The sequence below is a fragment of the Corylus avellana genome, chromosome ca3 (genome assembly GCF_901000735.1).
Source record: "Corylus avellana chromosome ca3, CavTom2PMs-1.0".
NCBI lineage: Eukaryota > Viridiplantae > Streptophyta > Magnoliopsida > Fagales > Betulaceae > Corylus > Corylus avellana.
This window is the reverse complement of record NC_081543.1, coordinates 13,668,645-13,738,242: the sequence shown is the minus strand read 5'-3', so window position 1 is coordinate 13,738,242 and position 69,598 is coordinate 13,668,645. Positions and strand designations below refer to the sequence as shown.

The window sequence follows — 69,598 nt, the reverse complement described above, 5'->3', positions numbered from 1 at the left end:
TTTTCCTTCTCCCAAAGGAATTATGCAAAGAGATGAACAAGTTGATGCCAAAATTCTGGTAGGTGCAAAAGGAGAATGAAAACAAAGTACATTGGATGAGTTGAGAGAGGCTTAGGAGAGCAAAGGCACAAGGGGGAATGGGGTTTTGCGACTTGATTTGTTTTAATAAAGCACTCCTTGCAAAACAGTGCTGGCGACTCTTGCAAAATTCGAACAGCTTGGTGGCAAAAATTTTTAGAGCCAAGTATTACCTAAAGGTGACTTATTGGGTGCGAATTTATGGAGTCGCCCCTCCTATGCTTGGCATAGTCTAATGTCGGGGAGGGACCTTCTTAAGGAGGGCCTTTTGTGGCGAATTGGAAATGGGAAGTCTGTTGCAATGTGGGGTGACAAATGGATACCACGGCCGTCTACATTCATGATCCAATCTCCTTGCCGAAATCTACTACCAGATGCAAAAGTCGAAGAATTGATCGATACAAACAGAGACGGAGGGAGGGGGGGACCGGGGTGGGCCATGGTCCCCCCAAATAAGAAAGAAAAAAAAATGATAAGTTAAAAAAAAAAAAAAAAAAATTGGCCCTATTTTTAGGTTTTTCGGCCATATCCAATAAAAACTTTTGACCCTATTCGTAATTTTTTTAGGTCATACCCATTATGTTTTTTTATTTTTTGTCCTTACTTTCAAATGTCCATTTTTTGGCTCTTACTTTCAAATGCTCACTTTTTTTGGCCTTACAGTAGTCTTTAGTTCATAAAAAACAACAAAAATAATTTTTTTAATAAAAAAATTTTAAAGATTCTAAAAAACCGAAAAAAAAAAAAAAAAAAAAAAAAAAAAAAAAAAAAAAAAAAAAAAATTGGTTGGCCCCCAACCATAACATTTTCTGGCTCCGTCCCTGGATACAAACCTAGTCAGATGGAAGGAGGCCCTCATACATGAGTTGTTTAGTATGGAGGACGCAAAAGCCATTTGCAACATTCCCCTTAGCCATTTTAATCAGGCTGACAAACTTATTTGGAATGCGTCCCCCACCGGGGTCTTCACTGTGAAGAGCGTTTACCACCTGGAGAAGATGAGAGCTAATGCAGTCAAAGGGGAGGGCTCTAATAGAATTCAAACAGAGGTGACGTGGAAGACAATATAGGGTTTGAAGGTTCCAAACACGACAAAAGTTTTCTTGTGGCGTGCTTGTTGTAACATTTTACCAACAAAAGAAGCACTTCTAAGAAGAGGTATTGTGCAAAAGGATATGTGTATTTTATGTTGCAAGGAGAAGGAGACAGTGCACCACATTCTTTGGGAATGCCCATTTGCCCAGGATGTGCGGTGTGCAAGTGATAGAAAATTACAAAAAAGCTAGTTGACGGGGACTTGTTTTTTGGATATCATGGAATACATGATTGTGAGGCTAGGAAGGGAAGAACTAGAAGATTTTGTACTGATAGCAAAGAGCATATGGAAGAGGAGAAACAACGTATTACACGGGGGAATCTTTACTCATCCCTCCTCGTAGGTGAGAAGATCACGAGAACTAGGTTAGCTCCATCGGCATGCAAATACGAGTACTTCACTGTCCACTGAGGGCCAAAACTTGCAGCCAACGAAATGGCAGAGTCCACCCGTAGGAATATTTAAGGTAAATTGGGACGTAGCCATCTCAGTCCAAAACAAACGGATGGGTGTGGGGGTGCTAATTTGAGACAATAAGGGACGAGTAATAGCCACCCAAAGCAAGACTATCTACGCCGTCTATGACCCAACAACTGCAGAGGCCATGGGGGCGTTAATGGTAGTGGAGTTCAGCCGAGACATGGGGGTTTTTGATATCTTGCTAGAGGGAGATTCGTCGAATGTGGTCCAAGCCACAAAGGAGAAGCGCCCAAATGGGAGCCGATATGGACAAATTATAGAGGATGTTCATACGAATGATGAGGAGCTAGGACATTGGCCACATGAAGAGAGAGGTGAACGCAACTACACATACCCTTGCAAAAGAGGCATCCAAATCGCCCCATCAAGAAAGTATGGATTGAGGAGACTCCTAGTTGCATTTCTCCTATTGTTATTTTAGAGCTTTTGGCTCTTTCTTTGTAGAGCTTTGGCTCCTGATATAATATTTCAATGAAGAGTTACATCTTTTTCTCCAAAAAAAAAAAAAAAACTAGGACATCGCAAATGCCTAAAAATTGAAAAATTCTAATATATCTCTCAAAGAAACATGTTGTAACACCCTGATTTTTCTGCAAAAATAAAAAATTAAAAAATTGAGACTTTAAAATTTTTGAGATTATGGAAGATTTGTGTTCTATGTAGGAAATATTAATCTTGGCAAAAAAAAATTCCCAAGGTTATGTAGTTAATTGGAATGATTGGTAGAAGATTTTATTCTATGCTTGTAATTGATCAAGAAGGACTTTAAAGGTATTAATAGATTTAGGTATTTTTGACTATGAGATTATGGAATTAATTTATGGTGAAAATGTCGGATGAATGATTTATTATAGGAATTTATAATATTTTGAGAGAATGGAAATTTGATATTATTGTGGTAACATTTATTTGAGTGGTTCAATACTTCATCTTCAATCTATACATAATATTGTCTGTTAGATAATATTATATTATTATTATTTACCTTCTTTAGTATTCTAGGGTTACTAGGTTTACCTTTCCTTATTCTACTAGGTCTGTATTATTCGCCTATATATAGGCCTCTTCTGTACATTATATTTTGTGATTCAATATACAACCTTATTCTCAACATGGTATCAAAGCACAGGTTCTGAATCACCTCAAAATTTTTTCACGGCTAAATATTTTTCCTCCGGCGCCGCCAGTGTTATCCGGCGAATCCTTCTCTCTGATCCTCACGGTTCTCTATCTTTTCCTCGAGGTTTTCAGCGTATCACTATACCGCTTGAAAGCCCGGAAGACAACCGTCCCAGAGCCGCCGCACACAGCCATATCGGATCCCACACGCGCCGCCCAAAGGTTCGGCAATTCCGCCTCCGCCGTCCAGCCACCGGCCGCCACGGTGGTCCGATTGCTTCCCTCAGGCCATCGATCGATAGATCTGCTCCCCAGGATTCCAGAACAGGCCTCAGATCCTCCATACGAGCCGCCACGCGCCTCCACGCGCCCCCAGAAGGTCCGCGCGTCAGATCCACGCACCAGTGCAAGCCTCCTCCGTTCGCGCGTGTACCACACGTGCCACGCCATTCTTGCCACGTCAGCCCTAATTGCCACGACAGCATAGCCACGTCAGCCCTACGTGCCACGTCAGCATAGCCACGTCAGCCATACGTGCCACGTCAGCAGTCTCAAGTCAGACCTTGCCACGTCAGCGTTGACTTTGACCGTTGACTTTTTGTTGACTTTCAGAGTTGACCAGGTGCTTTCTTACCTATTTTTTCGTCCTGATTTCATATTTGGAGTCTGTTTTTGCATTTGAGCCTTCCAGATGGCACAAAACGAGATTTTTCATCATGTTCAGACTGTATTGGATGGAACAAACTATATGTTGTGGTCTCAATCTATGCGCAGCTTTCTTAAAGGCCGCAAGCTTTGGCTTTATGTCACTGGGGATATCCAAAAGCCAGTTAAAAAGGATTCTGAGGCAGATGAGGCTTTTACCACTCGTCTTATTAATTGGGATAGCAAACATCATCAGATTCTTACATGGTTCCGTAATACCACTATCCCATCTATTTCTGCACTCTTTGGCAGCTTTGATGAAGCAAAGGGTGCTTGGGATATGCTTGCTTCTCGTTATTCTTCTGTAGATGGTGCTCACGAGTATCAGCTTTTGTTTGAACTTGAGCCTCGTTCTCGGTTGTGTTGTTTTCTTGGATATGGAGTGGAACACAAGGGCTACCGGTGTTATGATCCTGTGTCTCGTCGTCTTCGCATCTCCCGTCATGTAGTTTTTTGGGAGCATCGACTATTCCACGACGTCGGCAAATTCAACATGCCATCATCCCCTCCCTTTACTACCCTTTTTGAGTTTCCTCTTTCTCCTACTCCCACCACCAATGTCTTGCCTGAGTCTCTCTCGCTAGAACTGCAGTCATCTGATGCCCTCGAAGCTGCTTCGCCTGTGTCCCCAAGTTCTTTGCCTGCGTCCCCAAGTTCTTCGCCTGCCTCCCCAGGTTCTGTTCCATCTGAGGATCCAGTCTGCACTCCATCACCTGACATTCGTCGATCCACCCGAGTAAGATCTCTTCCTTCCCATTTACAGGATTTTCATTGCTTTCATGCCTTAGCTACCTTGCATGAGCCTCACTCTTTTCGTGAGGCCTCCACTAACCCTCTTTGGCAGGCTGCGATGAAAGAGGAACTTGATGCTTTACACAAGAACAATACATGGGATCTGGTTGACTTACCTCTTGGAAAATCTGCGGTCGGGTGTAAGTGGGTTTACAAAATCAAGACTTGTTCTGATGGTACTATTGACAGGTACAAGGCTCGACTTGTGGCCAGAGGTTTTACTCAGGAATATGGTGTGGATTATGAGGAGACTTTTGCTCCAGTTGCTCGCCTCTCTTCTGTGCGTGCTCTGTTGGCTGTTGCAGCCTCTCGGCATTAGTCACTTTGTCAAATGGATGTCAAAAATGCCTTCCTTAATGGTGATTTAAGTGAAGAAGTTTATATGCAGCCACCTCCTGGATTATCTCATCCTACAAACAAGGTTTGTCGTCTTCGTCGAGCACTCTATGGGCTTAAGCAAGCACCTCGAGCATGGTTTGCTAAGTTTAGCGCCACTATCTCTCGCCTTGGCTACTCCATCAGTTCTGATGATTCTGCCTTGTTTATTTGCCGCACAGACCGGGGTACCATACTTCTTCTACTATATGTTGATGACATGATTATCACTGGGGATGATATGATTGGTATTCAGGAACTTAAACAGTTTCTTAGTCAACACTTTGAGATGAAAGATCTTGGCCCTCTCAGCTATTTTCTTGGTCTTGAGATCTCATCTTCTTCAGATGGTTATTATTTAACACAGGCCAAGTATATATCTGATCTACTTTCTCGGGCCAATCTTACAGACAGTAAGATTGTCGACACACCGACTGAGCTTAATACTCGTCTCACTCCTCATGATGGCGAGCCTCTTCATGATTTTACCTTATATCGGCATTTAGTTGGCAGTCTTGTCTACCTTACTGTCACTCGACCTGATATCTCGTATGCTGTCCATCAGGTGAGTCAATTTATGGCTGCTCCTCGCTCCACTCATTTCTCAGCTGTTCTACGCATTCTTCGGTATCTGAAGGGGACATTATTTCATGGGCTTTATTTCTCCTCTCAGTCTCCTATACAGCTGCATGCTTATACTGATGCTGATTGGGCGGGTGATCCAACAGATCGTCGCTCTACCACTGGTTATTGTTTTCTACTTGGCACCTCGCTTATTTCTTGGCGAAGTAAGAAACAGACTGTTGTTGCTCGATCTAGCACAGAGGCAGAATATCGTGCTCTCGCTGACACTACCGCGGAGCTTCTTTGGTTGCGATGGTTGTTACAAGATATGGGTGTCTCTCTTTCTTCTGCTACTCCTGTATACTGTGATAATAAGAGTGCTATTCAGATTGCTCATAATGATGTTTTTCATGAACGGACAAAACATATTGAGATTGATTGTCATTTTGTTCGTCATCATCTTCTTCAGGGCTCACTACAACTTCATTCTGTCACGTCTCGTGATCAGCTCGCAGACATCTTTACAAAGTCACATCCTCCAGGACGTTTTCGTGATCTTGTGTCCAACCTCAAGTTGGTCTCTCGCACTCCACCTTGAGCTTGTGGGGGGCTGTTAGATAATATTATATTATTATTATTTACCTTCTTTGGTATTCTAGGGTTACTAGGTTTACCTTTCCTTATTCTACTAGGTCTGTATTATTCGCCTATATATAGGCCTCTTCTGTACATTATATTGGGGGATTCAATATACAACCTTATTCTCAACATTGTCAATGTAAATGATGGAATAACTATGGGCATTTGATAAATGTTGCTAAAATTCTTTTTCACGGTGTGCAGAAATGGGAGGTTTGCCATGTAAAATCAATAGCTACTAAAGCTGCACATAGGTTGGCTAGAATAGCCTTATCTCTTGGCAATGACCACATTTGGAGAGAGACGATTCCCGATTGTATTTTTGATATTGTAAGTGTTGAGCAAGCTCTATTTTGAGTAATAAAATTAGGGAATTCCAATTGTTTTTTTTCTTTTTTCTTTTTTTATAAAAAAAAAAAAACATATATGAGAAAATGATATGTTTATCTTGGCTGTTACCTATCATTTTATGTGTCATAAGCCATTCAACATAAGTTTCTATTCCGCTAAATGTTACACATATAAAATATGGCCAGAGCCCATGGACCCGGTTCGTAACAACCCGAAAGTATAGATGATCTCGGGATCTCAAGATAACATGATCGGGAATGCCTGCCTCTCGGACCCAAAAGGCCAGCTATGTAAAAAGGTGGCTCGAGATAAATTGTCAGCCGAGCTTATTACAGTGATCGAATGAAACCCTGGGGACAAACATGGAAAGATATCATATTCACCATTAACGGGATATGCAAGGCACCATTCGTGGGATATGCATTAACTATTGAGGCGAATACGATTCGCCTATAACGGTCACGAGATCGGATCATTAATTTGATTGCCCCTTAATGACTCTTGAATCCCGGATTTCCAACTTGATTATCATCTTTGGCTCAAAACGAAACTCTCTGGTGAATTCTCTTAACTTAAGCATCGGAAGAGGATCCACCGGAACTCTCCGATGAATTCTTTTAACTTTTGTTTGCATTGCAGATTCACAAAGGAGCGTAGAGAAAGATCGCGAAGTAATCTTTGTATTCACCCTACCGAAAACTATACCAACACTAAATATGATATTTCATTGATCCACTATTCCTTGGCCCATCATTCGCCAATCTCAAACAAAGGCCAAGTAAATGCAATAAAGCTTTTTGTTATCCTAACTTTTATTCAAAATTTGATAGAAATTCACGACAACACTCTTAAAAAATTGACATGTGTTCATATACTTAATTAAAAATAAATAAAAATTTTTAAAAATAAAATAATTAAAAACATTAAAAAAAATTAAATTAAATTAAAAAAAGAAAAACTGAAAACGGAGTGGCTCGATTCAATCTATATATATGTATGAGAAAATCGTATGTTTATTTTGGCCATAACCTTTGAAATTTTCAATTTATCCTTGTCATAAAAGCCGTTCAACATTAGCTACTACTCCTCTAAATATGATATTTTCATTGACTTACTATTTCTCCACCAATCTTAAATAAGGGTGGATTAGGGTGTCGATAGAGGACAATAAGTCAATAACCCTTCCATCAAAAAAATCAACACAAAAACATTTAAATAAAAAAAAATCACTATAAAAGCTATATATATATTATTTTCACTTTTTCATAAAATAAATTCAAAATCTTAATTAACATAAATTATTTTTTTACTAAAATAAAAATACAAAATACAAAATCATATGCCAAACAAGGCGGATAAATTCAGCCAAAAAGTGAAGCTACAAAGTAGGAAAATACAAGAAAAGAAGAAGTCATGTATATTGTGAAACACGAGGTAAGATATACATCGAACAACGCATTACTGCGCACACAATTACTCCAGCTGTACAATTTAGTGATTACTGATTAGACTATTCTGGGTGTTTTGACCACATGTTTGAATAATTGCATCTTACGTCAAACAAAGCACACCAGAATATTCATATTATTTTTGTTTGGTTTTTTAACAATTTTTTTGCTGATTTAAAAATTGATATTTAAACTCTAACAGTCAAGATTTTCCTGATTAGGGGTATTGCCAAATCTATCTAGGCTAATGCAATCCTATCGCCGGCGCCGCTGCCACGAAGACTCTACAGAAGAGTCCACCCAGATGATGGTGTGTCACAAGCCAAGATGTCGGGACATGTCTGGAACATAAACTCCTGGGTGTGTATTCTTTAACAAAACAACGATGATTAGAGGAGACATTAGTGGTAATTAATTGTGAGAGATTATGGTAAGGTGGGAGGGAAGGTGCAAACAAAATCACTTTTTTAATTTTTTTAATTCTTTTGGGCTTTTGGAAAACAGTGTTTGGAGGCTGCCTTTTCCAAGTTTTTCCAAATGACCAAATTATTACAAGGCTACGACTAGGTAAAATGCAGCAAAATGACTCGGAACTCACTCACTCGGAAGGTGTATCATTTAATTTGGTGGATGCAGCCAAATGAATCTGACCTTTTCCTTTATGCATCACTCAAATCTCCCCCACAAATCTCACCCACTGATATGGGAAAACAACTTGTCACATCCCTCTCTCCCATCACCAATAGCCCCATTTTTGGCTCCTCCTCATGCTCATGAAAAGTCCACCCATTACTAACTCATAAATCAAAGATTAATGTTATGATTTGGCTGGAACGATTATAATATTTCACATGAGTTAAGTCTAATCTTGATTATGTGTATATAAGTTTTTTGGCACTCTTCTTTTTGCAAATCGATTTTTAAGGGTAAGTTCTACTCAATATTTGTATCATTTGGTATTAAAGCTAGCCACCACGTCGACCATGGGATCGAACCCAATTCGTCCGGTAAGAGATTGAGTCATGGAGGAGGCGACCTATAGTCCGGATTAAAATGTCTTGGTACTATATATGTGCATAGTATTAAGTCATTGAATACTAATAAATGAGTGAAGCCGTCAAAAAAAAAAATGACTATCATCGTGTCTCACATGGGTTAAATCTAATATTAACCATGTGTATATAAACTCTTGAGCACCATTTCTTTGCAAGCTAGTTTTCAAGGATAAGGTTCTACCCTAAGTTTATATCGTTAGCATAATGATTTTGCAGACTAAAATCTCAAAAAATATTTGTGTTTTAAAAAATTGGGTGTAATTTTTAAAGTTAAACTGCGATTTTACCTTGCACGTTGGTCATCTTAATCAAAGTTGAAATGATTTTTAGATTCATCTAAGGATTAAATTAGTTGGTTGGTTGGTTGGTTTTGGGTTGATTAGAATATAATTGTATTATTATAGGCATGAATTACTTGGTTGAATTTAGAGATCACTTTATATCCTTTTTTTGGTTTTCTAGGCAACATTGGAACCCATATAATTGTGACATTGTTTCTCTTTCCAATGTTTTTTTTTTTTTGTTTCTGCGTGTGAGGAGTGCCGTTGATTAGAGGGAGTTGTTGTTGTTGCACATTGGCATCAGCCATCAGGGGACAAAGGGAACCGAAAGCAGTAGACAAACAATGACAAAGATAAGGTGGTCTTCCTATTTTCCAATTCCCCATAAAAGACCCCTCCTTCCTTCTTCCTTCAATTATCATTCTCTCACAATTACACCATCATCAACATCTTTTGTTTTTTTATTTTATTTTATTTTATTTTTTTTGTCTTCTTGTAAGTTACATAGCCCCACTACATTTACATTTACATTTCACAAGTTTAAAAGCTCCTTTTCACTTTGAAATCACTTCTACCAAAAATTTTTATTCTTTTTATTTATTCATATAAGATAAAATTTTACAAAAGTTTTAGGTATGAAAAGCTGGTTGGGCGTATGAGAAAATTTATGCCATCCAATTGTGAATTATTGGTCATAAAATGATTGAATAATGGCAAATCACAAGGTGGTAAATACTAAATAGTCCTCCAGCCAGTTTTAGGCATACAAAGTAACAAATAGATTGTGGCTAGAGACAGAGGGCGGGGGACTGGCATAGGCGATGGCCTCTCCCCTCAACTTCTAAATATATATAAGGTAAAAAAAAAAATTAAAAAGTATTGCCCCTAGCAGCCAAAATTTTTTGCCCTTACCCTTACCCATAATAATTTTTGGCTCCGTCTCTTGTTACTTCAAAATAAGAATTGTTAGGCCTAGTACAATTTTTTTTTTTTTTTTGACCATGGTGGCAAGTAATAGTCTTGCCCTTGTTTCCCATCTTGAGAAATAGTTTTTTTTTTTTTTTGGTAGTAATATGTTCCATTATTTATAATATATTACACAATTTGTATGGATGAAATACAACCACTAGACTTTTAGAGCAACCAAATGCTCTTAAAAGGCCAAAAAGCAAAACCTTAAGTTGGTTCTTTTTGCCTTGCTGATTTCAACAAGAAAGAAACTCTACAACCCCATTGATTTATCCTCTCTTTTTTTTTTTTAGTTTTTTCGGTGTGTGTGTGTGAGAGAGTGTGTGTGTGAGAGAGAGATACAAAAACAATACAAGGCCCAATTTAGAAGAGAGTTCACCAATAACGTTATGGCCCTATTTGCGCTATCTAAAGTCATTGTTAGTCGACGTATTTGATTTGTGCTAACGAATTTTGAGATAAAGATTTCTTACAATTTTAAAGAAATTGGTAGATTCTAAAGTTACAAACTTTGAGGCCGTTCTTTGCATCTAATGGCTTGAAAAATGTCACATATTAAAAAAAAGTGGCATGTCAAATTAAAATTAGAGTGATTTAGAGTTTCAAATTTTCAATTTTGTGGTTGTAGTGTATAAACGAAAATGAGAATACTATAAGAATAAACAAAGTAACATATACGACGAGCTATTTTTTATTTTTTGTTTTTCCGAAAATATCAACTCTCTATCCACTAACCGCAACAGTTTATAGTTGTACCGAACAAAATTAATAAGACTTGAAAACAAACATATATCCCATCACTTGTGTGTCCTCTTGCTTTTTATACTACAAATTACACTAAAGCAAATTGTGAATTGAGTCTCTTTTATCCCTTTTCCTAGGTCCTAATGTAGTAAAAAGAAAAGATTAATTAATCCCACTAGTGATTAATTAATGAGACGTCAATGTTTCTCATTTCCACCTATTAGTGAGCTTTTGATTTCTTAAAACAAGTTGACAAAATATTATAAGTTTTTGGTGGAATACAATTTTTGGCTTTTGAAAATTAGAAAAAAAAGTAGTTCCCAACCGCACTCACATTAATCCCCATCCAAATTCATAAAGTCTATCTAAATGTGGAAGCAAGTTGTCCCATTATTGAACCCATGCCCGTATATATTCTTTGCAAAAACATTACGTTAATTGGTCCCACCAAACGGGGATTAACAAAGTACACCTTATATATTATATATGCATGTGAATTCCAAAAATAAAAAAAAAGCTTCCACTAAGGTGCGTTTGGTAATTCCACAAAAGCTCAAGAACTCGTGAAGCACTTTTGGGTTCTTTCCTTGTGCTTTTTAAGGGAAGGGTTCTGGTTGATGACACCATCGCTTTCGATAAAAATAAAGAAAAAGTGTTTTGTCCGACTCAGGATGACGTGGAAGGAGGGTTTATGACCAAGAAAGCCAATAAATTCCCCAATCAATGCCGCGTTTGACCAGCTCGGCAATTGTGTTCAATTCAGATTATTCAGATTAAGGCCCCCCCTCCCCACGGGTGATGGAAAATGATAACATGTATCACAAGTTTTCACCATGATTTGACAATAAATTGAAGTGATTGTGAGACCTTGACATATTAATAACACAATCAATGAATTTAAGAACTACATTTACTAACATTTTTCTTGTTTAACATAAATTTTCTTATGTTTGGATGAATTGTAAAATTAATCGGATGTCTTAAGTTTGAACTTTAACTCTATTTTATCTATTATTTCAATTAATTTAAAAAATTTAAGATAAATGATGATTTAACATCTTATACAAACCCACTACATATCTTTCTCGGTTAATTACACTTAATTTTCTCTCGGCTACTATTCGTCTACACACTGTTCTCATGAAGTACCAACTGTCTTATTCAATTCCCTTTTGACTACCAAATGTTGGGAAAAAAAAAAAGTCATTTCTTTGCTAGAAAAATGCACATACAATATGCATGTGCTCAATTATTTTCATATCATGAAAATGCCCTAAAAAATTACAAAAAAAAAAAAAAACTGTAAACTTAAGAAAAAATGCACATACTCACACACATGCAAGAAGGGTGGTTGTCGAACCATTCTTAGGAGGTAGCCGAGCCACCAAAAAAATAATAATTAAAAATTAAAAAGAAAAAGAAGAGATGATTGTTAAGCCACCTCTAGGGGATGACGGAACCATTTGAGAATGGTTGTTGATGAGGTAAATGTAATTAACCTTGTCTTTTCATTTTGACGGTGAAATAAGAAAGAAAAGACATTTTATCTCAATCATTGAAGTGTTAAAAGGGCAAAATTCACATCAAAGGAATCATTTTTTGGAATTTTTCAGTCAAAAAGAAGTTGTAATGCTGCAACCTATAGACAACGAGTTGGCTTAGGTTTTTGGTTGGAACTAGACTCAACTCAAAATTGCCAAATCATAGACAAACAAGCTTATTAGGTGGATCGAGAATGAAATAGGTCATTCAACAAGTGACTAATGAGTACTGATTAATTTTATGTAATCAAGATTAATTAAATAATTAATTGATATTTCACCATTGGAATTTCTAGTGAAGCCAAGTAGGCAGGCAAACATGAAAGCCATCAAAGTAACGGTCATCAATTGATTTGGCGGGAAGTAACTGTTAAGTGTGAACTAGTTCGAGTTACGTGGGCCACTCCATTGGAATTTTGGGTACGCTTGAGACAAGCAATCTCAAACTTTCGGTGTGTGTTTTTGGACTGTTGGTTCCCCCTCACACCCTATATAAAGCGCATCCCATTTGCCACTCCTTTTTACTCTACTCTTCTACCTCCTCCTCCTCCTCCTCCTCCTCTTCTTCTTCTTCTTTGTTTCTTGCTACTCACTGATCTTTTATAAATTGGTAGCAGATTTTAGTCCGAACCCATTTCAAGATACTTTTTTATAAGTTATTTTAAATGGTTCTAGCTTCTGGGTTTTTCAATAGGTTCCAATTTTGCAAGTTCTAACTAGTTCTTTGTTCATTTTGGTTTCAGAACTTTGAATTGAGGGTTTAATTTTGGAATTTAAGCTGTTTCAGCTTCTGGGTGTTGCTTAAAGTTCAAGTTTCTGTTCATTTCAACTTTGTTCTGTGACTAAAATTTCAGGGGAAATTTTTGGGGGGTGATACTTCCATCATAAAAAAATCTTGAATCTTGTAGACAATGATTCCGTTGCCCAACGGATGCATTCTATGGAAGTTGTACTCGGCTGTCGACAAAAAATCAATTGTTGATAAAAGCTTTTATTTTTGGATCTTCCAGATCTTTAATAGGTACAGTGTAGGTACCTGACTGGAAGTTTTGGAATTTTTGTGCCTAAATTTTCTAGCTTTTCTATCAGTTCTATTTCTTCCCCCGGCTGTTTTTAGAGAATTAGATAGTTCTCCTAGGAGCTTAATTATGGGAGGGACCTCACTGCCACCGGGATTTCGGTTCCACCCAACCGATGCAGAATTGGTGGGTTATTACCTGAAAAGAAAAGTGGATGGGCAGGAAATTGAGCTCGAAGTTATTCCCGTGGTGGATTTGTATAAATTCGATCCATGGGAGTTGCCAGGTACTCTTCGAATCAGTCTTTTTGAATTTTTGTTAAAGTTTGTCAGCATCTTCATCTCTACTCAAACTTGCAGCCTTAATGTGTGAGTTTGTAAGCATCTGAAAGTGAATATCAGAACAATCTGTATTGGTTTGAATTAAAACTTAGGCTTGTGTTGGAGATTGTTGAAATGTCATGATCATTACAAAATCACCCCGTACATAACATTGGTGCGCTAGAAATTTGGCAGAGTAGCGAGTGTTTGTGGTTTTATTCTTGAATTTATTGAATTAAAATTCATGCAAGTGTGAACAGAGAATACTTTAGTGTTGGAAAGTAATTTTTTTGTTCGTTTTGTTTATTTGATTTCTTCTATCATTGTTCTTTATGGCTAATAACTGTCATAAAATTTCTTTTTCCCATGGGGCCTTCAACTTTTATCTTCTAAAAGGCGGTTCAATTGTTGTTCCTTTTATTCCCAAAGATGTTGTGAAAAAGAAACATTACAACAAAAGTTTTCCCTCTAATTGGTTTCATCATTACTTTCATTTTAAGTTTATTGTTGGGGGACATTTTGGAGAAATCTGATCTCAAAGCTGCGTATTGCAGAGAAATCATTCCTTCCTAAACGAGATATGGAATGGTTCTTCTTCTGTCCCCGGGATCGAAAGTACCCAAATGGCTCACGAACAAATAGAGCCACCAAAGCTGGCTACTGGAAAGCCACTGGAAAAGATAGGAAGGTTGTCTGTCAGACTGCTGTTACTGGGTATCGGAAGACCCTAGTTTTCTATCGTGGACGGGCGCCTTTAGGAGATCGGACGGACTGGGTAATGCATGAGTACCGCCTTTCTGATGATCTTTCGGATGGACCGCCGAGTTTTCAGGTAAATTCGACAGTCTCATATCATGGGTTAGCTTTACATTTTACTCAAAGTTTGTTTGGGAAACTTTAGTGCTTGGCTGCCTTGTATAGTTTGGGAGAATGATATTGTATTTGGTTATTCTCTTTCCAGGGAGCTTTTGCTTTGTGCCGTGTTGTTAAGAAAAATGAGCATGCACAGAAGATGAATGATCATGAAGAGCCAAAAGCTAAGATGGTTGGGAGCAGTTCAAGCAATGGGGATTTCACCTTCGCGAGCGCCTCAAACGAGCCTGTGAGCATCGCAAATGACATTCCATCTCAAGCAAGTTACCGGTACAATGAGAGTCAGTATTCTAGCCCTATCACTTCTCCATATGAAGTTACTCCTGTTGCAGAGTATGAGCCTTCTTTGATGGAGACCAATCCTCCAAGCTTCTGGGTCTCACCTGATCTAATTCTTGATTCTTCAAAGGTATTGAATTTGAGGAACAAAGGATCTTCCGTGAGCCACTTTTAGATTTTTGAGAGTTCTTGAAACTTATTACCTTGGTTGCTGCAGGGCTACCCGCAAGTACAAGAAGCTGCATCCGAATACTTTCCACAGTATCAGTTTCCAAGCTCGACAACTCCTTGGCCGCCATATGAACATACAGAAATCTCACCGAGTTCATCATATTCAAATTTTGCTGGGGAAATTGAAGCCTTTGATGATTTGACTCGAATTGGTTGCATGTCACCTTACCCTGGTCATGCAAACTACATGGGGCTTATTGGAAATGAGGATGTGCCATATGAAGGTTATGACCAGACCAGTTCACTAAGATATCAACATCCCTTCTGAAAAGGAAAGAAAGATCACAGTAGCTCTTTTTTAATGCAGGATTGCAATCTTGGGACCAAGCTCCAATTTGCAGGCAAGCAAGTGGAGATGGGAGTTTGGGGGAACTTGGTGGTCTATGGTTGCAGGAGGACAACTTGTTGATTGTGATGTAGGCGCCTACCTCCATGCATTTGTATCATCTAGTAAAGGCCTCCAAGACAACGCCTTTTAACGTTGATTCTTGGAATGATAAATAATGAGTATAACCCCTTCTATATTAGGCAGAAAGGGGTTGCTGAAGAAGTCTTTCTTATGTTGTTGTATTAATTGGAGTTGGTTTAGTGGCCAAGTCTGTTTTCAGTTTCTTGTTTATGTTGTGAGCTTGTACTCCCGGTGATAATCACTATTATCGATTGCACCAGAATCCGGTTTACTTGCAGTTATCTACATGGTTCTATAAATTTGTCTTGTTCTCTGGTATATATTCTAAGTGTTTGAAAACTATATTTTCTTTCCTAGTGCAAAATTGGGGCTGCCATACAGAAACATGAGTATCTATATGGAAGCATCTTTATGCATGAATTTCGTGTAATGTTACTGGAATAGCTACTCATCTATATGCAAGGCATGCATAACGTTGAAGCGAAAATCTCTCTAGTGTGTTGCTTGCGGTTCGATTGTTGAGATATTTCTCCATCGGGCAGCTCCACTATAGTTTTCTCCACCCTAATCTATAAAATTGTCATGTATTCTTTGAGCATTTAAGAAGCATGTGCATTTTTAATGGAATTTTGTCTGACTCTTTTATTGCTATTAAAGAAGTATGGGACTTCTAATGTTTGCTTTATTTAACTTTGTAAAATTGCAAGGTAAAGATGCTTAATTTTGTATTCTACAAGGTAAAGACAAAACAAGTGGAAAAAGTGTTCGGGCATGTGAACTGGAGAGAGATCTTATGTTTCAAATTTTAGCTGCTAAAGCTGCTTTCTTTAATTCCTGTGTTTGTCAAGTTGCTTGACGATTTGGAAATGCAATATTCTCTGTAGGTTTAAGGCTAAGGATAAAGTTTACTTTTATAGCTACATTGATAATCCATTCCATTTGGAAGTTGCTTTTATTGAACTTTTTGTTGGTTAGTCATTGCCTTGCTGGCACTCGAGTACTTGGTGGATTCTAAAAGACTTCCATACCGAGTGGAAGCTGCTGCAAGATAAATCAACTTCCAGTCATCCTTTATTTTTCTGTTTTTTTACTAGGCTCCATCCAATGAGACATTCATTTGAAAATTTCATGTCTTCTATCATCTCAGAAACATGGAAAAAGGGGGGGGTTGTGTGGTGATGTTGATGTGGCTTGTGATAGAACAGCATGATCTTGTCTGATCTTCTAAAGATATAGCAAAAGGATTGCATTATTGTTATATAAAAACAAGTTATCTCTTATCTACAAAGAACAGAAAGGTAAAGTGGGCATATCAAAACAAATCTAGAAAAGAGTTTTGCCTATGATTGTATAACCTGTTCGAAGCTAGGATATGGAGTAATCAAGTAGGGATTGTTTGAAAGGAAAAAGATAGCCTGGAATGTTGTTGGCTACCACAACTTGGCATGAAAAAGGGTTGTTGGCTGCAAGAGAACAACAATAAAGACTCTGCAATCGTCATTGGAGATAAGAAAAACAATAGTTGCTAGCTAGCTAGCTAGGATAGGGTTGAAGACTCTGCAATGAATAGAAAGTTGTCTGCAAAATTGGTGGCTTCAATTCTAATATTTTGCTCACATATGTTATAGTCTGATATTCAGGCTGAAAGACAAAGAAAAAGGAAGAAGAAAATTTTGTCTGTTTCAAACTGGTAGTTATCCAGCAGTTTCTTAAACCCCACCTTTATTCCTTGGTTGGGGACTAGAAAAGAAAATCAGAATTTTGAATATCATTGTTTGTGGTGTAATCTATTTTGATATGTTGTGTCTTGAAGTCCTTCCACACAAAGACCAGGTCATAATTTTCTTGAGAAAGTGCCACTCAGTAGCAAGAATCACCAACGATGTGAATCAATTTTGATTCTTAACATGTAATGAAGGGTGCAATTGTGAAGCAGTAGTGCCTCAACGAAGCCATAAAAAGCTAGCAAGCGTTTGATAAAAATATATTTCTCTTGGCCGAAGTTTGTTTATTGTTCTCCCGGCCAGTCTTCACTTTGGCAAGAATCTTGATAAAGGGACTACTGTCAAGTGACTTTAAGAACACTTTCCTAAAAGCCCTACAATCCATCAATTCTTTTCATGCCACACTACCAACTTCCCTAACATATATTCTCCCGCCCCCTACTACTTTGCCCTTGACACCTACTTCTTGGCTTAAAAGCCATGGTGTCGCTTTTCCTTCCTATGCAAACAAAGAAATTTGGTATTTAAGGAAGTTCTTTTATCCATTATGCGCCACTAGTTCTATTTGACAATGAAACAAGGAAAAAGAAGTGCCTTTCATGGAAATTATTTGACAATATTTCACATTATTTTAGATGAATGAGGGATGCCTAAAATGATTTTTGATCACCAAAGATATTATTACAGTAGTTCTGACCCTGCTACAGTGAAAACATTTACACAATGAGAGCCATGAGTATAGGAGCTTTTTCTTTAATTATTTGAGATAGTCAAAGTTACAAATTATCTGTAGTTATCCACGTCAGTATAAGCTTGCAATTTGAGGACTGCAAAAAACTTCCACTTCTTCAAGGGTAGCCTTATTCACATCTCCAAACAAAGACTCTTTCCCATCTTTCCTTTTTGCAAATGACAATCCTAATCTAGATTTAGCTTGCCTCAGATCTCCAATTCCAGAATTGGTGTCTGGCCCTGCAAACCCGCCCATAACCGGTGCCAGAGGAGGCCCGATGAGCAGCCCATCGGCCCCGAATTGGGGCCCGCCCCGAGCATAATCGAAAAGGGCTGCACCACTTCCCCCTATCTTGGGTAGAATGATGGGCTCAATCTTCTCATTGTCTATCCAATAGAATAGGAATGCATCAAATGTATCATAATAATCATCTGTGCTTCTGTAACCTTCAGGGTTAAATGCACCAAACTTGAAGGACTTGTTTGTGCAGCCTATTATCACGCAGGGCCCCTTGAAGTCACAGCAATTGTGGAAGTTTGTTGCACTAAATCCATCAATGGTGGCCTTGTAGCAGCATTTCAGTTCCCTTCCTGTTCATAATCATTCAAAACTTTGACACAGAAAATGATTGCTGCTTATTGTTACACTTCACATTAGCATTCTTTTGCCAACTTTTTTAAATGCTATATCCATCCATTTCTTAAATGCCAGAAAGGTTTTCATAATTCAATATTGCAACAACTAAAATCAATAAACAAATCATGATTTCCATTACCAACATCATGTAGAATTCCATTTCATACGACAACATATATAAATAAAGCAAGGCACAACCTAAGACCATGTGATTATATCATTTTCTTTCTCATGCCACCATCATTTTATCTTATAAACAAATCTTATAAAAAATGCTATCCATTTGGTTGAAGTCATGATAGATGAACACTAATATTCATGTGCATTGAGAGAGAGAGAGAGAAGAGAGTACCCCTTAAGAATGTTTTATCAACCAAAGACAGTGAGAAAGGAAGATCAATGTTGTCATGGTACTTGGTCTGTTCCCTGTCATCAATTTTTTTCTTGCCAATGCTCCAACCAAATAAGCAATATGGGCTTCTGTTCCACCCATATGAAATGGTGTTTGAGATGCAAAAAGCCATCTGCAGAGGACTAATCCATTCCCACCACTCTTTCACCTGTGTCCTCACAAAAATCATCAAAACCATAACTTATCTTTTGAACCTTCTCTACCCATTTAATGACACATGTCACTTTGCTACTCGTCTGATCAAAGCAGTACCCACAGCCCAAAGGTCCCATCATTTCATCTATGTTGTGGAGTGTGGGGTGGTCCATGCTCATCCAGATTTGACAATAATGAAAATCTTGATCCTTAAATAGGATCTACACAACTCATTATCTCAATGAGGTACGTCTTCTCTCTAGAAGAATTATCTTCACCCCATTTTCTCTTCTTGAAACAAAAATATTGACTCGGTTGTCGGAGGCTTTCCCGTTAGCCGCATGACGGCGCCTCTCTGATGATTCAGATCTCTTTCATTCGCAAAGAGGGCAAAATTAGGTCTGCGAAATTTGGTATAAACATTTTTGAAAATGACAATTGATGAGCTATTATTGATTTCGTTCAAGCCTTCCTTTGTTGCATCTTGTATCAAGATTAAATAATTTGACAAAACCCCATCACGTAAGTGATTTAATTTAGTCAATAATGCCATGCTCAGGATTAAACTTAAGCCCACCTTTCGATCATTCTAGAGCAGTAGAGCTGTTTTCCTATGAAGAAGACAAAAAGGGTATGGTTCGACTCTCGAGCGTGGTTGCTTATGTCATATTGTCATGTAGCCTAAATATGAAATCCTCTTTTTATTTTCCTTTTTTTTTTTGTTTTTTTTTTAACGAAACTTCACTTTTAAAAGACCTTCCAATTTTAAAAACTCTTAATTTAATCATATGAACTTTCCATTTAATTCAATTGACCCCCCCTATCAGATTCAGCCATAAACCCTTAACGGAAATGATTAAAAAAACCAAATTGCCCTTTGATTTTTTTTTAAAAAATTTGAAATTAAAGGTAAATTTGAAATTTTATAAAAAAGTATGAGATATAAAAGTTATTTTATCACTTTTAACGTTTAAAATCTAAAATATGAGGGTACATATCATCAAATTGAAAGTTCAAAGGGTGAAATTGAGAGTTTTTAAAATTTGAGAGATTTTCTCAAAATGTGTTAACATTTGTGGAGTCTTAAGTGAAGTTTTTTTTTTTTTTTTTCTTTTTTTCAGAAATATAAAATTGTTCATGACTTTAAACTAGCTATCCACTTATGTTTTTGATTCAAATCATATAGTTTGGAGTCGAGATATGCTATAGTGCAATAAAAAAGATCATTTTTTGCTCATAAAAGTCTTAGATGGCAAGAGCCCATAGGCCCCATCAATGGGTGGGGCTACAACAACTACGGATGAGATTGTGGCCTCATACCACCTAGGACTTTTACGAATAAAAAATGGTCTTTTTATTAGATTACAGCATTCATCGTTTGGACTTTCATATGATTTTTTTTGTGTTCTTTTTACGTAAATCCAAATTGAGGAGCATACAAAATAGCCAAAATCATGTTCGTTGAATAGGGTGGGAATATAGGTAGGCATTATTTTTCAAGGATCAGGATTTCTTAGAATACTCTTAAGTTATTTTACCTAATCTCGATTATTGTTTTCAAATTAAATCATTGATATTTTGTTATACCTAACATTTATCATTTTTAATAACTTATAATATTTAAAGAAAATCTACACAGTAAAATACCCTAAGAACTATAGGGAATAATATTATAATCATGACCCACTCTTCAATATTCTACTTTTTTTTTTTTTTTTTTTTGACTAATATGGCATTGTCAATAGTTTGGAGCATGGATTATTAATTTAAACAGTGAAATAAAAAAAACTGTTCAATTTTATCATATGACATCTTAAAGGATCTCAATCCAATTTTTTTAAAAAAAATAGAGTAATTAATAAAATAATCCAATTATGAAGCGATGATATATATATATATATAGTAACTGGGAAAAAGTGCCAAGTATTAAGTTTTATATATTGCTTAAAGAATTTGATGGCTTTGGATTAAGGTTTACAAGTTCATAGCCATCCTCGATCGATCTGATTAACCGAAGCACTTGAATTTAATTAACATTATTTTGTAGATCGTGCGTAATTTCGCATCAACAGGGTCCATAGCTCAGTGGTAGAGCATTTGACTGCAGATCAAGAGGTCACCGGTTCGAACCCGGTTGGGCCCTTTTTTTCCTCTTTTAATTTTATGTTTTTTTCTTCATAAATTAGCCTATACCGAGCCAGCCAAATTTAGATACCCAAAATGTTGATGTAAGGTTTATTCACTTCGATGCTAAATTTCTTGAAAGCAAAATGGCCGGAAGAAAGTGTTTAATTATAATAATTCAATATCTACCTAAAACCTTTTCTACTAATTAATCTGCTCCATGGGATGGCAAATTGTTTTGAGCAACATTTCTTTGTGGTCTCTCACAAGTCACAACAATGTGTTCATCATTGTTGTACTCTTTGAAGCATGCTATCCTCCCTAATTCCTCAACTTCCTCTATCACATGATCCAGTTTTGCCACCAACTCCACCAGCAAAGAAGCAAAAGCAGCAAAAGGAAGTGCCTCCGAGAACTCAAGGCTAGTGATTGCAATCTTGCTCAGCTGCGGCCTCAAGAACTTCCGCTCGCCCGCCTCCTTCGGCCGATTCTCGGCAGCCCTTTTCGCCTTCCATTCGAGCAACGCAGAGCTGTCGGTTTTCACGCTCGACAAGGAGACGCCATTGGACTGATCTTTTCGGTGCTTCTCGGCGTGTGCGGCCGCTATGGCAAGCATGTTGGTGGCTTGGCTGTTGTTGGAGCCAAGGAAGAGCCTTGGCTGAGAATTTATGGCTTTGTTGAGGTCATGTAAGGCTTCGTGGAGATGATCGGAGAGTATCTCCGGCGAGCAGTGGCACCTATTTGTTATGCTATCAGCAAGTTCAATTAGTACTTTTGATACTTCCCCTGCAAGTCTGATGCAAGGGTCTTTGAATAGGGTTCTCACGGATCTCGGAGTCTAGCCAGAGAAAAAAAAAAAAAAAAAAAACACATATATCAAGCAAGAAACAACACTGATTAAGGAGAAAGAAGATCAAATGTACTGATTATATTACAAGTTTATGTTTGACACATTTATGGTGGTAGTATAGAAACTTAAAACAGAAAAATAAGGTGCTCCTAAGGTGTCTTACAACGTCGTTTTCCGTTATTCGTCCTCACCAATTTTGATCAATTGGTGTGCATATGCCTCTAAGAAACAATGGAGTTCAAAAATATTTTAAACATTTGATTGCGTTTTGCACAAAATGAAACCAGAACAATCTCAAATTTACTATTTTGGCAAGAAGATCAGAGTTTTGTTTTTGTGATGAAAAAATATATATATATATATACCTCTTACTAACCCTGTAGCACGACTAAAGTATAGGGACAAAAATCCTCTTCAGTTCAAATGAACTAGAGAGAATCTAATTGGTTATATTTATAAGGGCAAAATTGTTTTTTTTTTTTTCTAACACAATTTTACTCTTCAAATAAAACTAATTGGATCCCCTCCAATTAATTTGAACCGGAGAGAATCTAAGTTCAAGGTATAGACCCAAATGTATACATCAAAGTGTTGGTTTAAAGCAATACCTTGGTGCATGTGAGTTTGCATTAATAAATGCCTTTTGTTTTCTTTTTACTTTTTTCACATGGGACTCTCTTTTTGACTAGACTCTTAAATGCTTCTATTTTAAAAAGTTCCCAAAACACGCAAAAACATGCATATATACCTGTATTAATTTTGAAAACACTCTGGCCACAATGGCTTGTAGAGATGAATTATAAGAAAAAATCATTTGTATTACCTGAATTTCAGTCTGCAAACATCCATGTAAAGCTACAACCGTGTAGCCAAAATGGCGAAGAACAACTCCCAGTTTCACATATTGCTGCCATGGAAACCTATAACAATATCTTGAGTGCCTTGGCTCCCAACTTGCATGTAAAGCCTACATAAATCACAATACAATCATTTCAAGAACATGGTAGAGCTAGTTATATGCGTTTGAATACAATAAAGGTTTGGAAAACTCATATACCAGGGTCTCATCAATGGATTTTGAGTCCAAAACAGCCTTATAACCATCATAAATAGGATCTTCTGCCGATTTGATTCCAGTTTCTTCCAAATTAGGATCATTAAAGTATTCATCGACACAAGCTGCACAATTTACATCACATATTACTAGTATTCATAGACATAATCAAGCAAAAGAACATTGTGACATGATTAACACTGAAGTTTCAGTAGTATATATCACTAGCATTCATCTTCAAAGGTTCTATAATTGAAACAATTTGCATATATATATATAGATATACCTTGTATAGATCTTGCTAGGCCTTCAAGCTTGGAAACAGTGGAATGATGGAGGTCTTCCCCTGACCAATTTGGAAATATCAACAAACTCATCAACAAGCACACACCACAGCCAATGGCAATGGTGTAGAACCGCTCATGTGCGATCTTCAAGACATTGTCAACTCGGTAGCTCGACACAGTTATCAGATTAAATGTCAAGAGAAATATCACAACACCGTAGTCATAGTTCTTCTTTATGTAGGGAAAGAACCTCATGTATGTAGCTGCAGCTCCTGGGAAATTGAAGATGAAAAATAGCATAAATTTACATGGTTTTTCTGTAATGCAAAATTTAGCCTCATGAAAAAGTGTAGGAAATTAAGCAAAACTGAAATCAAAAGTTAGCTGAAGCTATACACTAAACTGGAAAGGTTTTGATGAAGACCCTCTACACTCATTTCTTAAATCAACACAATAAACATTGTGATTGAAAATTCTATTTTAGACCCCAATTAAGTTGCATTAATTATATCAAGCAGAACAGAAAAGAAGAGTTTAGTAAACTCAGTTAATCAAAATAAAATTGAGATTAATATACTAATCAAAGGCTTTTTTCATATCTTCATGTAAAAACACTGAAATCAAGACCCCTTTGGAATAGCAAATGTCAATAACTAAAAGTTCTGGGTCTTTAATTGTATACTAAAAGGAGAGAAGATACTTAATTACCAACTAGAAAAACTGCAGCTCCAATGAAAATTGCTCGGCAGACCTTGCCAGATTTATTTGCAATGTACTCTATGAAGAAAGCCAATGATCCTGCCAGTAGTGTCCCAAATCCTCTGTTCAGTCCCTTGCATAAAGTTGCCCCTGTAATCCAATAATGTATGCATATATAACTATTAAAATATAAATCAAATGATTTTTAATTTTCTTTTTTTTTTATTAACTTAAGCTTTTGAGATTAACACTGTACGAGAGCAGAGGTCCCGAATTCGAACCCGTTTCAGTCATTAGACCATTAAGACAAAAACAGTTATGGAAAGAGACAAACCTGCTGTAAACTCAAGCACAACAACAACAGTCATGACAGCCCAAATGGCATTCTGCCCGATCCCATTGAACAATGGTTCCGTAAGATATAACAAGGAAACCACAGAGAGAGACAGACCAACTTTCAAAGAGTGGATCACCCTTCTCGGGTCGTCGTGTCCAACCTTCCACATCGTTTGCCACAGCAAACCAGGACATCCTTTGATTTTCTGCGAAAAGATTTGGAGATGTTTCTCCCAGTTGTTCCCCTCAGGTTTGTTGGAGCCTTCAATTCTGTCGTTCATCTTCATCTCCATGCCTGCATGAACTTTGGGAAACATTTCTTGACAGGAAACAAGAGAACTCTAATCAATAATGGCAATGGCCACTATTATTGTATCCTAATACGCTAAAGTTCAGATGGTTGTCCTCTTTAAAGAAAAAAAGAACATGCAGCCATAATATGGAAAACATTAAAAAAATTTAAATTTCCATATTATATCTTGAACATGCCCCACATTTCTCTAGCCGGTTTGTGTCACTTTAATTTATATCTTGAATATGGAGAGAGAGAGAGAGAAGGAACTGACGATGGTATTCCTACAATTCACATGCATTCCATTTAGGGAAGGCAGATATTGGAGGTGGTTGCTTTCACAGGGGCTAAAAGTCCAACAGGGTAGACATGAGTCATCTGGCAATTAATGTAATTAATTAGAGGTTTCTGTAATGTAGCATTACTTGGCAATGAATCTTTGGTTTAGCAGAAACTGTTTGATTCATTGGGGCGGGGGGGTGGGGATTTTTAGCCTTCCAGCTCAACTAGTCAAATAGGCTGTGGAATCACTCAATGAATTTAAGAATGTTTCACGGAGCTGAAAGACAGGCAAGAAGGTGATAGGAAGCTCGTATAGCAGGATTTGTGATGGTTAATGGTGCCATGTGAAAAATCAAAAGAGGTTCAAGATTCTCCAACGGTTTACAAAACTTTGATCTCATATTAAGAAGATTAGTTGTCCCCAAGGGATAGCTTAATCAGCTGTGTACCACGCCTCATAAAGCGAAGGTCACTAGTTCGAATCCTCCCCCCTCCTTCCCTTGTGTGGACATGTTAAAAAAAAAAAAAATTAATAAAAAAAAAATGAGTAGTTCACGTAGAGTTAATGATTTATAAAAACATTTATAAATATTAGGGTAAAAGTCCACGTACTCTCGGGGAACATTGACAATTTTTGATAGTTTGGAGGGAACATTGTCACAATTGAAAGTTTGAAGGGACATTGTCAATTGGGTCGTAGTTTGAAGAGGATATGTGAACTTTCTCTTAAATATTAAGTCCCTAATGGGAATTGAATTGAAGGATTTCTAACATCATATTTACAATCCATGCTCACCTCAACTTGTTTTGAATCTTTGGTGAATTTGAAAAAGAACCCACTTAATTAATTTCAGCCTTAAAAACATGAGGTTGGTTTTTAAGGATTATTAAGGATGATTGTTTGGTACAGAACAAGACACGAATAAGAGGTGAAAATCACAAGTCCATTTCACAAACTTTTTACTTCTCACGAACAGAAAAGAAGTCAAAAAGTGAGAAAAAAGAAAAGCTAGTGCCACTTGGAAAAGCCTGAGTTTCATTTAAAGAAGTAGAGTAGGCACGGGAGATTGCACAACAAAAATCAACCCCCCAGCTGTGTGAGAACAACGTACTACAAGAAAAGTGGCTCATATATTTCATGATGTTAGGTTAACAACAAAGGTTCCTTCCTTCCATTTGTGGAAAGTTTGAAATATTGGGGCAACTAGCTGCATGCAACCTGTGACTCTGAGCAGGACCTTTTAGACTTTTAGCGCACCGTCTATGCCACTTGAGTTTGGTCAACCGGCCGTGCACCGTTGAGCCAACCACATAGAATGTCAGCATCCATTTAGAAAACTTGGCTTCATCATCAGTTTGGAGCTTTGTTGAACCATCTTTTGAACGGGTTGAACTGGCAACAAGTCACCTGCAAAATAAGGAAACACTATTGGGATGATGCCGGTGGGAGAAAAAACCAACCAGACGACTCTAATGCCTAAGTCAATAAAGTATCTAAAAAAATTGAATAAAGAGAGTGGGAGAGGAAGAATGTGTGTTCTTCTAATATGGATTACCTTACTTTTATAGAGTAGTTTCTCCTGCCTTCAATTGGCAAGGGAGTTATGTATGGTAAATGCAAGAAATAGGGGGTGGAGAAAAAGTTAACCAGAAGACTCTAATGCCTAAGATAGTAAGTTAGTCTATGGGAATAGTCTTTTGGAGTTCAAGAGTCTACAGGTCGATTGTTCTTGGGAAGTGACGTCTTTCTCCATTTCAAATATCCTCTCCATTTCTATGGGGGAGGTTCCTTGGTCCAATATGTCAATTATTTCCTTGTAGGGCATGATTTTGATTGCATTAATGATCGATTAGGGATTGATGAGAATGAATAGGTTTTTTTGGGTGGAGAAGATTCATCTTAGGAATCTAATTTAATCTAATATATCTAATCTAATCTAATCTAATATATATATATATATAATAGGGGAGTTTTTAGTAGGAGGGCATAAAATTGCGACATGTGGCGTTTTAAAATGCTGCCAAGTGCCATTTTAAGTTAAAAATAATCAAAAGTTACTATGTTTCACACTTTCACTCAAACACTGCTTCCCCTTCCATGAAACGTGATAAACTAACCGTATTTACATTTTAAAACATCACATACGACAACAAAGAAAAGAAAATCATCTTCGTCAACAAGGTTCTCTTCTCTTTCTTTTTCTTTTTGTGCTTCTTGAGAAAAAAAAAAAAAAACGTTCTCTCCAAACGTTTTTCAGTTTGTTTCTAGATCGTCCTCTTGCTCAAAATATTTCAAAAATTAGATTTAATTACGTTTGTACAATTTTTGTTCTCTCCAAATGTTCGTCAACAAGGTTTTCTTCTCTTTCTTTTTCTTTTTGTGCTTCTTGAGGAAAAAAAAAATGTTCGTTTAATTTGTACAATTTTTTCTTCTCTCCAAACGTTTTTAAGTTTGTTTCTAGATTGTCCTCATGTTCAAAATATTTCAAAAATCAAATTTAATTACGTTAGTACATTTTTTGTTCTTTTCAAGTGTTTTTCATTTTGTTTTGATTTCAATATTTTGTTTCACTTTCACTCAAACATGGCTTCCCCTTCCATTGAACGTGATAAACTAACCATCTTTATAGTTTAAAACATGGCTCCCCCTTCCATTAAACGTGATAAACTAACCGTCTTTACATTTTAAAACATCACATACGACAACAAAGAAAAGAAAATCATCTTCGTCAACAAGGTTCTCTTCTCTTTATTTTTCTTTTTGTGCTTCTTGAGAAAAAAAAAAGAAATGTTCTTTTAATTTGTACAATTTTGTTTCTCTCCAAACGTTTTTTAGTTTGTTTCTAGATTATCCTCTTGTTCAAAATATTTCAAAAATCAGATTTAATTACGTTTGTACAATTTTTGTTCTCTCCAAATGTTTTTCTCCTCCTGTTCAAAATATTTCAAAAATCAAATTTAATTACCTTAGTACATTTTTTGTTCTCTCCCAAGTGTTTTTCAGTTTGTTTTGATTTCAATATTTTGTTTCACTTTCACTCAAACATGGCTTCCCCTTCCCCTTCCATTGAACGTGATAAACTAACCATCTTTACAATTTAAAACATCACAGATTACAACAAACGAATAGAAAATCATCTTCGTCAACAAGGTTTTCTTCTCTTTCTTTTTCTTTTTGTGCTTCTTGAGAAAAAAAAAGGTTCCATTTAATTTGTATAATTTTTTTCTCTCCGAACTTTTTTCAGTTTGTTTCTAGATTGTCTTCCTGTTCAAAATATTTCAAAAATCAGATTTAATTAGGTTTGTAAAATTTTTGTTCTCTCCAAATGTTTTTCAGTTTGTTTTGATTTCAATATTTTGTTTCTAGATCGTCCTCATGTTCAAACTATTTCAAAATTTAGAATTGATTCTGTTTGTACAATTTTTTTTCACTTCAAACGTTTTACAGTTTGTTTTGATTTCAATATTTTTACAATTTTTTTTTTAAAAAAAATGTATAAACACATACTAATAAGAAATCATATTTGCAATTGCAATTCTTCAAATTATCCTAATTTATGATGTTTGTAGATATAGAATACAGGTGATTGCTTTTTATTTCTTTTGGAAATAATTTACAATACGTCTAGAGGTATAGCCATTATTCTTCTTGAATTTTTATTTAATACCTTTATTTTGTTTTGTAGCATTAATTGCTTAATGTTGTTAGTGTACGTTTTTCTCAATAGATTTTCTTGCTAAATAAATATTACAATTAATAAATTGAATTGTTATATAATTATATTATTTAGTTGAGATATGATTCAAAACAATGTCACTGAAACTATTGTTATATTTATCTTAACTTTAAAAAAATAATAAATAAATAAAATCCTATCTATCATGTTTGTAATTAAATGCAAGTGATTTCTTTTATTTTTTTTTTTCATTATTCTTCTTAATTTTTATTTAGTTTCTTTACTCTTTTTTGTTCTAGCATTAATTTCTAACAATACATTTTGTTTGTATTGCACTCTTTAGCTAAAATAATTAACATGGCAGATCTATAATTGATATGCGTTAAGGTTGTTTTAAAATGCATCCCTATTTTTCATTTTTGGTTAAATTGAAATTAAGATTGATGCCAATTTTTCACTTTTAAGTAAAAAAACATAGCATTATGATATAATAACTCAAATTGTTCTTATCCAATTTGTAGATTATCTATTATGTTTGACATATATATGCTTTTGTGTGAATATATAATTTGTAAACACCTGCGCATGTCGCAGGTTATAGAGTTCTCGATTGGTGTTTTTGATAAGAGATATGACTAATTTTTAGTTTACGATGTTGTACATTGATAGTTTTTTTTCCTATGTTTAATGCACATTGTTTATGTGCTTAATTGATGGTTATCATTGGCTTTAAAGGTTTTATTGGAGCAAAAAAAAAGTATATAGCGAAGACAACTCTTTTCTATTATATTAGTATTTTTCATTTTCTGTTTGACTTTATATTTTGTGGTCCTGTTCTTATCTTTTCGATTTTTGTCATTATCTTCTATTCTAATTTATATATTTTGTTTAATTCTAATTGCTTAATTTTCCATTTTTGTAAATTTTATAATGAATTAAAGGAAATAATGGTGAGAGAGTTTTCCGTCGTCGTTTTTGATACGAGGTATGACGATTTTTTAGTTTATGCTGCTGTTCATTATATATATAAATATTGTTTACGTGCTTAATTGATCAAAGACATTGCGTAGGAAAAAATAAAGCATAGAAAAAAAGAATTGATCGACGACATTGGCTTTGAGAGTTTTTATAATAGATTATGATTTTTACCTTCAAATTTTTTATGAGGTTATATCAAATTAATTTTTGGGTAGCCTAGTAGTTAATATAAGAAATATGATGTGTGTGATAATGTGTTCTTTTGATAGTTAGGAATATTTACAATACTCATTTAGGTACTTATAAGATTGTCACAATTAGGCTTTTATGGTGGGTATGAGGAATGCTAAGCTTATAAACACATTTTACAAAAAAACTTTTATAAACTGATGTGGCACAATATGATTGGGTTTAAAAAAAAAAAAAACATTTTGTAAAATGTATTTGTAAGCTTAGCATTTTCCGGTGGGTATAGCTAAAAGGTTGTTTTTTATGCAAAAATAAAATAAAAATAAAAATAAAAATAAAAAGTTTTTTTTTGAATGATTATATAGTCAAAAAAATATTTATAGTTCCTTTCGTTTTATACTATATCTATAAGTACAACTATAGATATAGTATAAAACACGAAAATGGAAGGTCGAACTTGTGTTAGAAATTTTCTTTGAGGAAGCGCAGGTGATTAAAAGTATACCAATCAGCCCGGTAAAAACAAAAGATAGACTTATTTGGCGATGTACAAAAAATGGCACCTTCTCTGTCCGGAGTGCTTACCATCTTGAGATGGAATCAATGGCAAATAGGCGAAGTGGGGGATCAAAAACAACGAAGAGTTTTGCATGGAACGAATGCTGGAATTTGTCGGTTCCAAATGTGGTCAAAATGTTTCTATGGAGAGCCCTTAATAATCTGCTCCCTACAAAGTTTAATCTTTTTAAAAAAGGTGTCGTTAAAAGTCCTTTGTGCCCTATTTGTGAAGCTGAAAATGAGACGGTGGAACATATTTTGTGGAGCTGCCTGTCGACATCAGATGTATGGAGTAGTGGTCCGCTAAAATTACAAAAAGCTGGCGTAATGAGTGGCAGTTTCTCTGATATCTTTGGGAATTTGTTGGAGCGCTGTGATAGGACTGAAATGGAGCTTTTTGCTGTTACTACCCGACGCATTTGGCTGCGAAGGAATGCTGTGGTACATGGAGATTCTTTCCTCCATCCCAACCAGCTCCTTCGTGAGGCACAATGTGCTTTGGATGAGTACCATCGGGTGAATGAGGGCAACTCAGCGCAAAGGAACCATGACTTGGAACGGGCCATTGTTAAGTGGCAACCCCCACCAGCAAACATGGTGAAGATGAACTGGGATGCGGCGGTGAATGTGAAGGAAAAGAGAGTTGGGCTGGGTCTCATTGCAAGGGACTCGACTAGGGGTGCAAAGGCGGTTACGGTTAGCGGTTAGTGGCAATAACCGCTAACCGTAACCGCCCTAGCGGTTAGTAAATTTCACTAACCGCAACCGCTAACCGCCTAGCGGTTAACGGTTAGCCGTTAGTGGCCGGTTAGCGGTTAGTGAAATAGATAACCGCCCGCTAACTGCTTTTTTAAAATTGGGCTTTTTTTTTTTGGCTTTTTTTTACCCTCATTTTTTTTTCTTGTATTTTTAATATCTTCTTGGGCCCAATTGCTATAAATATTTGAATTGTCATTGGATCATATGATTAAGTGTTGATCTTATAAACTTACAAACAAACAAAAATACTTCAATTGTAGTTATAAGTAACACATTGTTTAATCCAATGTCAATTACTTAATTTGATATTATATGAATCACATTGTCATTGTCATTGTACATGAATGATTGATTAAGTATTGGAATTGTAATTGGATCATATAGTTAAATATTTATCTTATACATTTATATTATTCAATATGCATATAATATAACTATAAGCAATTATATATATATATAATTCAAAATTGTTAATTTTCTTTTTTTTTTCTTTCAAAAAATGGTTAAATTTCTTTTTCTAAAAAATGTTCAAAAAATAGTTAATACTTCAATTGTGATTATAAGTAACACATTGTTGAATCTAATGTCAATTACTTAATTTGATATTATATAATCATATAGTCTCATTAAATTATATCATATGATTCATATGATTAATTATTTAAATTCTTATCATATTTACTTATAATCTTTTTTATTTGAATTGAACTTAATATCTAATGGTAAATGGTAATGTTCAAACTTCTAAATCCTAAATTCCTAAAGTATCTAATAATGCTTTAATTAAATTGTAGACTTGTAGTTATAAGTAACATATTGTTTAATTCAATTGAATCAATTGTGATTATCATTGTACATGAATCATATGATTAACTTGTAGACTTATGACTTATGAGTTATGTCATATTATATATGTATTATTTATTATTATATAATCATATGATTTAATGATCAAGTCATCATATGATATAATCATATCAATTATAGTGATAATATATAAATTACTAAAATTATAATGATAATACATTAATACTTAAATTATGTTTATAAGTAACACATTGGTCATTGTTTAATCCAATGTCAATTACTTAATTTGATATTTTACGAATCATATCATCATTGTACATTAATAATATGATTCACTTGAAGTCTTGAATAAAGTATTTGAATTGTCATTGAATCATATGATTAACTATTGATATTATACATTTATATTATTCATATACATATGTAGACTTATATAGACTTATAGGTTTATAACATACATTGGAAATAAGTCTATAGATATTTAATTGTTGTATTAGTATGAATTAGTATACTTATGAGTTATGTCATATTATATATGTATAATTTGTTATTATATAATCAAATGATTTAATAATCAATCTCATGTGATATAATTATATAAATTATAGTGATAATATATTAATACTCAAATTGTGATTTAATTATTTTTTTTAAAAAATTGTGATTTAATGATCAAGTGATTATATGATATAATCATATAAATTATAGTGATAATATATTAATACTCAAATTGTGATTTAATTATTTTTTTAAAAAATTGTGATTTAATGATCACGTGATTATGTTATATGTATAATTATAAAAATATATTATATAAAAAGGCGGTTAGCGGTTAGCGGTTACGGTTAGTAGACCCAATAACCGCTAACCGCTAACCGCTAGGCGGTTATGGCGGTTAGGCGGTTTGCGGTTAATGCGGTTAAACGGTTAGGCGGTTAGGCGGTTGGCGGTTATAGCGGTTAGCGGTTAGCGGGCGGTTAAAAACCGCCCGCCTTTGCACCCCTAGACTCGACGGGAAAATTTTTGGCTGCACGCAGTATAACCCATGAAGCTATAACAGATCCCATTACAGCAGAATCCATGGCTGCTTTGCATGCCGTCCTCTTTAGCAAAGAAATGAGTTTTGGTAACGTTCTCTTCGAAGGTGATGCCATGCAAGTTATCAAGATGATTGACTCAAAAGGGCCGTGTTTTAGTAGCTATGGACAGTTCATAGAAGGTATAAAATTAGAGCTACGTGGTGTAGAGAATGCTAGATTTTTACATGTTTTGAGGGACGCCAATAATGCTGCGCATGTGCTTGCAAAATTGGCTAGCACCCATGTCATTTTCTCTACTTGGTTAGGGAATACCCCATCAAGTATTGGTGACATTGTAAGAAGGGAACAATCTCTTCTTCATGGGTGATCTTCTTTGGATCTTTTTGAATCAATGAATATCTATATATTCCTTCAAAAAAAAAAAAAAAGTACAACTATTTAATAGGTTTCAATTTATAAGGTTACACTTTATAAATTTATAAATTTAATGATAACCATGATTTAATGAACTTTTTTTTATTTTGGATAGCCAATTAGTTAATTCAATGAGGAGAAGGAAATTAGTTAGTGTAATTTCTCAAACTTCTCTCTTTGAAAGTATTTTAAATAAAGTTATTTTAGTGCAAGGATAAGGCCTAAGGGCATGGAAAAATGACTTGAGCATTTGTGTTGTTGTAAAATGTAAATGGTCTCTCAATACTTTTCTTTTTCTTTAAAGCTTTATAGAAGGGTTTTTTTTTTTTTTTTTTCATGCTTGAAACTTTTTTTTTTTTTCCTTCTGTCATTTATACATCTACTAAGTGTTACTATTATTATTTTTTTCCTGTCCTGTCATTTTTAAAAACGTACAACCCGTGCATTGCACGGGGTACAAGCTCATTTCATATAAAACAAGACCCTCAAATGCCCATTTCATTATAAGGTACACCCTGTTAGCTTGCGGTTAATGATATAGTTTTAAATTTGATATATATATAGCCTAATTATGAAAAAAAAAAAAAAAAAAAAAAAAGCCCAAAATCAATGATTTTAAATACAACATTAATTCTATAAATTTGTTTGAACTAAGAGATAATTATGCAAGATTTGCTTCCAAATATATGATATCCTAATGATAGTGAAGGCAAGCTCTAACTAGAGGAGACGAGACGATACGTGGGGTCTCTGATCTCATACATAAAAGCAATTTAGCAGCTAGCATTTTAAACAAATGAATTAATAGTTAAAATTTGAACTACACGGATAAAAATCTTCAACAATTTTGTTGCCAAGTTTATTAGCAATTCGGAAAACAAATATAAGAGAGTTCATATGTAGCTCACTTACTCAAACATGCCCTAAGTAACTCACCCTTTTCTCATATAGGTGGACTTTATAAGAACTCTCACATTTACTGTATAAATTACTAGCAAATCAAACAACAAATTGAAAATCCGAAGCTGAACTACATAATATGAACTTGTTCAGAATTTTTAGTTGTAAAATTGACTGTCCATATATAAGTGTACATTTGTAACCATGTCATCCAAAAACATAATAGAAGAAAAATAAACAAACAAATCAAACACAAACCCCTTTTTGTAATGCTCTTACAATTATTCTCCATGAGTCCCTTCAATCCCCAACTCACAGTAAAAGTAACTATGAACTCGCACCATAAACACGGATTCTTTGTTCAATTGGAACCCTGCAGCATGGACAAGTAGCTTTACCCTTTTTTCCATAGTTCTCACTGCAATTAGCACACATAACTTGGTGAGAACACGGCAAGAAAACAACAGAGACTTCATCTTTCATACAAAGTATGCATTCCCTATCACAATTGACTTCATTCTCTGAGGAATCTTTCAGACCATATAATTCATCAAGCAGCTTGTAAATGGTTTCTCCTCGTGGTTTGTGTCCCTCATTGTCTGCTGTGTATACCATATTTGATGGATTATGCAACTCGGTGGATTGAGCAGACGCTTTTAGACGTGAAAGTTCTTGCTCAAGTCTTTGAAGATCATCCTTATGCCGCTGGAAGTCTATCTCTATTTTTAGGCGTAAAGCCTCGAGCTTTCTTTTGTTACTAGCCTCAGCAGCTTCCTTGGAGCGTCTTTCCTCCTCCACTTGAGCCAAGGCTAGCTCTTTAGCCTTCACCTCCTGCCTCCACTTCAGCTGCAATAAGAAAATTGCGCATGCATAATTGGTTCACTAGTGAATATGGTATGTATTTGATAGAACAAATGGATTAACTTAGATTCACACAAAAGAAAATTCAGAGAAACTTATAAGTTGCTACAAAATTGGGTTAAAAAGCAAGCACCAAACAGAGACAGCTGTACATTCAAAGAAAATAACAGGATTAAACCAGTACAAAGAAAAGGCCTTAAAAATTCAGCTTAAGGCTCCAACAAGACAGCATGCAGATGACTAGAACATCGTGGACATGGTCGGTAAGCTGAAATTCGGGAAGCTTAGCAAAGTTATCAGAGTCAAGTGCTTCAACCCAAGACAATTTCATTGTTAAGGCATTTGATTTATCATCGTATGCAGCACCTTCTTTTTTTTTGAAAAAAACAAAAAGGTTATCATCATATATATCTTACAGCATAATTATTGATCTTACTGATGGGGCAAAATTTTGTAATCTAACTTGTCATATTTCTGTGCAACATTTTGCTTCAATTGATTATCTAGTCTAGATTGGTTCCTCATTTGTTATCATCAACCCAGATACATTACATACTTCATCTTTAAATCCTTATCTTATCACTTTTATTAAAAGGTCATAACGAGAGTGTGTGTGAGTGTGAAGATAGATAAATTAAACATAAATTAATATTCTTAACACCTCAACTTCTTTCTGAGCCTGTTTGATCCGATCCAGATGATGTTGCAACTCCTTTATCTTCTCTTTCTCGTCTGCAATCTCGTCCTGTAGCTTACCTTTCTGTTTTTCCCAAGCTAAAAGCTTCTTCTGGCACTTCTTCTCCCTCTTTGCAACCTCCAAACATGTCCTGACCGATTCTGACGCACTTAACTTAGAAGCCTCCATCTCTGCTCGGATTTCTGCATTCTCAATCTCAAGTCGTCTCACAGCCGAATTCGCCTGGTCCACTTGACCACTAGCCTTTCTCAAAGCATTCTCCATCTCCGATAGTCGCTTCATGGTTGACTCCTCAAGAGTTTGTTTCCCTTTCTTCAACCTTTGAGTCTCCTCCTTTTCTATTCTCAACATCTTAAGCTCAGTCAGGTCATGACAAAGCTTTCTTGCAGCTTGCATTGCCTTCTGGTGTGCCCACTCCTTCCGCTCCTTCGCTTGTCTCTCAAGATCCTTAACCTGATGAAGCAGAGTTACTATCATCTCATCCTTCTGATCTTCTGCCACAGACTCCCAACTCTCATCAATTTTCAAATCATGAAATTTACACAAAACCGAATTTACAACCTCTTGGTTCTTCAAACCCAAAGGCTCCTCACTCTGCTCGACTGGAACTTCAGTCCCCAATACAACATTGGCATCCCCATGCGACAAAGCACTCGGGCAAGCTTGGGACCGTGGCTGCAGCTGTTTTGAGTTGGCCCGGAAACCAGCAGCAAACATTGCAACATTCCTTTTCAACAAGGACTTCATAGAAGGAGAAAGATTAAACCTCTTCGGACACTCAATATCTCTCTGCAAAGTCACCTCTGTGCCACACGAGAAAAACCCATTAACTGGGAACTCCGACCCTCCCCCATTCCCAAAACCCCACCCACCATGAAACCTGCAAAGTGCCGGGGCCACAACACCACGATCACTACCGCTCTCAACACCACTAGAAACCGCAGGATTGCTAATAAGACCCTTGTTTCCCATATTTGAAGAAGGAATCACCGGGATTTCAATACTACTTGCCCGACCCACATGAAGATCACTCATAAGCAAACACCACATGGCATCACCCTTACTCAAATGTGGCTTGACCTGCTGCAACAAACACACCATACCCGCAAGCGAATACTCTTCCAACTGCCTCAAATCCGTGAATACGGGCTCCGACTCATCCGAATTTCCATTACCACCACTACTAACATCGCCATCACCATCACCACCAACACTACCCCCACAATTACCACAATTACTACTACCACTACTATTCAAATAAGCCAATGAGTTATGCATAATGTTTGTCAACACATCCATGCCACCATAGCAATGCCCGTTTCGCAATATCGCTTTCAGGGCAACATCCTCATCGTAACCCAATGCAACAAGTTTAGATACAGCTTCATTGTACAAGAATTCCAAGTTTTTCAACAGAATTTCCTCTAACTGTTCCTCGGTGCAGTAACCCCACCCGTTATCTTCGTTATTTGAGTTATCAAGATCATTGTTCTGGGTCGAATCCTTGAGACCCAGATGACCCAGATGGTATTTCAAAGATTTGAGACCCGAATCAAATATGGATTTGGTCATTGATGCTCGGTCCATGTGAGCACAGGGATCGAATTCTGGTTTCACTGATCGGATCCTCCGATTCGCTCGGATGTGCTTCTCTCTTACAGTGCAACCCATGTGCGCGTGTATATGTATAAACAGAGAGAATGATAAAGAAGTGTATTGGAATTACAAAGAGAAATATAGTATTATTGTATGAAAATAAGCATCAAATTTTGATCGGATTTGAGAGACTCACGCTACGTTTTGGTGAGGATCGGCGTATGATTCTGCTGTGTTTGCTGAAAATACCCAGAGACAGAGAGAGGAGCATGCAGATGCAGCCCGATTGGGTTAGGGGTTGTGTTTGCGATGTCCGAACATGGACATGATTCATGATTTGGACCAAGGGATTGAAATCCCTATAATTTTCTTTAAATTTAAGAGTCAATTTTATAAATCTCCGTCGTTCATCTCGCGTCTAAAATAAGTCATATTTTAGTATTTAATGAAAAAATTATTAATTTTTTTGGAATTAGGATTCTCTTCTATTGATGTGAAAAGACAAAATAATCTTCCAATATAATTAACTGTATTCTCCGGCTCTTTTGAACCGAATAAGATCCTGTTCTATTTCTTTGAGAGTAAATTTGAGGAAGATACCCAAACATAGGATTGTAGCTTCCTCAAATTTATGAATTTAAGATTCTCAAATTCATAAATCTCAGTCATTCATCTCATATAAGTGTTAATAAGCCATATTTTAGTATTTAATGGGGAAGTTACTCTTAAGGAAATGGAAATGAATCATCTCTAGTCTATTTTGGACTGCAGAATATCTCGTTCATGACTATGATTTCTTCTAAGAATAAATTCTTAAGACACTTGTCCTACTAACAAAAAATAAGGGGTGGTTGGCCACCTCATCTTGGCCAAAGGGGTTGGCCGGACCACTCCATTTTAGCTAGGATGGCCGGCCAGGGGTGGCCGAACCACCCCCAAGGCCCTTGGGGGTGGTGCGGTGCGGTGCGGCCACCCCCTATGGCCAAATTAAAAAAACAAGGGCCATGGGGTGGCCGGGGGTGGTCCACCCCAGACCAGTCGAACCACCCCTGGGCCCAATAGGGGTGGTCCGGCCACCTCCAAGGGCCAAACAAATTTTTTTATTTTTTGTTTGGCCCTTAGGGATGGCCAGACCACCCCCTTTGGGCCTAGGATGACTTCGGCCGGACCATCCCCAAGAGCCATGGCCAACGACCCCTTAATTTTCTATAATTATTTTTAAAATATATAAAATATTTTATTTTTATTAATAAGACAGATGTCCTATTTATAGCTTCAAGATCTCTCTAAGTCTCTCTAGAGAGATCTTGACCATTAACTAAATATTCTTCACTCCATGGACTAGAGAGGATCATGTTTCCAAAGAAACATAAGTTTAGTAGTTTTCTCATTAAATGCTGAAACATGACTTATTTTAGACGTTTAGATAAGATGAACATGTGAGATTTAAGAATCTCAAATTTAAAGGGAATATTAGGGTATCTCAATCTCCCTCAAGGAAACATAGGTTTATTAGCTTCTCATTAAATGCTGAAACATGAACAGCTGAGATTTATAAATTTGAGAATCTCAAATTTTTTTAAAAAAAAATTATAGAATCACAAATTTTTTTAAAAAAAAATTATAGGGGATCTCAATGCTCGGCCAAGCACCATAAAGCCTTATGGGCTGGAATTCTCGATGGACCACTATTAAAACTAAATTTTGTATATCTCAATTTAAGCCAAACTACTTGTTGCAGTAAACCCATAACCCAATAATTAAAAAAAAAAAAAAAAAAAATTAATCCATGAAAATTGAGGGTGCAATTATTAGATTTTATTATATCTAATATAGTTTTTTTTTTTTCTAATTATTATATCTTATATTACAAGAATAATATTATTAACCACATTTTTATCATATAATGCTAAAAGAAAGGCTAACATCTTCTTTTATGTCCTTCCAAAATTAATGTGGCTTTTAAAATTATCATTTAGTCAAAATTCAATAATAATATATCACAAGTTTAATGATAATTTTAAGAGTCACATCAATTTTGAGACGATATGTGTCTTCCTTTTAGTATTATTCAATGATGCTGATACACAACAGTTTTAAGTTTTAACCAACTCTTAAATTAGTCTTTATTAAAAATAAGAAAATAATAAAGAAGAAAATTCAAAATTTTAATTTATTCTTGGGTAAAGTCCACATTACCCCCTCAAACTACCACTCAATTGACAATGTCCTCCCTAAACTTTCAATTGTGACAATATTCCCCTAAACTACCAAAACATTGTCAATGTCCTCCCCAAGAATAACAAAAAGATCAAATTGCCCTTATATAATTCTTAATAAGACAAAAATACCCTTATAAATTAAAAAAAAAATTAAATTTTTTTTAAAAAACAAAAAATTTTAATTTCAAAAGAACAATTTTTTTATAAAAAAAAAAAAAACAAATATTTTTTTAAAAAAAAAAACTGAAATTTTATTTTAAAAAATTTTAAAAACAAAATAAAAAACGAAATTTTTATAACAAAAAAATAATAGAAATTTTTGAATTTTTTTCTTATAAAAAGGATTTTTTTAAAAAAAAATTTAATTTTCTACCCTTTGGATTTTTTTTTATAATTAGTTTAGGTTTTTTCTAAAAGTTTTATTATTTTTTGTTTTTATTTTAGTAAGGGTAGTTTCGTTATTGGGGGGAATATTGACAATTTTTTGTAGTTTAAGGGGGACATTGTCACAATTGAAAGTTTGGGAAGACATTGTCAATTGGGTGATAGTTTGAAGGGATTATATGGACTTTTCCCTTTATTTTTTTTTAAAAAGTTCTTAATAGGCAGCCCAACTGGGATCAAACTTTATTCCAAAATTTGAAATTTTGCAAAACCTTAAGACAAGTTTTAAACTTTTGGGCTCAAAATCCATTTAATCCTCCCCCTAGCCCATCTAAACCCAAAGCCTAACTAACTAAGCCATATCACATGTTCAGCCCAAGCAATTTCTTAACGGAAGAGATAGTGCATACCCGGGCCAAAAGTTAACATCCCTTGCTTGCCTTGCAAATAATGAGAACATTAAAATATTTACAATATTTTGATTTAATTATAAAATATTGTGACACCTGTCACTTACAATAAAACAAAAAACAAAAAAAACAAATTGTTTTTTGTTTTTGTTAATTTTGGTGTGTGTGTGTGGTTGCTATTTTTAATTAATTAAATTTAGAGAAATGCTAGAGTCTAATAAAAACTTCACATTTTGCCCATAAAAGTCCAAGCGGTAAGATGCCACATCATATTTTTTATACTTAATTTTTATATTCGGTAATTTTGTTCTTGTTTAGTTCATATTTTTTAGTCGAGGAAAAAAAAAAAAACAAAAAAAAGATGATGTGACATCTTGTCAGTTGCCACATAAATTTTATGAACAAAATATGAAGTTTTTATTAGATTTTATCATATCTTTTAAATTTAATAGAAAATACCTACTCAGCCGATGCGTTATTAGGGGTCGCGGGGCGAATTTCACTATTGCAAAATGATAACCGTTCTCTAAAAGAAAAGATAATTGATCCATGAATTTCGTTTTCAAAGATCATCTTTATTAGTGGTTTAGAACCAGAAGAGAGAGTATAAAATATAAATATGAAGAATTACAAAAGGGTCGTTAGCAGTTATAAAATATGGTTATAATAAATCCAAGAAGCATATATTATATTATATTAGGTATTATTTCGTGATCACCAATGTGGAATGCGAAATGGATAACGGCAACGGGAATCAACGTTGCTTTTGTCATGATGTTATGACAGCATAAAAAGGACATACATTGCACCAATTGGACTCTTTTTTTGTTGCCCCATGCTCAATAAGACCTTTTTAGTCGGTAAAATCTCGATTATTAGTAAAACATCTTCTCCATACGGACCGGATAAGAATTTGACTTTGTTAAGTATGACCTCAAAGAATTGTTTGTACCTAAAAAGATTCAAACAGTAGACCTAATGAGATGCCACCAAGACTAAGGCCCTTGCCGCTACTTAAGCGAATCCCTTAAATTTATGAAACATTGTTGCATGAGCAATTCTTAATCATTAGGTATAATTACGGTTAAAATATTGACTAAATGATTAAATTTACTTATTTCTATTAGCTTAAGCTTTTAGAAAAAAGTGGTAATTTAATACAATATCATAACTAAAGGTTTTGAGTTCAAAATTTAACTCCTTCATTTATCTCTCATTTCAAGTGGTGATTTAACAATTACGCTATCAACGTGGCAGCTACGAGAGGGCAAAGAGGCGGTGGAAAAAACATGAGATATTGGAATATCATATGTTATATATTGCAATAAACAATAAGATATAAACTGGAAATTGTTGTTTTTCTTGATAAATATAAACTAGCTAGGGTTTCATCATCAACACACATGCAGAACTGACTCAATTGTTCTATTTTTTATCACTGTGTTTTGCATACACCTAAATTTAATATATATATATTAGACGATTCAATTAGGCTGATTCAACCATGATCTCACTGAATAATAAATTAAGATGGAGTTTCAAAGAATATCTCAATTCAATCAAATTAATATTGCATAAATTAGTTCATACGTAATATCAACTTTTTAATGAGCCAACTTCATGATATAGAAGATTTTTAAAGAGATATATCTTTCGAGGTTCTGATAAGTTGCAAGAATTTCAAACCAACTATGTTTATTAATTTGTTTTGGGAATATTTCTTATTTTTTTATTTGAAAAAAGTATTTAATATGATATTAAGGTGAAAAACCTCAAGCCACTCCATGCGGAATTCCAGCCAATCCAATGAATGCGTGTAGAAAGGCAGACCACAGCATAAGCTAAAAGACTACGACTACAAGCCAAGCCGAACCCAAACCGTCCGCTAGAGCACCCTATTACATGACACCATCCGAGCTTGCAGAATTGAGTAAGCAATTGGATGAGATGTTGGAGTCAGGCTTCATAAAGCCCTCGAAGGCGCCCTTTTGGGCCCCATACTATTTTTATAAGAAGCACGGCGGAAGCCTCCAGGTGCTCGATCAATTTCATTCTCATTTCTAGGTTGAGGCGCGAATAAAAAGACAATATTGTCCTAACTATGGACGAAATGGACATAACTCTTACATTTCTTAACATTTAATAAAAGAGAAATATCTTTACATCTTCATTCGTATATTTTTTTCATTCAATGATCGAAGATTAAAAAAAAAAAAAAAAAAATCAGATAGAAGATAGAAAAGTAGTATATCTCTAGATAAAAAGTCATATTTTTGGTACTTATAAAAATATTTTATTTTATTTTTTAGTGGGTTTCATTTTATTGGACCAACCATTACCAAGTTAAGGAAATAGTTAGATTTGTCATGTGAAGCTATTGACCTAATAAACATAATTACTCACAAAACAAAAAAAAAGACCTAATAAACATAACGTGTGAAATCTCAACTGCAAAGATATGTTTTCATCACTGATGACATAATGGAACCTCTGTATTCTACCACTAAAATTGAGAAAAGAACTATAGTTACCATTGTTAAAGTATTAATTAAATTTAATTATTTATCGTGTCGTATTAATTTAAAACTTTAGGATAAATTATGATTTAACATAGTATTAAAATTGAGATTATAGCTTCAAACTTTAACTTTATATTTTGTTTATTCTTCATTTTCAATAAAAATAGTTCACTTGTTATTTGATCTCAAAAATATTAACGTTTTAATTGTTTCTTATTCGTTTAAATTTTTGAAACCAATGATGATAATCACTAGCTTTTTCTTAGTTTATTTTTTTAGGGAAAAATATATTTTACTCTCTTGGATGGATAGACTTTTTCACACTCTTTTGGGCTTAGGGTGGCCTAGGCTAAAAGTGCAAAGGAGTGAATAATTCAAGTGATAAAATATATTTTTTTTCTTTTTTTTTTACTTTGATTTTACGCTTAAGTAGAGTACCCACTCTTGTTGCCCTTCTTATATTTTTAATTATTAAAAAATAAAAAGAGAGAGAGAATAACCACCTTTGACATAAAAGAGAGACTGCTTTTTTTAAATATATATAAATCTGAAATGTTATTGAAAATTCGAAACTCATCCTACAAGGCAGGACAAGGACAAACCTGCAACAAGTAAAGATACAGCTAGCGGTATTATCATATACGTATTTTCTTGTGTACTATTATCTAACACTCATTCAAGCCCATATCTTTGAAAGCCAAATGAAGATGTTGAAAAAATTGTTTAAGAAATAATAAGACAACACAAGACTCTTGATAGAAGAAATGAGATGAAGACATTTTGTTTTTCCTTCTCAATACTTGTTTAAATAAAATACATGGTTGATATGAAAAAAATTCATATAATTATTTTTTTCTTCTATTATTATTTTGACATATCTACACAAGAGGAGGAAGAGGATTCGAACTAGTAATCTCCGCATCCTAAGGCTTGGTTTCTAGCCGATTGAACTACTCCTAAAGACTCGAATAATGTTATTTAGTATGCTACTACACAACACAATTATCACATAATTAAAATGACGCGATAATAAAAATTAATTTTTATTATTTTTATTTACGGTAAAGAATGATTATACTACCGCATTATTAAATTATACGACAATCACATAATAATTTATTAAATAAGATTACCAGTGGTAAGCCACCTCAAAATTTGTCTACTCTTTCTCTTTTTATTTATGCTCTTATTTCATCTTTTACATTTTATTATAGAATTATACATGTAATACATTATTAGTTAAGAAAATGCGATAGAAAATAGAAAGTATCCATAATATTTTGGTTCTGAGAATTTCATTAATAAAGGAAGCATGTGATAACTGATAAGTTACCATTAAAATTTATTTATTTCATGCAGAACTACTACAAAAAGAGCTCTTATATATTATGTGAATAAAAAATAAAAATAAAAAAGAAATACCAACAGCTTTTATGGAGCCATTATATATAAATCTCATTGAGAATGGGAATATCAAGGATATTATTTTCTTTTACAAATTACATTTAAATAGAAATTTTATTCGAACGTTATAAATAGTCTAATCACAAGAACCAGAAGGCAGAAACCACTGCTCAGAGAAGCTTCAAAACCCAAGCCAGTCGTCTACCGGTTTTCCCAACCAACCAGTTTCAAATTGTTCATCAAACCACCATAGCCATGGCTGTAATACCCAAGCAAGACGCGCCATCACCTGCCGTTGTAGAAACGGTTCAAGAAATCACGAGAATCTACGGATCACTGACACCAAGGCCATCCATTGAAGAGCTTGAAGCAGCTATGTCTGTGCTCAAAACTGTGAATACCGAGGAGCAGATGAAGCTCGAGGAAATCTCAAAGCAAGAGGCTCTCCGAGATGTCCCCGAGGAGCTCTTCTCTGTGCTGCAGCAAGTGAGGAGGACCATGGTCTTGTTCCAGAGCTATCAACAGAGGTGGGAGGCTCTCCATCTGGTTGAGCTTGACAAGATGTTTCAGAACTTTGATGATCTCATTCAGAGAGCTTCTGGGTTGGTTTCTGGGGATACCCAGAATCAGGAACATGTTGTTTTGAGTCACCCATTTGAGAAATTTGGGAAAGAAAGTATAACCAGCGATGAGATTTTGGTGAAGAAAAACGAAGGCGTGGAATCAGAGGAAAACAATTTGAAAAGCTTGGCAAGGAGTTCTTCCGCGAAGGCTACTACTTTCTCTTCAGGTTAGCATCTATTTGTCATTTTTTTTTTGAGAATTTAGTAGTTTCAATAAATTATTCCTATGGTAGATAATCATGTTAATAGAAAGAGTTTATGAAAGGCATGCTATAGAACCCATATTAGTTTGAGGTCAATTTCAATAAAAGTTATAATTTGGGTTTTTATTTTAGATTTTAAAGGCTAAACTGCTTAAGATGGCTTCTTTTTTGGAAGTATTTTCTTCCTGCTTGTTTTAAGGAAACTAATGATCTTTACCAGTTTCATGTTGTCATTGAAGTTAAATTAGGTAAAAATATATTAATAGAACTGAAATTATAGTCGAAAAGGGTAATTCTTCTATGAGCCTGACAGTGAACAGAATGTTTAGTTATTCAGAAATCCATATTTGTAATTTGTTCTATAACTGCAAATAACTGGTTTCTTTTGAAATCTAGGCTACTGTGGATTATTAGGATGGTTGAAGTTTCTTCAATATCTTGATCTAGTTCTGGGTGTATTTGTAGGTGGTGCTGAGTTTGAGAAATTAAGTATAATGAAGGTAGCAGCTCTTATTGAAAAATCTGCTAAAGTTGGAGCAGTAGTTGTTGATCTTAAAGGGAAGTTGATGGATCAGATGGAGTGGCTTCCTTTATCAATTGGGAAGTTATCAGATGTCACTGAAATGGACCTATCTGAGAACAGTATCATGGCTCTTCCAGCCACCATTGGTGGCCTCAGGGCCTTAACAAAGCTTGATATTCACTCAAACCAACTCATCAACCTTCCTGAGTCATTTGGGGAACTAATCAATCTCACTGATCTCGACCTCCATGCGAACAGGTTAAGATCACTGCCGGCTTCTTTTGCGAACTTGATAAACCTCATTAATCTTGATTTGAGCTCAAATAACTTCACTCATTTACCAGAGACAATTGGAAATCTGATTTGCTTGAAGAGATTGGATGTAGAAACAAATGAGCTTGAGGACTTACCTTACACAATTGGATCTTGCTCGTCGCTCGAGGAGCTGCGGTTAGATTTCAATCAGCTCAGGGCTCTTCCTGAGGCAATTGGAAATCTTGAATGCTTGAAGATCCTCACTCTGCACTATAACAGAATTAAAGGTTTGCCAACAACAATGGGCAATCTTACCAATTTGATGGAACTTGATGTCAACTTCAATGAACTTGAATCAATACCGGAGAACCTATGTTTCGCAGTACGTCTCAAGAAATTGAACGTGGGGAAGAACTTTGCAGATCTAAGAGCCTTGCCAAGATCTATTGGAAATCTTGAGCTGCTTGAAGAGTTGGACATAAGTGACAATCAAATAAGAATACTGCCGGATTCTTTCAGGTTTTTGTCAAAATTGAGAGTTTTTCGAGCTGATGAGACTCCTTTGGAAGTGCCACCAAGACAAGTAACCAAATTGGGTGCTCAGGTAATGTTTGATCTTCCAACTTCTGCACATTTTTTTTTTCCTTCTGCTGTATATTTCATGTTGGTTATATAACACTAACTATTTCAGCTTCTTTGTTCACCAGGCAGTTGTTCAGTACATGGCTGATCTTGTTGCTAAGGGGGATGCAAAATCTCCACCATCAAAGAAGAAGGGATTTTGGTTCTGGGTTTGCTCAATCTTTCGCCCTCGTCAGAGTAATTCCATCCAAAGCATGTCATTGTCAAGAGCTTAATTGTTTCATTGAACTCATGTCCATATTTGCAATTTTTTTAACAAATTGTTCTATATTTGTGGATTATTATACAAATCACTCAGTGATATCACAAAATTTTCAAAACTTCCTAGTTTTTGTCATCAATTCGTCTGTGTATGAATTATTCAAAACTATACATCCATGTAAAAATTATTGCAGAAATATAGCTATGGCCTATGAGCTTCTTTATCCACCATATTTTCTCTTTTAACTATTCTATTTTTACATCAATCTTCCTTCTGTTTATTCCATCCCCCTCTCCCCAGCTTATATTTCTAGTTTTCCATCTTCCATGAACCTTTAATTAATCATTTTTATACATTGAAAGTCAATATATTATTTGTTATTGAAAAAGTCTTTATGTAGAAAAATATCCATATACTATATCTGGAGATAAGGTGGTATTTTCTTCATAGTGATAACGTTCATAACTGGATGGTGACAAAAGTTGACTTAATTAAGCTGCTTCCAAAACCATCTCTTTCTTCCATTTATTTTTCTAAAACCGTGGGCTTGAAGATGTTGTCACCGCTTTGCTGGATTCTACTTCTACACGTTAGTTGTCCAAAGAATCTTATTAATCTTATTATAAATAAGATTAATATATATATATATATATATATATATATAGACTTTAATATTTTAATCCTCAAAATAAATAAATTGTATTTGAAACAATGAAAAGACAAATGTGCCGGCACGACACTTCTTCTGACCTAGTTTGGTTCAACTCAAAGTCAAACTTTGTTGGGCTTCTTAGAAGTCTAACAAGTGCCACTTCACTTTCGACCTCCCGATGGATCATTTGTGCAACCCTAAGCCCTTTCAAATGTTTTCGGCCCATTGTGTTTTTATTACTGCTCGAATTCTCTCATTTTTCTCTCTCCATGTGAACATGTAAGAAAAACAATTGGAACGGTTAGCACAATGGGCCCATTGTGTTTTCAAAAGGTAAAAAGTTTTTTTTTTATTTTTTATTTTATTTTTTCCTATTTGAAAACAAAGATTTAGAGTATGTTTCGAATTGCGTTTAAGAAATAGAGTTTTTAAGTCAAAAAACGTTTTTTTCGCAAAAGTTCAGTGCGTTTCGACTATTTTTGGGCTTTTTAGACCTTTAAAAGCGTTTTTAATTTTTTTTTAACCAAACAGGTTTTTTTTTTCTTCAAACAAATTTTTTGAGTGTTAAACGCACTTTTACGTACCTCAAATGCACACCCAATCATGCCCTTAAGCTTATAGACTAACTCCTACTATTGCAATTTCAATCAGTCATGTTTATGATTATTATTAATTTGGAACTTAATTACTTAAAATCACACGTGCATTCCTTAATACAATAAGTGTGATTCATTTCCATGTAATGTTTATAGCTCACAAGAGTAAGAATGAGTGATACTGATTCTATGAGTAACAATGAAGAACACAAGTAAAAAGGTACATCTTACAATTTTTCATGCCGATCTTTAATTATTAGGGAATAGTATGATACTCTGGTTCAACAAGAACAATCTCAATACATCATTACCAACAACATATAGCATGGGTCACCTTTTGATTAGTCTGTCTCCTTTCTCTTTATGAAATACTGTTCCATTTCTTGAGCTCTACTTTTTGCTTGTATTCTTCTCGAGTAATGTTAGAAGTTACTGTTATATTCTTCTTGTGTCATTCAAAAAATGATGTGGTTTCTAAAATTATTATTAGTCTTATGATTGATTATTATTGAATTTTGATCAAATGGTAATTTTAAAAGCTACCTCATTCTTAGAGTGAGTGACTTCTATAATCACTCAACTATTTATCGGCACTCATAAAATTGGCACCATGCTGTCGAGGTGGCCTCTTAAGTCATCTGGTGGCCATGCGGTGGTCACCAATCAAACTTGATTGTTGCGGTGACTGTCAGAGTTATTTGGCAGCTGATCGCAAATTTTATGTAAAAAATTAATTTCTCCTAAATTTGACTTCCCATAAAAACTAAAGAATCAATACAAACCAGGTATATTCATGGTGCAATTTTTGCACCAAAGTCAAGGCTAAAGGATGACAAAAGCGCTCGACTTCCTTGGTCAATTGATGAACAAAAATTGGCTGATCCTTGAGTCAAATAGGAACCCCATTTTCCCGCTTCTTTTTAATTTTTAATTTTTGAAGAAATTGTTGGCTACTCAAAGATTATAGCCCTAATACGGAAGTTCTAATACCGATTTGCTTACTTGTGTTTGTATAATTGACCACATGCTAATTGTCTAGTAAAAAATATCTACAAAGACAAGAAACAAATAAAGGTGAGTTGTTGGAAGTACTGACAGAGAACACTTTGATGTCTAATTCAATTGAGTATTTGAAAGAGAACCAATTGAAAATGAGAGTAAAGAGGACAAAGCATACATACCTCATAACAAGGACCATCATATCAATTAGAAAAAAGAAAGAAAAGGACCATCATATCACATTCACTTATAGAACTATCATTGGTATGGTAAGTGGGCTTGATATGAGATGAACTGAGAATTAAGGGTCTAATAAAGAAGGTGACATATTCTTATGAAAAAATTTCATTCGGGAGATGCTCCAACGACCCATTCCCGTATAGAGGAAAGTTTAAATAGGTAAGACAGTAAATGGGGGATACCTTCCTTATATGGTCTCCTCACCAAGTGTTTGTTGCTCAGGAGACCGTTAATCGACATGCCGGGCTCAGCCCCTCCTAAGGGTGTATGAACCTTTTTGGGCATGTGGGATAATGAGCTTTTATTGGATTTGAGTGGGCTCTAATGGGCCACTAATAAATAGATCACCACCTTGCAATAAAACATAGACAATCATGTGCTACATTACTTTGTAAGAGATTTTTTTTTTTTTTTGTAAGCCTAACATTTATCTAATAAGAAATCATTATCAAATCTTCTAATCACATAGTCATAATAGTATGGTTATCGATCTACATGGTGTTTACTTGATGAAATAGGAATTATAATCATGGCACAATCCAAATTAATCTATTTGTTGGGCTTAACTATCATAGGCTATATATATATATATGGGGAAAATGCATTTTCACTCCCTAAAATTTGACAATTTTTTTCAATTTAAACCCTAATATTTAAAAATTTGCAATATACCCTAACAAAATTACAAAATTTTGCAATTCAAGCCATCCATTACTCAATTATGTCTTTTTAGAAGGAAAGTTCAATACGTGCACGTGAGATTTTACTAGCCAATCTTCCCAAATTGCCCCAAAGAAAAAAAAAAAAACTAGGGTGACCGTAGCCACTAGCCACCCCCTTTGGCCATTTGCGGCCACCCCCAAATGACTAGATTTGTGTCCTTAGTGTTTTATTTATAATGGAATTTTAAACATAACTTTCACCTTACAATTTAAAAATTTCATTCCTCATAATTTCAATAGAAATAGATAGTTTAAGTTTTATCTTTTCGTTCTTCAACTCACTTCATCCAATCACATAAAACAATTCTTTAGGTAGTCATTTTGAATGTGTTAGAGAAGACCAAATCAAATCAAATTCAATTTAATTTTTTTATTTGAATTTAACTTCTATTTCAATGTCAAGAAACTACAAGAAATAGGCAACAAAAAAAAAAAAAAGGCATTTCAAACTGATAAAAAGAGTCTAGTTATATATTTTCCTTTTCCTTTTCCTTTTCCTTGTCTCTTTGTGGCTTATTCTTTTTTAGTCTACTTGTTGATCTTAGAAGTATATATATGATGGAAAATTTGAAACGACGTCATCTTCATTGTTGGGCCCTTTTAATGGGCTGTAATCTGGAAGACCTCCCTTAATAGCAAAGGTAAAGCTTCAACTAGGCCTAAATAAAAAAAGATCTACACAAAAACAAGGTCGTGTTCTTGTTCTATTTTTTATTTTATTTTATTTTATTTTTTCTAAGCTGTTTTTCATTTTATACTGTTATTGCCTTTTACATTCTGACCTCCTCAGTCGATCGCTCTTCCCAGAAAGTCAGAGAGTTTTGCTTCAATCTTCATTGGCAGCTGCCACTACTCCTCACTCTGCTCTACGTAAGTGTGTGTGTGTATATGTATGTATGTATGTATGTGTCTGTATAAGCATTGATATAAAGCTGTTTGATTGGGTTGGGTGGACTTTGATTTTGATCATGTTGAGAATTTCAAGGAACCCATTTGAGGTTCGGTGGCAAAGTATGTGCCCTTGATGTGTACCTCTTTGGTTGAATCTGATGTTGTTTTGCAGTAGTCGTTTTTCTCATGTTTAAGATTAAATGATGTGTAGTATGCTTAGTGGGCTAGCTGCCCACAAGTTTCTGTTTGTTTCCCATTGCCTAAATTTACAAGTCAATGGTAGTTAAGCGGATGAAGCCACCTTTTTTAGATTGTTGATAAAGAACTATATGTGGTATCTGTGTTCTAATGTATGTATAGATAACATGATTGATAGACTATCCTAAAATCGATTCTTTTGTGCTTCAGGCCGACTATCAGCTGAAATTGATACCAAAATAGACAACATCATGGGTGAAAATGTGTGTATTCCTTACAAAGAAACAAAAGGGGTTGTCAAAAACACCATGGATCGGAGACTAGATGTATATAAATGGGACATGGACGAGACCCTTATACTGCTCAAGTCCTTGTTGAATGGGACATATGCGGAAACTTTTAACGGTTCGAAGGATGTGCAGAAGGGTGTAGAGATCGGGAAGATGTGGGAGAAGCACATTCTTGATTTGTGTGACAATTATTTCTTCTATGAACAGGTATGTGTGCATTTTTCACATAAATATGTTTATTTTTGCACTGTGCTTTGTCAAATTATTATTATTTTATTCTTTTTAAATTTCTGATACGAATCCCATGTGGCTTGTTTTATGGCTGGAAAGTTGATTTGTTGAGTTGGGTATTGTTGACGCAGATTGAAAACTATAATAAGCCGTTTCTTGATGCCTTGATCCAATATGATGATGGGAGGGATCTTTCTGGTTACGATTTTGAGCAGGATGGGTTTGGCCCTCCACATGATGATGGCAACAAAAGAAAACTGGCGTACAGGCATAGAGACATTGCCCAAAAGTATGAAAAGGTACTGATAAGGTTATACTTTTTGCCTCACACTTGGTGTTCACTATTCTATCTAAGAGGATCAAGCTTGGAGAAAAAATAAAAAAGAAAAGGAATGAGAGTTGAGTTGAGCTCACTTGCTTTTCTATCATTGTTGATTCACTTAAGATGATTATAATATTGTTATTACTATTATTATTACCCATGTTGCACATGTAATGGTATGCTAGTATGCTTATGAGTCACCAAGGTTTCTTTGTTCTGAACCATAAGTCTTTTAAATTTAATTCTTTCTTTTGCTTATGTGTGTGTTTCTGTATGCTTGTGACATTCGTTTCACCATATCAATAGATTAACTTAGCTGGTATATCTAGAAAAGGTCTAGTAAGATATATGTAGGAAGGTTTTTCTTAGTGTACATATTCTGTTCATGATATTATGGATTAACAGATGGTTCACCATATGTTAAAGTTATAATACGGATAGGATGCAATTGTGGACTTAAAGTGATATGTGCATGCGATGCATCTAGAAATGTGTCGGATGCTCAGATGAATGAGTGGCAATAAAAAATGATAAATACAAATCAATATATAACTGAGAGATGTTAGTTGGAAAGAGCTTGATGATACAAATTTGTTTATGATCCTCTGCTGGCGCAACAAAAACCTATGACTTTTACCAGTGTGGTATATTAAATAGAAGGCCACAAAGATGTTGGTTGAGTAAAGTAAATAGACCACAAGACCTATACTATGATGTGCAATTTGGCCATAGACAGATAAAAGGTAAAAAAATATGAATAATTATGGCAAAACCCACTTTGTGTTCTTTGAAAAACAACAGGAAATGAAGATGCATAAGGTATTAATATTCCTAAAACGTGGAAAATTGCATAAAGATGGAAAACACACATTGGAGCATTCTCTTTGTTAATATACATGTTGTTGTCTACATTTGGTATTACAAGTGCATCACAAGCAAGGTTATTTAGGTTCATCTCACACCTTTGCATAATTTATGGGCTCTAAATAGTAAGAAAAGTGTTACACATGATCATCTTCTTCTTCATAATTGGCAATCCTCATTGTACACTCTTGCACATTGTGATATTAACAAATTGTTGATATTAAATTTTGCCAATTAATGCTTTTGATAATTTTTTCTTACCGTTTATTAGATTGTTCTAGCAGGAAGTTATGCTAAGATGGATATGAGCATTTACTAATAACAAGCCTTTTGTTTTATGGTTATGCTTTCAGTACATATACTAATGCATAATGCTGGAAAGGGAGAAGCCTTTGCTGGTCTTAATGCCCCTGCTAGTGTCTGTCGTGCCCAATAGTATGGTCACTTGGAATTACATCCATCTTGAGCATTTGCGTGTTTCAAGTTCTCTAAGAATTCAAATAAAGGAGAATCTAGCTTAATTATAATATAATTAAGCTAGATTCTCCTTTATTTGAATTCTCAGAGAACAACAGAATATGCCTCTATTTGATATAATCTAGCTTGATTTATCAAAAAAAAATTATAATATGCCTCTCCTAGGTGAACAACAGAATGTTCTTTATTTTCCTCAACTTGTATTATTTTGGTTCAAATTGACTGTTATTTCCAAGGTCTTTAATAATCCTTCTAAGATTGTTATAATTTTGTGGAAGTTTGTCAGATTCGGATCATTGACTAGGGTTATTTTGAACTTCAACCTAAGGTAAACTTTAATAGCGTAAAATTTGGAACTAATATGCTTGTACTTAAAGGAGTAAACAAGATTTCATTTAGTTTTATCAAGTAGAGTTTATTTTTCTCATTCCTTTGTATAGATCCACACTAGCTTCTCCTTAGAAGAGCTAATTTACTTCCTGCGGGTAATCTTAGCCGTAATATGATCTTTTGGAGAAACTCACTCACTCTCTTTCATTTCAGGGTTTGCATAATTTTTTTGATCAAGAGACAATGAAAGTCTGGGATGAGTTATATGATATCACTGATAAATATACGGATAGATGGCTTTCGTCAGGTATGTTATCTAATTATGGTGCTGCTGCAGAGCAATTCTGTCAATTACTTTGATGGTTCTGATGTTTGGTTTAATGCTGGACCCCCTTGCTGAGATCTTTGAAATATATGGCTTTTTTTTTTTATAACTTCTCTTTTGCACTACAACTAGGGAAAAATGAATGAATTCTGTTGACCATTAAGTAAAAGCAATCTGCATGTATAGAGATATTTTTATTTGTTATATAATTAGTGAAAAATGTGAACCAGGTTCTTGTATTATTGGTCAAGATTTCTTTTTCCCAGATAACTGATTCAACTTTATTTTTCAATTGATTTATTTTTAAGCGAATCAATTGATTCAACTTTATTCACCCTTACAAACAGGGGTTTCCAATATCTGGTTGAAATATGAAAATGGAGATGTATCTTTATCCATAGATCATGAAGAAATTAGGAAATAAAATTTTTAAAACAACCTTCCACACCATAAAAATGTCATGTCAATTATGGACCCAAGTACTATTCTTCCTTGCTTGGCAGTTGCTCCAAAAGGCATTAATGATTGGACCTCGTAATAGCAGATTATTCGTAGGTTTATGAAGGCAAGTGAAGATAACAGGAGGAAAGGTCAAGCAATCTGAAAGACCTTAATTCTTTGCAAAGGGATGGGGAGATGAGGCCTTGTGTTTTCCCTCTTTTTGTAGACATGCCGTCACTAGTGACTTTGTTAATGTGCTACATTTTTGGTAAGAGCCTCAAATTTAAAAACAAATTGGAGAGCTGACCAAAATTTGGTAGTTAAGGCTTCATTAGGCTCAACAGAGGATGATGATAACTCAGGTGAAGGGTTTACATGTACAGAATCCAGAAGATTGAGAAAAAAGGGGAGGTGGTGGGGTGTGGTGTTAAGTTCATTCGTCAGGAGAAATCTAAAATGTGGACATAATGGCTTATTTTCTTTGTGCCCAAGGTTTTTTTTTTTTTTTCTTCAATTTGGTTTTATTAAGTCATTATTTTATTAGTCAAATTGGGAATCCTAATTTTAGTAGATATGAAAAAAAAAAAAAATCAAAAAAATCAAAAAAATTAAAAGAGTCTTCTAGATATGCTTCAATTACTCAAAAATTTAAGAGACTTTGATAATGAAATGGAGTGATTTGAGTTTTGTGGCAAGGATTCCTACAGCAGCATTCTCCTCTCATTTTTCTTCTTCCTTTTAAGCGCATATTAGTGTTCACGTCACTGTTTGTACAGCCTGTGGACAGAAACAAAATATCCTCTCTGTTCTTTCTTCTTAATAACCCCAAATTAGATTCCTTCTCTTAATTCTTTTAAAAACCTTATAACCCTGGCCGATAATAATCTTTAGCTAACAAATAATCCTTCAAAGCCAACCCAATGCCTTCAAACAGCCACTACCTGTAAATTCCTGCAACCAGTTTGCTCACTTTTCTAAGCCTTCATGCAATTAAATCCTACCTTATTAAACCATAAACATCCCACAAATCCTTGAACCTTTTCCTCACCATAATAAACCCTAGAAACATAATTTCTCCCATCCTAGAACCCACCATAAGCACACGTAGACAGGATGTCCCTAATCTGTTCTGTGTCACATCATGTAACTTGGTTAATGTTAAAGCATGTTTTTTGCGTCCAATTCGTTTAGGTTTATTGAAATAACAAGACTTCATGAAGTCCCATATTTTGCTCTCTTTGTTTGAGTTCATTCTTAGAATGAAGCTTTATTGTCAAATCTGGTAGGGGAAGAAGCCAAACCAGAATGATGAGGGACATGGTCACATGAATGAGGAATCCTCTCACCTTATCCAACTAAAATCTAAGAGAAACATTTGACCTAGTAACGTATACAATGTTTTAAATAAACTGTGCTTTATATGTAAATCTGATCCAGACCCTTGTTACAGCAACAAACTGCATTTGACTCAACAAAAGATTTTTCTTCTCATATTTTCAAACCACTCTACTTGCAGTAGATCTTGGTATTAGGGGCTGATTTTGGTGCATATGATACAATGTTTTAGTGAGTTTAGATCTATTTCCAAGATGACAACCAGTTCTAACTTCTTGACTACCAGTTCCCACTCTTATTACTTAAGGGATTATCTAGTGTAGGCATATCAGGTAAGTGACAACCCATCAACCACTCTTACATGTTAGGCAATAGACAATGTTTCAACTTTAGAATCTTCCAAATTGATCCACCTTGAGGGTTTTTCCTGGAGTCACCCCCAACTGTCTAAATTTTTACAATAGATGTAGGAGTGTAATTTGCTATGCTGCAAAAGGAAGGGGTTCCGTTGTCAATGAACTTTTAGTGAAAAACGGGGATACCATTCATGCCCTCCACTAGGCTATGGAGAAAGCAACCTGCTTGATCCAATAAACTATCCTACTAAGACGTTCTTTAACTAGAGTAAAGGGAAAACAGACAGGATTGCTCTGTTTCATACCTTTAGATGCATCCAGGCATCCCTATCACTTCATTTCAATCACGTCCTTTTATCAAGGAACATAGGATTGCTCTCTGTGATTTATTCAAGAAAGCCTTCATCACCTGTATATATACTTCCTTAAACTTCTATAATATGTCAAAGCAGTAGTTGTGAAGGAGAATGCCATAAAAAATCTCTACCATGGGAGATTTTTTTTTTTTTTGAGTGTCTACACCAAGAACTAGTGGTTTCAAGAACCGTCCTTTGTCTGATAGACAGATCTTTTGGCAATGAACTTATAGTGGCTGCTCATAAAAGTAACAGATACATGGGAAAAAGTGTCCTAACATTGGAATTGAGGACAAGGAGGATGGAGCTAGAATTTTTTATTGTCACTTCTACCCTCAATAATACCTATCATGCCACTTAAAAGAAGCATGCCCTCCATCTTGTACTTAAGTAAGACACTTCATCGTTGCAGTTATATAAATCTTTATTATTCATCAAAATAAGTACTTGGCTTTCCTTTGCTTTTGTGCTAATTGAATTTTGACTTGTGTCTGCCAACCCTGCTGATAACATGATCTCTTGTTAGAAAATTTGAAATATATTTTGTACTGTGCTTTGCTCTCACATGTCTTAACATTATTGCATGACTTCTTTTGTTAACACTACTTATCCTTATATATATCTATATATATATATATATCAATGTAGCACGAGCCTTCTTGGAGCAGTGTTCAAGTGGGAACAAAGACGCAACTTCTTCTGTTGCCTCTACTTATGGGAACATTGACACTCCTGATTCAAAGGATCAGCATGTTAATATTTTAGTGACTTCAGGATCATTGATACCCAGCCTTGTCAAATGCTTGCTCTTTCGACTTGACAGTGTAATTACACACGGAAATGGTCATTCTTCTTCCCTTTTAGTTCAATTGAAATATACACTCGGTCATCTTTTGCTTGTTTTCTGTCTCATGGATGTCTGAACTACATTAGCTGTTTCTACTTAATTGGCGTTATCACAGTATTTTGTCTGCCTGTGCAATTCCATGCTCTATTGCCTGTTTACATATATATATTGGTCTCATCACAGTTCTCTCTCGCTCTCTCTCTCTCTCTCTCAGCCAAGAAAAAAAAAATAGAAAACTGGCCTTTCCATGCTCTATTGCCTGTTTACATCTTATCGTTGTGACCACGTGGTGCTCTGCTCTAGGTTGGGTGGCTTCAAATATGTGTTAAATTAGGGTTAACCAGAATATTTCCACTCAGAGTCTTAAACTCTCTTAAATTAGGGTCAGCTCTCTTTGATGCTGGTCCTATTTACATGGATTTGAGCATCTTCAAAAAGATTTAAGAATTTTTTTTTTTTTTTTTTTTTTTCTTGGGAGAACAGTTAGAAGGCCAACCTGCTGGTTTCCTGGTTTGCATGTAATAGACTATTTCCTGAAGTGGTTAATAATACCTCGGAATTAACATAAACAACATAAATGCCTCCAATGCAGGAAACCTTTTTTGCTTGTGAGATTTATTGGAAACCTTTAGACACATATAATGCAAGAGATAAATTCATGTTTCCTGCCAATTAAAGAATTTATAGAGTTCTAGTTATTAATCATGGCCCCTGATAATATCCCAATATATGAAACTTGATTATGCATAAATACTTTAGGGCTTGTGTCTGTTACTGGTAATGGATCTCTCACTTTTATATTAGCTTAAATTGTAGTAATAAGTAATGATAGATCTGCCATTTCTCCAGTTTACAGCTCATGGGATGTGGGAAAACTCCAATGTTTTCAATGGATTAAGGAGCGTTTCAGCAGTTCAAATGTTCGTTTTTGTGTAATTGGGGATGGATGGGAAGAATGTGAAGCTGCACAAACCATGACATGGCCATTTGTTAAGATTGATCTGCAACCAGGCAGTTCTCACAGGTTTCCAGGCCTTACATCGAGAACAGTAGGTTGCTATTTTTCTGTTGTCTATGGAATTCCTGATGCTGAAAATGACAAAGATTAAGTCTCATCATGTGCCTCTGTAAGTTGTCCTCCCTGGAATTTCTATCTGTACATAGAAACAAAGCAACATTCATGAAAGTCTTATTTCTTAACTAAATTGTAAGAATCAAGCAAGTTAGATGACCATAACCACTTAACATGCCATATACTAATTGTCATGGAAAAATAAAGGGGTGAAATTGTTTTTTCCCTGAACATGTATATGTGAACCAATGGTTAGAGTCATCTGGCCAGACTCTCTGGTAAGAGCTTTCTTAGAGTCCATTAATTTTTGTATGTACTACATCAAATAGTGATTGTTATATTCCAAATATTTCTTTTATATTAACTTGTAATGAATATTCATAATATCTGTCTCAATTATGTAGAAAATTATGTTTAGTTTATGCAGGAAAATAAAGATCCTCTTCTTCAATGCTTACCATGAGCTTTTCCTTAAAAAGTAGAACACGTTTTTTTTCGCATGTAACTAATAAACATGCCCCAATTTGAACACCGGAAAAAACTTTTGGATGCCTGACTAACGAGTGTATATGATTTATAGCCACTCTAGGAGCCCCACCGGGTGCGTGTGTAACTTACCAATAAAAAGAAAAGAAAGAAAAGAAAACTCCAACTCTCTCCTTTCTTTGTTGAAATCTTATTAGTCTTCAATAGAATCTCACTCACCGCCCTTTTTGTATTTTTTCTTCCCCCTGTTGATAGGAATAGATTGAGATGTGGCTGAGAATGTATAGCTGAAATATTAGGGTGGCAGTATATCTAGAGATGTCAGCATCGGATATGATAGTGCTGCAAGTTCGGACAAGAGGATGAGGATTCTGTCATGATTTCTAATTTGTAGTCGATTTAGAGATCATTTTCTACCCAATTAAGAACTTTGAATTTTTGAAAATGGGTGGATAAAAATGGCCATAATTAAGAAAGTTCATTTAATAAATTGAAAAGCTTAATAGGGTTCAAGTCCAACTTTTCGGCAGCTAAACTGCACACCTTATCTCTTTATCTCATCAATTAGGAGGGGATTTAGCGTGCTGGCAAATCGAGTGGATTGCTCTAGATAAGTCAGCATGAAGTGCATGATGTGGAGCAGTTGAGGGCACATCTTGTAATAATTTAGCTTTCACTACTTCTTTGTGAATTGTGTAAACCAAACAATTGACTTCTACTCAAAATACAGCTATTAATTTTGCCTCTACTAGTACTATATTGTGGGAAAAAAAAGAAGGTAAAAAACCAGTTACTCTTTCCCTAGAGTAATGATATAAGGAGGACCAGAGTTCTCCCAAATGTGACGTGGCATTTAAAATCACCAATAGATTAAAATTCAATAATGATTATTTTGAATTTAATGGTGATTTTAAAAGCTACGTCACATTCGAGAGGACTCTAGTTTTAATCATATCATTACTCCTTCCCGTGTCTTTCTTTTGAGAGACCTCTTTGTCTTACAGCTCTCTCCCACAAGAGTCTTGTGTTGTGGACATGATCCTCCTCTCTCTCTCTCTCTCCACTGCCCCACTAGCAGCTCTACTCCCATCTCACACATGCCTTACCCCTGGCCTAACCTACATATGCCTTACTCCCCGGCCTCACCTACCTAATTACCTAATTACTTTTCATGTGTGCAATATATCCCCAAAGACCTTATAGCCCGCCGCCCCCCCCGACACACATAATGCCCTTATTTTTATTTTTTTATTTATTCCCTCTCTGTCCTTGTAATACCCTCGTCATTCTCCATCTTGACCCTCCCTCCATGTGTCTACTCTTTTTGCCTTGTCCTTTCCTCCACCACCCCTTCCACCGTCGGGTGAGTAATAAATGTACTTTTTCCCATAATTTTTTCTTCTTTTTTTTTTTTTTTTTTTTTTTTTTTTTAAAAAAAAAAAAAAAAACTAGTGAATTATGCTGCTACAAAATGATTTGATGGTTCCTATCCTATTGGAACCATGCAATTGCTACAAAATGTTTTGCAGCAATTGCAAAACTATCAACATGGTCCTTATCCTATTGGTTCCTCCTAAATGCTAGCCAACGGCATAAGCAAATATTTTCTTCGATCCACACTGAAAGATTGCAGTTGGTGGTTACTCTGAAAGTTCATCTAAAGTTGTAAACATGTCAAAGTTGTGTAGGCTCTGTGTTTTTAGCAAGAGAACAAATTGGATCAACCCCAACTGCCCGTGCTACACTTTGGCGTTGGAAAAGTGAATGACACGGTTTTCCATCCAAAAACAGAATTACTGATATGTTTAAGTAAAAGATCTCTTGGGACAAAAAGGATTAGCAAAAGCTTCCAAACCGAAAATTGTGGTCTTTTTTCTGATTTTTTCAATAAACGTTTTATATGGCACAGGGCATAAAACTAAGGGCTGCAATTTATGGTCGCGTGTCGGGATTATATAGGTTAACAGTAACTCGATCTATTTAATTAAAAGGGTTAAGCTCTTAAACCATAAACTCTAACCCGTTAATTTTATATTTGGTTCGTGTTGCGTTTGGGTAATGTTGAATCATTGATATAAGATTTTATAGGTCGACCCATTTTTGGATAGAAGGGTATGACTAAATAATTGATGGAGATTTTGAGAACAATAATAGGGGAATATCCAGTTGGGATCAAAGTTAGAAATGCGGAGAAAGAAAAGCGAAGAAAAGTACAATATGTATGGTGGTCCACTCAGCTCTGTGGATGCTTTATCTATGAATCCTTTTGTAATCTTCTCAAACTTGAGAGGATTGAAGGTAAACACTAAACACTAAACAAGAAGCTATAAAAAGTTATTGCCCACGTTCCGTAGACTGAATGCTGGGTCCTTGCCTCTCTCACTTGGCCTTTTCCTTTAATATGTCCTGTCCCTTTAGCTTCATAAATTCTTTTTCGTTTTTGTTTTGTTTTGTTTTTTTTTTTTTTCAAGTTCAAAAGCTTTCCATAGAAAAGAATATGACAATTTACGCATGGGATCGACTGCAAATATAATTGCTTATATATTGAGCTCCTCGCAAGATCAAAGAAATGAGCATTTAGGTGTAGGGGTGTGCTTATATACATCATAATGACGCAGTTGATCGTACGCTTGAGTTCAGACCATGGATACCAGCAAAAGAGGCGAAGAGTAAAGTAAGAGACTTGTCGGGGGTGTCAGCGGAGGTTATCACGGGTGTTCTTCAACTTGGACTAAACCATGCATATTTCAGCACCATCAGATTCCTTTCACGCGCTAGAGCATATACATATTATTATGAATCATGCTCAAAAGCAAGCCAAATTGATGCCAAAAAAAAAAAAAAAAAACTCTATGACACACCTCTGCAAAATGTGTGACTTTTATCTGAAATTATCATAGCTTGCCGTACTGCACAATCCCAAAATTTCTGATCTTATACCTGACTACAAAATCCAAATAGATTTCATTTACAGTAGATTGTGAAAATACTTTCTGAGCAGTCATGAAAGCAACTTGAAAATCCATATCAATTACATAACCTTAGCCTTATCTTGAAAAAGCAGTCACTATTTTAGCTCATGTTTGTAATGTGGTTAATCTGAGCAAGAACATGAGCCTGAAATTGAATCCCTGGCTGTTGTATTCTCAGGGAGTGGAACTGCTCAGAGAAATAATTGAGCCATTGAGCCCTGCCCATTGGCCCAATACCAGAACCAAAGTGTCTGAGAGGCCATTATTGCTGTACTATTTTACATGCATGCATATATTTTTTCCTGGGTGGGAATTGATTGCGAATAACTCAATCCAAATCTCTCTCAAAAACAAAAACAAAAACAAAAATTCAATCCAAATCATAGTTTGGTCATCAAACTGTGTCAGGGTTGGCTCAAAAATAATGCAGAGGGCACAGGACCACCACCAGCTACAGAGTCACTGGCCTCACAATCCATGTTTCTGTCAAAAAGTTTTCAAAACTAATATAATTATGCACGTCTCTTTTACAATGGAAGGTCTTTAAAGAGTTGGAAAAGAAAGAAAAAATAATAGAGCCATCTATAATGCTAACTCACAGCAACCTATTGCTTTTAAGCAATACTTGAGTGCATGTTCTTCTAGTATAGTGCTTTTGTAGCACCTTGATGGCACAATTGGACCAAAGCATCACAGCAATCAGATCATCATGACCGTTTACTAGTTACAGTTAAATAATGTTAATCATAAATTTAATCTAACGGTCAAGATTAAGTGTCTTTCATGAGTGTTGAAATGAACGGACATTAAAATTGCTAAATTGACACTATAAATAGCCCACTTCAAACCAGTTCTAAAGACGCGGAGATTTTCTCTTTTTTTGTATTTATTTTTTTTATTTTTTATCTCTCTCAAAATTCTTTTCCAATTTTAAAATTAGTATTTCTGTCTTTGCCAAATTTATGCAAAACGTAACCAAATTTCAAAGGTTTTTTTTTCGTTTCATATTATTTTGAAAAAGTGTTTGCTATAATCCAGTATACACCAATTAATCAGAATTGATTAAGACAAATAACTACTTAAAAGAAAGCGACTTTTTCTGGACTTTTTTTTTAAAAAAAAAAAAAAAAAAAAAAAAAAATTGTCCAAACATTTTCGGAGCAAGTATAGTGAGAGTCGTTAAATTAATGATTAAGTGATTAAATTTATCTCTTTCTATCAGCTTAAGCTTTTAGGATAATTGGTGATTTAATATGGTATGAGAGCTAAAAGTCTTAGGATTGAACCTTGACTCCGTCAATTCACCTTCTATTTAAATTAAATATTTTACGTATTGGGTCTCACCTATTAAAAGAGAATTTGAGCCCATACGTAAAGGAGAGTGTTAAATTGATGATTAAGTAATTAAATTTACCAGACGGCCCTAATTGCTGTCTGCTGTGTAACGTGGCTTACTGTGAGCCGTCCAGTTCCCGTGAGAAAGAAGCGTGTGGCTGGTTGCGTCACTCACGTGCAACCATTGTATTACCACCAATGGCGAAGCACGAGGGAGAAAGAGAGAGAGAGAGAGAGGCGGGCCCCCAGAGTTTCAGACAAAGTTGATCTTGATATGCCACCAACAGAAATGGAAGTTAATCATCCATATCTATCTGTAGGGGGAAAAAAAGGAGACAATGAAAGTTTCATTGCACCTCTGGAATGAGGTAAGAGAAGGAAAAAAGATGGTAAAAAATATCTTTTTAACACCCACCTTCTGCTCACTGAAGTCCAATGCCCACTTATATCCTCCGTTTCTCTCTCTCTGTCTCTCTGTCTCTCTCTCTCTCTCTCCACTTCATCTGCTACAACTTGCAGAGGTATGTGTCTTCCCCACTTCCACAATGTTAAACTTAGTGAAGTGTCTTTCTTCCTTTCTGGCATTTTCAATGATAGCTTCATGGATTGCTTTTACTGGAAAAATACTCAATTGGGTTTGGTCATTCTGTTAGTTATATAATCATCTAACACCATCTTTTTCATTGTCTTTAACTCTGTTTCTTATTTTTCTCTTGACAATCTAAGCTGTTTTGGGCAGGCCCTTTGTAGTTTCAACATTTGTGGTACTCTTTCATATGTGTGTGTGTGTTCTTTCTCTGTATCCAGGAATGGTAAGATAGGAGGATGAGAATGTTCTGCGTGTCTGAGGCAGAAAACTAGAGCTTGGAAGAGAAAGAGTAACTCTGAATTTATAATGCCAGTTCCGCTTGCCCCATATCCGACACCTCCAGCACCATATACACCACCTGCTGTAAATGGTATCTCACTCCGTTCTGTACTAGATTGAGCTTTTAAGATGTCAATCTCTGTCTTTTTGTTTGCTGAGAAATAATTGGATTTGTTAACAAAAATCTACGCATCTTGCAACCACCTAGTGATGAATTAGTTGTGGTCATACTGTATTTTTCCTTCTCTTTTTGCTTGCTTGTTGGTCCCCTTCTCTGTTTTCTCAACATATTGATAAGAGTCTAAATATACACTTAGTTTTGAACATAGGTTTTAAGGAGAAAAAACCCAATGAGGTCATTGAGAAGAATGCATACTTTGATGGGTCAGTTAAATAAAAAAGCTAGAACATTTAGAACTGAAAACATTGGATGGGGAGTTCTTCATTTAACAATAGTTGCTACGTTTATTCTTTAAGTCTCTTTAGGGAATACAGGAATAACTAGCAAAAAAGAGTTCCAAGTCAGTTTCCTAATCTTAGTCCAGTTTCTTTCCCGGCTTGGCTCATCATCCGAGCAATATGGTTGAACGCAAATATGGTTAGCACTTTTTCTAGATCGTTACAGCGTCAATGCTGAAATTTTATGGCTTTGCATTAGTACAAAGTTGTGCTTCTATGCTTCTATTAGTTATAGCTGCTGAAATAGTTTATATCTGTGTTGGTCATCAGGTGCACAGAGCCAGCTTGTGTGCTCTGGATGTCGAAACCTTTTAATGTATCCAGTTGGGGCAACTTCTGTATGCTGTGCTGTTTGTAATGCAGTCACAGCTGTGCCACCTCCTGGTATGTTTCTCTCTATTTATCCTTAATTTATATAACCCTGTTATATATGTGTGTATATCTATATCTATTGAAAGTTCAATTTAGTTTTGAGACTCTTCATTCTCTTTTTGGACTAAGCAAGCAGACAAGGCTAAAGAACACCATGTTAAATCACCACTTCAATCATTTAATCAATATTCTAACACGCTAACTTTCTGTTTGTATTAACTCTTTTACAGGCACGGAAATGGCCCAGTTGGTTTGTGGTGGCTGCCACACTTTACTTATGTACATCCGTGGAGCAACAAGTGTACAATGTTCTTGTTGTCACACTGTCAATCTAGCCCTGGAAGGTATATATACAACTATTGACTTCACAAACAGTTTTACAAGATTCAATCTTCCTTCATCCTCACCATATAATCTCTTAAAACCTCAAAATATGTTCATATAATCTCTTAAAATTGAGTAACTACTGATGGGAGGAAACATCAAATGCACATTGTTTGTGACAGCAAACCAGGTGGCACACGTCAGTTGTGGCAATTGCAGGATGCTATTGATGTACCAATATGGAGCACGATCCGTGAAATGTGCAGTCTGTAATTTTGTGACATCAGTTGGGGTCAGTATATATATCTTTTCCACTCACTTGAAGCAGCTTAGTGGCCTGCAGGGACGGACAAGAGGGGCTGGGAGGGCCATGGCCCCTTCCAACCACCGCCTCCCACAGAATTTTTTCTTTTTTTTTGAAAAGAAAAAAAAAAAAAAAACTTTTAGTGTATTTAGGGTCTTTTTGATGGATCCCTTAAAAAAAATTCAATGCAGTCCAACCCTCTGGAGTTAAATTCCTAGTTTCATCCCTGTTAGTAGCACTAATGATCTGACTCTGAACATGTAAATTGAAGAAAAGAAAATGACTTCTAATAAGGAAATTGGAATTTAACTGCATTTTAAGGTGGATATAACTTCCATAGGATTCATGGATAAATAGAGCTTCAAGGCATGCTGACCATAACTTTTCATGCTCTGGGATATGAAGACACAATCATATGCATGACCAATGGCACCCCACCTGTTTCTAGTGATTCATTCTTCAAAGAAAAGTAGTAAAAACACTGGCTCTTTCTGTGCATTCTTGTTGTGATGATTTTGAATGTAGTGTCATTGGATGATGCAGGCCTTGGCAAGCACTACTGAACAGAAGTTCAACAGTTAAAAACTTTGATACAACAAAGTGGTTTTGGATATATTGTTATATATATTCCCCATCATCATCAGTGCATCTTTCAGCAAGCAGAGCAGAGGATATTTATTATTCCGATCCTTTTGTATAGAGTTATTTTTCCCTTGCGTGACGTCTTTCATGAATAAGTATTTGGCAGGCTGTAATATGTATGAAAACCATTCTATGAGAAGACTTTTGGAGTGCTTTTGGAAATTTCATGTTTAGATAAGATGAACTTCGTTTTCTTTCACTTTGACATGTGTGTATTTTATGTGTGGCATCAAGTACACAGAAAATTTTACATCAGATACTTTTTATGCTTTTTGGTTTGTCACCTGTCCACGTACAGACAATTGAGACACCCAATATTATAAACTGTGTTGGAAGCCAAAGAGATATTTCAGATAAAGTGTTGAGATCAGCAAATGGGTGGTGATTGATGGCCATGACTTTGATCAGTAACCTCACAAGGATTCTAGATTGGAGAACCCAGAAAAAGAATCTTCAAATAAAGACAGCATAGCCGTTTAATTCAGGATTGGATTAACTTTTCCTGTGGAGGATTTTCAAAACTAGATTTGCTAGAAATCATTTGATAGCGTAGCTTTTTACCAAGACATGATGTTTAAATATCTAACGTCAGAATCACGTCATACATATGTAACAAGGAAATCAAAGGGGAAAAAAAAATATCAAACATAGTGCATTCAAAACAGCTGCAAAGGGCCATCTCTCTCCTGTTATTCACATGCCAGAAAAAAGTTCCCATTCTTTGTAGCGCATGATGAGAACATCTTAACTGATTTCCTCCCATCTTGTCGATAAATATGCAATTTCCAATGTCTCTCAAAGGTTTTCGATTGATAGTTTGATCGTAGCTCATTCAACTAAAATGATGAGATCTACTAGTACGAATTTCCGAGAGCTTTAGTCGATATTCCGATCAAGTTTCGTTCAATCGAGAATGTGATGTTTTTGCAGGAGGATAGTTTAATAATTCTTCAGTTAATTTCCTGCAATTTCTTGAATTTGTGAAAGAGTTACAAGTTATAGTGCTTGTAGATTCAGCCACACTGCATCAAAAACCTACTCTAGAGTTCTGGCATATCTGATTTCAGCCATTGATTCTATATCCATATCCATATAGGTTCAGATTTCTACATATTCTAATGTAAAAGTAGAAACAATTAATTAAGTTTGATTTCCATTATCTCACGTCATTTTCTGAGCCCGAGGTCTTCAATTGCAACATAATATCAAGGAGGTATATTCTCCTATGCCTATAGTCCTATCATCAATGTCATACAGTCAACAATCTATTTAATCTGCTGGTCCAGGGGCACATGAATTCCTGTAATGGACCCCAATTCTGTCCTAGGAACATCATTCAATATTCAGACACAGTTTCATCTAGTCAGTGCCAGTTAAGCCTACTTAGGCCTATCTTCATTAATCTTCCACTATGTTGCTATGTTTGTTTCGGCGTAAAATAATTTTTGACGGAAAACGTTTTACGTCGAAACGGAGCTTAAATATCATCCATGCAACTAAGCTTTAGGCTAGAAAAATATAACAGCAAACGGGAAACTGAGCTAAATTTGTGTGGCCTATCAAGTGTGGTGTTGACAGTTGGATTATTATATATTGTTTTGGGCCGAGCAGTCAATTCATATTTCACGTTTTGTCTGCATTTTATTGCCCCACAAGGGTTAGATGAAGATAACTTCAATTGCGCAGAAATGATCTGTACATGACAAATATACATCATTCTGAAGTTGACAACAACCAATTAGCATATAGATTTAACAAACTGTCAACTTAACACGGTACCCTCTCATATGGCAGCTAAATGGGCTACTTCCCACAACTATTTTGATTATGTTCCGGGCTCTTCTATTTTCTTTTTATTCTCTTTTAAACCCTAGTTTGTAATCCTTTTGCCTTTTCCCTGTATTGCTTAGAGAGAGGAAAAAACAAAAGAAAAAAAGAAAAAGAAAAAGAAAAAAATGGCTACCCCCTTGGGAAAAAGCAGGGCCTTGTTTTACACAACTTCACCATCCAATAACAGTAGCACACTAAAGTTCATTTGGCCCTGCAAATTTGTATGCCAAAAATACGTCTTCTTAAAAAAAAAAAAAAAAAAAATGGCAGTTTCAAATTGCAGATAAGGGAATGCACTTTAAAAAATACTGATTTTAGAGGTTAAACTGTGATTATTAAGGTTGAATCGCAATTATCAAATGCTTAACTGTATTTTTAAAAATTATAGTTTTGTTGACTACGTTTTAAAATTACTAAACCAAATGAAACCGCTAAATGGACCCTCCATCCGAGATAACCACTCAATAAAATACTATCTAAAGAGCCTCTTTGAATTACAACTTAAACAAAGAACTTTGAATTAACTGTTGGAGTTATCCCACATCAGTTATAAAATGAGCTAGGCTTTCAACTCTTGATATTTTTAAATATGTAGAGGCCATTGGCTATAACAATGTCCAATCTTGGGGCCGACGACAATGGGACAAGCTTTTGAGGTCAACAGTGAAAGTTCAGCCTTGAACCTTGTTGTTTTTCTAGTGACATTACCCCATCTTTGGAAAGCAGTGTGCAGCAGTAATGGACAAGTTATCCAAAATAGACCTGAAAGTGAAAAGCAATAATTGTAATATGATGCAAAAAAGGGGAAGTTTCGCTTACACCTTGAATTGACGCGCTTTTTCTAATGTTAGCTCAAAACTGTCAAAATTTGCAATATAGGTGTCTGATGTATCAACCCCTTTCCATCAGGCCCTTCATTAAGATTTATCATTAACTCGTAAGGGAATGAACATAAATGACCAAAATACTCCTGTTTAGATTCCAATCATATATATATATATATATATAAGTCGAATCACTCTTAAAAGTGCCTTAATATTGCGACATGTAGTGTGAACCGATTTTTTAATGCATAATTTTTTAACCGATTTTTTAAGAGTAAATCAATTTTTCAATAGTAAACTGGTCATTAAATTAGCTTAATTAAAGACATTTAATTATATTTCAATAATTTTCCTTATATGTAATTTCATTAAATTCAAACATTTAATGCACAATATTAAGTATTATTAATGTCAAAATCAAATAAGGAAACAAATAATACAAATCAAATTATTATGTATCAATACTTTTAGTCACTTTAATATTTTTAATTCAAATTTAGAAAAGGTTCTAGAAGACGATTTTTTTTACATATACTTTGTGCATGTAATAATAGATAATTTATAAAATAAGAATTGTTTGTTTCTAAATAATAAGCCATTGAAAAACAATTTGATTAATAATGGATTGCCTACAAAATAAAGATCTTCCAATTATTTCGATTTTTTTTTTCTCTCTCTCACCGATTTAACTTCTTCTTCTTCTTCTTCATCTTTTCTCTCTCTCTCTCTCTCTCTCTCTCTTCCCACCTCTCCCTCTCAACTCTTCAAATATAACAACCTAAAAAATCAACCTGAAGTAATTCTTCTTTTCAATCTTCTATGTGTATATTTTTTATTTGAGAA

General features: G+C 35.1%; 8 protein-coding genes, 1 non-coding gene and 1 pseudogene across 12 annotated transcripts; 7 read left to right on the top strand and 3 right to left on the bottom strand.

Annotated features, from left to right (window-relative positions):
- The first annotated feature begins 1,790 nt into the window (after nt 1-1,790).
- Nucleotides 1,791-5,639, top strand: LOC132174150 (uncharacterized; annotated as a pseudogene).
- Nucleotides 5,640-12,782: 7,143 nt separating this feature from the next.
- On the top strand, nt 12,783-15,724 carry LOC132175381 (NAC domain-containing protein 71-like). The gene is made up of 5 exons (XM_059587321.1): nt 12,783-13,542; nt 14,131-14,408; nt 14,538-14,858; nt 14,946-15,183; nt 15,267-15,724. Exons 1-5 carry the CDS (start codon nt 13,386-13,388, stop codon nt 15,377-15,379), a joined length of 1,107 nt encoding a protein of 368 aa, XP_059443304.1. The 5' UTR covers nt 12,783-13,385; the 3' UTR covers nt 15,380-15,724.
- Nucleotides 15,725-17,739: 2,015 nt separating this feature from the next.
- On the bottom strand, nt 17,740-19,023 carry LOC132175947 (uncharacterized). The gene is made up of 2 exons (XM_059588045.1): nt 18,814-19,023; nt 17,740-18,415 (listed from the first exon to the last, which is right to left on the bottom strand). The coding sequence occupies exons 1-2, from the start codon at nt 18,983-18,985 to the stop codon at nt 17,895-17,897; spliced, it is 693 nt and encodes a 230-aa protein (XP_059444028.1). The 5' UTR covers nt 18,986-19,023; the 3' UTR covers nt 17,740-17,894.
- A 2,056-nt stretch (nt 19,024-21,079) lies between these two features.
- TRNAC-GCA (transfer RNA cysteine (anticodon GCA)) lies at nt 21,080-21,151 on the top strand. Its single transcript has one exon. It is a non-coding gene; the product is annotated as a tRNA-Cys (tRNA).
- A 149-nt stretch (nt 21,152-21,300) lies between these two features.
- LOC132175888 (aluminum-activated malate transporter 12-like) lies at nt 21,301-24,811 on the bottom strand. Its single transcript, XM_059587976.1, has 6 exons — nt 24,357-24,811; nt 24,032-24,172; nt 23,323-23,595; nt 23,040-23,161; nt 22,806-22,949; nt 21,301-21,970 (listed from the first exon to the last, which is right to left on the bottom strand). Exons 1-6 carry the CDS (start codon nt 24,673-24,675, stop codon nt 21,341-21,343), a joined length of 1,629 nt encoding a protein of 542 aa, XP_059443959.1. The 5' UTR covers nt 24,676-24,811; the 3' UTR covers nt 21,301-21,340.
- A 5,850-nt stretch (nt 24,812-30,661) lies between these two features.
- Nucleotides 30,662-33,307, top strand: LOC132174149 (uncharacterized). The gene is made up of 2 exons (XM_059585844.1): nt 30,662-31,013; nt 32,961-33,307. Exons 1-2 carry the CDS (start codon nt 30,662-30,664, stop codon nt 33,305-33,307), a joined length of 699 nt encoding a protein of 232 aa, XP_059441827.1.
- A 1,172-nt stretch (nt 33,308-34,479) lies between these two features.
- On the bottom strand, nt 34,480-37,750 carry LOC132175951 (MND1-interacting protein 1). Its single transcript, XM_059588048.1, has 2 exons — nt 35,777-37,750; nt 34,480-35,100 (listed from the first exon to the last, which is right to left on the bottom strand). Exons 1-2 carry the CDS (start codon nt 37,481-37,483, stop codon nt 34,582-34,584), a joined length of 2,226 nt encoding a protein of 741 aa, XP_059444031.1. The 5' UTR covers nt 37,484-37,750; the 3' UTR covers nt 34,480-34,581.
- A 6,731-nt stretch (nt 37,751-44,481) lies between these two features.
- Nucleotides 44,482-46,916, top strand: LOC132175107 (plant intracellular Ras-group-related LRR protein 5-like). The gene is made up of 3 exons (XM_059586937.1): nt 44,482-45,137; nt 45,639-46,555; nt 46,659-46,916. The coding sequence occupies exons 1-3, from the start codon at nt 44,603-44,605 to the stop codon at nt 46,806-46,808; spliced, it is 1,602 nt and encodes a 533-aa protein (XP_059442920.1). The 5' UTR covers nt 44,482-44,602; the 3' UTR covers nt 46,809-46,916.
- Nucleotides 46,917-50,729: 3,813 nt separating this feature from the next.
- LOC132174854 (eyes absent homolog) lies at nt 50,730-59,567 on the top strand. 3 transcript variants are annotated; one of them, XM_059586571.1, is made up of 7 exons: nt 50,730-50,874; nt 51,304-51,590; nt 51,746-51,913; nt 53,821-53,914; nt 57,069-57,263; nt 58,117-58,394; nt 59,394-59,567. In XM_059586571.1, the coding sequence occupies exons 2-6, from the start codon at nt 51,345-51,347 to the stop codon at nt 58,374-58,376; spliced, it is 963 nt and encodes a 320-aa protein (XP_059442554.1). In that variant the 5' UTR covers nt 50,730-50,874; nt 51,304-51,344; the 3' UTR covers nt 58,377-58,394; nt 59,394-59,567. The 3 variants fall into 3 exon arrangements, with proteins under 3 accessions (XP_059442554.1, XP_059442555.1, XP_059442553.1); XM_059586572.1 differs by lacking the exon at nt 59,394-59,567 and adding an exon at nt 59,081-59,376; XM_059586570.1 differs by lacking the exon at nt 59,394-59,567 and having other exon boundaries at nt 58,117-58,761.
- A 3,909-nt stretch (nt 59,568-63,476) lies between these two features.
- Nucleotides 63,477-66,300, top strand: LOC132174962 (protein LOL1). Of its 2 annotated transcripts, XM_059586738.1 has the most exons (6): nt 63,477-63,653; nt 63,940-64,091; nt 64,730-64,843; nt 65,062-65,175; nt 65,338-65,447; nt 66,003-66,300. In XM_059586738.1, exons 2-6 carry the CDS (start codon nt 64,028-64,030, stop codon nt 66,039-66,041), a joined length of 441 nt encoding a protein of 146 aa, XP_059442721.1. In that variant the 5' UTR covers nt 63,477-63,653; nt 63,940-64,027; the 3' UTR covers nt 66,042-66,300. The 2 variants fall into 2 exon arrangements, with proteins under 2 accessions (XP_059442721.1, XP_059442722.1); XM_059586739.1 differs by lacking the exon at nt 63,477-63,653 and having other exon boundaries at nt 63,691-64,091.
- Nucleotides 66,301-69,598: the final 3,298 nt, after the last annotated feature.

Excerpts from the sequence above, each read along its gene's own strand:
- LOC132175381 (XM_059587321.1), top strand. The coding sequence starts at position 13,386 with ATGGGAGGGACCTCACTGCCACCGGGATTTCGGTTCCACCCAACCGAT. Across the intron at positions 13,543-14,130 it reads CGATCCATGGGAGTTGCCAG|AGAAATCATTCCTTCCTAAA; the intron begins GTACTCTTCGAA and ends TGCGTATTGCAG. Across the intron at positions 14,859-14,945 it reads TAATTCTTGATTCTTCAAAG|GGCTACCCGCAAGTACAAGA; the intron begins GTATTGAATTTG and ends TGGTTGCTGCAG.
- LOC132175947 (XM_059588045.1), bottom strand. The coding sequence starts at position 18,985 with ATGGCTTTTTGCATCTCAAACACCATTTCATATGGGTGGAACAGAAGC. Across the intron at positions 18,416-18,813 it reads TGATAAAACATTCTTAAGGG|GAAGGGAACTGAAATGCTGC; the intron begins GTACTCTCTTCT and ends GATTATGAACAG.
- LOC132175888 (XM_059587976.1), bottom strand. The coding sequence starts at position 24,675 with ATGTTTCCCAAAGTTCATGCAGGCATGGAGATGAAGATGAACGACAGA. Across the intron at positions 24,173-24,356 it reads TGTGCTTGAGTTTACAGCAG|GGGCAACTTTATGCAAGGGA; the intron begins GTTTGTCTCTTT and ends ATTGGATTACAG. Across the intron at positions 22,950-23,039 it reads AATCCATTGATGAGACCCTG|GCTTTACATGCAAGTTGGGA; the intron begins GTATATGAGTTT and ends TGATTTATGTAG.
- LOC132174149 (XM_059585844.1), top strand. The coding sequence starts at position 30,662 with ATGAGTGGCAGTTTCTCTGATATCTTTGGGAATTTGTTGGAGCGCTGT. Across the intron at positions 31,014-32,960 it reads TGCAAGGGACTCGACTAGGG|ATCCCATTACAGCAGAATCC; the intron begins GTGCAAAGGCGG and ends AAGCTATAACAG.
- LOC132175951 (XM_059588048.1), bottom strand. The coding sequence starts at position 37,483 with ATGGGTTGCACTGTAAGAGAGAAGCACATCCGAGCGAATCGGAGGATC. Across the intron at positions 35,101-35,776 it reads AGGCTCAGAAAGAAGTTGAG|CTGAAGTGGAGGCAGGAGGT; the intron begins GTGTTAAGAATA and ends TTCTTATTGCAG.
- LOC132175107 (XM_059586937.1), top strand. The coding sequence starts at position 44,603 with ATGGCTGTAATACCCAAGCAAGACGCGCCATCACCTGCCGTTGTAGAA. Across the intron at positions 45,138-45,638 it reads GGCTACTACTTTCTCTTCAG|GTGGTGCTGAGTTTGAGAAA; the intron begins GTTAGCATCTAT and ends GTGTATTTGTAG. Across the intron at positions 46,556-46,658 it reads TAACCAAATTGGGTGCTCAG|GCAGTTGTTCAGTACATGGC; the intron begins GTAATGTTTGAT and ends TTTGTTCACCAG.
- LOC132174854 (XM_059586571.1), top strand. The coding sequence starts at position 51,345 with ATGGGTGAAAATGTGTGTATTCCTTACAAAGAAACAAAAGGGGTTGTC. Across the intron at positions 53,915-57,068 it reads GGATAGATGGCTTTCGTCAG|CACGAGCCTTCTTGGAGCAG; the intron begins GTATGTTATCTA and ends ATATCAATGTAG. Across the intron at positions 57,264-58,116 it reads TGTAATTACACACGGAAATG|TTTACAGCTCATGGGATGTG; the intron begins GTCATTCTTCTT and ends CCATTTCTCCAG.
- LOC132174962 (XM_059586738.1), top strand. The coding sequence starts at position 64,028 with ATGCCAGTTCCGCTTGCCCCATATCCGACACCTCCAGCACCATATACA. Across the intron at positions 64,092-64,729 it reads TACACCACCTGCTGTAAATG|GTGCACAGAGCCAGCTTGTG; the intron begins GTATCTCACTCC and ends GTTGGTCATCAG. Across the intron at positions 65,176-65,337 it reads TGTCAATCTAGCCCTGGAAG|CAAACCAGGTGGCACACGTC; the intron begins GTATATATACAA and ends TGTTTGTGACAG.